We start from the raw sequence: 72,089 nt of genomic DNA, 5'->3' as shown, positions 1-72,089 counted from the left end.
CCCCCTCTTCTTGGGACCAGAGTGAGAGAGGAACTTCTTAAGGAGGGTAGGGGCATTGAGGTTCTCTTCTGGCTCCCAGGACCTCTCCCCAGGACCAAACCCTCTCCCGTCCACCAAATAGAAAGTCCTTCCTCCTACCCTTTTGAAGTCCAGGATCTCCTTCGCTTCAAACACATCAGATGAACAGCTGGGAGCAACTGCGGGACTGGGAGTCTTACTGTAGTGGTTCAGCACCACAGGTTTCAGGAGGGACACATGAAAGGTGTTGGGGATTCTGAGGGTAAGAGGCAGCCGAAGCTTATAGGAGACAGGGTTTATCTGTTGTAGTATCTCAAAGGGTCCGGGGAACCTAGGAGCAAACTGTACGAAGGCACCTTTAAACGAATATTCCGTGAGGACCACCAGACTTTGGTACCTGGGAGATACTGAGACAGCTCTCTTCTTTATATACGCTTTTCGCTTCATGCGATCGACTGCTGGCAAAAAAGAGGACCGGGTCTGCTGCCAGATTTGCAGAAAGTCCCCAAATTCAGAGTCAGCAGCGGGTACCTGAGATGTAGCCGCCACAGGAAGAGGGACTCTAGGATGTTGACTGTACACAATGTAGAATGGTGTGGAAGTAGTGGACTCACTTGTGTGATTGTTGTATGAAAACTCGGCCCATGGAAGAAGCTGTACCCAGTCATCATGCTGCATGGAGATGAGTGGCAGAGATAATTCTAAATGATCTGGTTAATCCTCTTGACTTGACCATTGGACTGGGGGTGATAAGCTGAGGAAAAGCCTTATCTCACATCCCGGAGTTTACAGAGGGCTTTTCGGAATTGCGAGGTGAACTGAACCCCCCGATAGGACACGATGTGAAGGGGCAAGCCATGCAAATGGAAGATGTGCTGGATAAAGAGATTTGCCAGTCGAGGAGCAGAAGGAAGGCCGGTCAGTGGGATAAAATGTGCCATCTTCGTGAAACGGTCCACCACCACCCAGACAGTATTGCATCCTGCTGAGGGAGGTAGGTCTGTAACAAAGTCCATCGCAATTTCCTGCCAGGGGGCATTGGGAACAGGCAGAGGTTGGAGCAGACTGACAGGCTTGGAGTGGGCAACCTTGTTAGAAGCACACACCATGCAGGAAGAGACAAAGTCTACAACATCTTTGGGTTGCATGGGCCACCAAAAATGACGAGTAATCAGGTCTCGGGTCCTACGAACACCAGCGTGCCCAGCCAGTTTAGAGTTGTGTCCCCAGTGGAGAAATCTTCTCCTATCTGCCAACCGAACAAAATTCCTCCCCGGAGGGATATCTCTAACTCGCAGTTAGACAATGGCAGTCACAATTGGCAGTGACAATGCAGGACGGGTCTATGATACCTTGAAGGGAGTCCACCGTGTCATCCGTCTCAAATGACCTGGACAGGGCATCGGCCCTCACATTCTTGTCAGCGGGATGGTAGTGGAGCACAAATTGAAAACGGGTGAAGAACAGCGACCACTTGGCTTGACGGGGCTTTAGTCGTTGGAGATAGGTGAGGTTCTTGTGGTCAGTGTATATAAGTATGGGGTGAACTGCGCCCTCTAGCAGATGTCTCCACTCACCCGTTCAGCAGAGGAAAAAAGTCTCGCGTAATAGCCACATACTACTTCCTTTCCTTTGGAGCTCCTTTGGAACAGAAGTGCACTTGCACCAACAGAAGAAGCGTCCACTTCCAATGAGAACTGCCGAGACACGTCAGGATGCTGGAGGATCGAGGCTGAAGTGAAGGCTTTCTTGAGGCTATTAAATGCAGATTCTGCCTCTGGAGTCTACACCTTGGCGTTCACACCCTTCTTGTTAAGGGTAGAGATGGGAGCCGTCAGAGGTGAGAAGTTTGGGATAAACTGCCGGTAGAAGTTGTTTCTCCTGGGTAGACAATTTGGCCCGGTCCATCTGCATAGGCTTCTCTGGTAGGACGACTGAAGAGTACAGTAGGGATTGCTGGAAAGTAGGAGCCAGCCTAGGAAATCCTCTCTCCGAGAACCTCTTGGGAACGCTCCCAGATCCTCATGTCAACTTGGGTGGCTACTAAAATGAGATCGTCCAGGGTAGGTGGCAGATCGCGAGAGGCCAGCTCATCTTTAATCCCAGAAGACGGTCCCTGCCAGAATGTAGCAACCAAGGCATAAATGTTCCAGGTTAGTTCAGCAGCTAGGGTACGGGACTGAATGGAATACTCGCCCACGCAGATGTCTCCCTGGTGTAGGGTCAGCAGGGATGCAGCAGCAGAAGAAACTCTCACAGGTTTTTCAAATATAGAACGGAAAGTCAGTAAAAAAACTCTGCAAGTCACAAGTCTCTGGTCCCTGATGTTCCCAAAAGGGATTTTCCCATGCCAGGGCTTTGCCAGTAAGGAGAGAGATTATGAAGGCGATCCTTGCGTCATCAGAGGGGAAGGCCCTGGCATGTAGTCTGAAGTGGATCTGGCACTGATTCAGAAATCCCTTGCAGGACCTCGTGTCTCCATCATAGCCAGGAAGTAGCGGCAGGAAGCATCGGGGGTCGGCACTGGTACTGACAGGAGGTGTAGCAGGAGGAACAGCAGGAATAGGTGCCGTGACGACTGTGGCTTGTGCAACCAGCCGATGTGCAATGGCGTTCACAGACAGGAGGAGTTGGTCTTGCCGTGACTAAAGGTCTTGCAGCTCTGCCAGCATGGCTTGTGTCGTCGTCAAGGTCTCGCGTTGACCAGCAAGGTCCATGGCCTGGGCGTATTGTCACGGTCTGTGGGTATGTGGACCTACTAGGCCTACCGCCGCATTGGGGAGGCAGCTGGCCAAACAACAGAGCACCCAATCAAATACAAAGTCCCGCACAAGTGTCCCTGAATAGTCCAGATAGTAGCATAAGCTTTAGCACGGATGGAGGGGGGTGCAGCAGGCTGCGCCCGACGTGGCGGATGACAGCCGGTGCAGCAGGTTGCGTCAGATGTGGCGGATGACAGCAGGTGAAGCAGGACGCCAATCACTAACAGGCTCGGGAACAATAACACAGCACGTGATACAGGATACAGGTAGCAGGGCATGGGTAAACACTAAAGGAACATTTGCAAGGATAAACATGGGAATACTAATAATGCTCAGGCAATGAGCAAAGGGGCAGGGCACATCTTATAGTCCAGGGTCATCATGGGCTAATTGCTGATGTTTTACATGTGCGCACAGTGGCCCTTTAAGGCCGGGCGCGAGCGTGCGTGCGCATCCTACGGGACACAGCAGAGTGGAGCGGAAGTGAGCGCTGGCGTCTCCTGCGGAAGAGATGCAGGCCAGCACTCACCAGACCATGGCTGCGGCCGTCGAGGGGTGAGTAATCCCGACAGTCCGCGGCCATGGATGTTACACATGTGGTGTGTAAAAATCACCTATTCTCTGTTGCATCACTTACTAGAGAGTTCAAAACTGCCTCTGGAAGGGACATCACCACTAGAACTGTGCTTAAACAGTTTTCCATGGTTGGGCAGCTACAAACAAGCCTAAGATCACCATGTGCAATGTCAAGCGTTGGCTGGAGTAGTGTTAAGCACGTTGCCACTGGACTCTGGTGAATCATGTTTTAATATAAGGCAGTATGATGGAGGAATCAGGGTTTGGCTAATGTCAGGAGAACGTTACCTACAGGAATGCATAATGCCTAGTGTAAAATTTTGCGGAGAAAGAATCATGGTCCGGTCTGATTTTCAGAGGTTGGCCTAGGCCCCTTATATCCAGCGAAGAGTAATGTTAATGCTGCATCATATAAAGACATTTTGAACAATTGTATGCTTCCAACTCTGTGGCAACCGTTTTGGGGAAGGTCATTTACTGTTCCAGCAAGACTGTGTCCCAGTGCACAAAGGAAGGTCCATAAAGACATGCTGTTGCTTGAGTTTAGTGGGAAAGAACCCAAGTGGCCTGCACAGAGCCTGACCACAACCAACTTCAACACCTTTAGGGTGAATTGGAACACCGATTAGGAGCTAGACCTCGTGCAAATGCCTTTTTGACTGAATGGGCATAAATCCAAATAGACACACTCCAAAATCTTGTGGAAAAGGTGTTAGATCTGCAAAAAGAGGCCCCAACCCTATATTAAGGCCCGTGGTTTTGAAATAGGATGTCCAACAAGCTGATATAGGTTTGAAGGTCAGTTGTCCACATATGTTTATGTTTTATATTGCCAAAATAACATTTCAATGTAAATATTAAAAACAATTAGGTTGATATGAATGCACTTCTCAACAAAAGGCTTACAAGTCATAATCTTAATATACAATTGCCATCACTGATAGTAACCCCTGCCATGTGGAAGCATTTATACCGAATAATTTAAGTGACATCTTTGAGACCTCAACTGGACATGGAGGCAATGATAGATGAATATTTTTGATTACTTGAATGGGGTTAAGCTGCCATACCAGACATCACCCTTTAACTGCATGGCACTATTTCTGGTGGGAAAAAAAAATACCCTTTTTTTTCTAATCCTGGGCAACCTCTTAAAGCAAAAATATCATCCTCACACATATCTTGATCTGCACCAGAACAAACTTCCCTTACTAGCCTTTCCACATTAGCCTTCAAAATCTTCATAGATTTCTCATCAAAGATAACTGTTTGTCTAAGTGATCACCTTCACCATTGCCAACTACACCTACCATCTGAATTTACGTCTAAGTTATGTACCAAAAATTTCCAGTTAGTTTGTCCATTTGGGACAAAATTATTCATTGTAAAAGGATCTCTGAGATATGAAGTGTTGTACATGTTAGGGTTACTGTAACCTTCTTTACTGACATACCCACGAGATTGCATTCTCTTACTTGCCTACTAGAATAGCTGCACAGTTTCCATTACTGTCATTTATCACTTAAGATACATATTGATTTAATTGTGTGGGAAGTTTACTTACCCTTGTTTTCTCTTCTACAAGTCCTAAATAATGACTAATAACCAATGGAAAGACAAAACACACCCTAGGACATTTGCTAATTCTTCAAAGATTTTGTTATTTAAACAGCCAACAAAGATTACTTGATGGTCCAAGACATGAGGCATGTAAAGTGGAAAGTGGCTGATGTAGTTGCTGGATTGAGAAATAAGCAATGTAAGAGGATCCGTAATGAACAGATGCACATGAGTTATAGTACCTGATGTATGTTTTGCATATTTATATCAATGGTCGAGCCATCTGGACACTTAATGCAGGAACTTGTTTGGTTCAGCTATTCAAAAGAACTGCAAAAATACCGTCCCATGGGTCTGTAATAGACTATCCCTAAAGAAATCAAGTTGTGCCTATCTATGCAAGCGGTTATTGTGAAAATGTTAGTCTAGGCACGTTTTATCACATATTTTCATGGAAAGAGTTGATGTGTCAACCAATCAACATTTCACAATGCACATTTATGTGAAAAATTCATGATTTCTCTTCTAAATGCATAAAATATTCCCTTTAACGGCTCACCGCTGTTTCAAGAAAGTATTTAAAAGCGTTGTCTGACGCAATATTCAATACCTCAAAAAACATGTACGATTTATTTATTTTTTACAATGAAAGTTAATTGAAAATTGTATGCATAGACATTGATAGTCGCAACTAGTAGGAATCTAGGTATTATTCTTTATTTGTCAATAAAAGGATGTTACTCAAATTATTTTTTACACTTATAGTAATCTGACTGATTGTATAATATCACAATATTGAATTTGCTAATCCAACCAAATATTAATCACTATAGAAGGCCTAACCTATTCCATCTGATACAGATACAGACTTAAACATAGTGTTGACTGCTTAGGTTAAAATATATAAATGGTGTAAAATTAAATAGAGAGTTATATTCACTAACTACATAAACTGGTCTTTGCTAATTTCCGGAGCGTAATGGAGCAGATTTACTAATACTCTCTAAAGACGGTGTAAACTTAGACAAAGCAGTTAGAAAATGCGCCAAATTGATCAAAGTAGTGCATGCTGTATGATATATTTGGCGCATCTAGTTAGACATGCTAGACATTTTTCTCTTTCTTATATCACCTCTTGGTTGACTTAGTTTACGCCTATTTTTTACACCACAATTTTGGCGCATTGTGTTGCATGTTAAACCATGCCCACTTTCCTGGCAAGCCACATCCCCCTTGTCGAGCATGTCAAAAAACGTGTCCAAAACAATTAATAAATGTGGCGCACACCATGTACGCCAGAAGTCTGTCTCAATTTGATCCAGAATTCTGGCGCATTTCAAATAGGAAATATGCCCCCAATATTAGCTAGATATAATGTCACACACTATCATTTTTGTAGCGGCAAGTTTTGTACTAGCTGCATTTTAATAAGGTCATATTTTTAACTACATGCCTAATGCTGTACCTATATTTTATTTTTAAATGTACCTTTATCCAAATTATTAAATGGATTACATTCTGAGACGTCCGTAATATGGTTTCTAATAGGTGGCGTATAATTAGTGGCAAGAATAGGGTAGGGTTCCCATACTCAATTAATTAATTCCACCTTGAGAAAAAAACCATTTTGTAATTACGTAATTTAAAATAAAAAAATAGCAGTAAAAAGTTTCCTTCACGTTTATATTGTGAGCTCCAAGATTATAATATGAACTAGTCCCCCTAGCACTGACCTCAAACGTCAGCTCTGCAGAGCGGGACGTCAATCCTGTGAGAAGGATTTCCAAGAAATAATTGTACTTCGCTGTACAGTATATAGAACCATCATGAAGACAATCATGCATGAGAAAAATGTGAAATAACACTATAATATCTTTCATCTACAAGAAGCTATGCCATCACATTGAAATGATCAATAAAGAATGTGTGACCCTTTGAAGGGGATTACTGCCAAAGCAGAATGTCTTTCACTGAAACTTGTTCTTTGGAGACCTTATACAATCAATTCCAAAATATGGAAAGTTAAAAAAGTAAACATAAAATAAATATTGATACTATTAAAGAAAACATCTGGCATTGTTTATATATATATATATATATATATATATATATATATATATATATATATATATATATATATATATATATATATATATAACCTAGAATTAAAATGAATTAAAAATTTGCAAATTCAATTTTATGTCGTGCACCTGAGAAAATAGTCCAAATTGTAAGGCCAATGTCGGATACGCTGTGTAAAAACTATGTAGCGTATCCGACCTGGAACCCACAGCACATTCCGTCCGAAAAACCGCACCACATTTTAGTGCGTTTTTTTGGCCAGAATTTCCGCTGCACTAAGCAGTATAGAAAAAAAACCCGAAAAACTTCTATACTTACCTAGACCATTGTCATGGTGACGCATCCCTCCTTTGCTGTCCGGTCCAACCTCCCTGGATGATGCTACAGTCCATGTGACTGCTGCAGCAAATGACTGGCTGCAGCGGTCACATGCGATGAAACGTCATCCCTGGAAGAAGAAGCAGGGAGTTATGGGTAAGTATGAATTTAAAGAGGCTCTGTCACCACATTATAAGTGCCCTATCTCCTACATTTCGTTAATGTTTCTGTGGTACTTACATTAGAGCAAGCGTAATCTCGCGAGATCACGCTGTAAATGACAGGTTACAGCAAAATTACACTTGCTCTGCTGTAAGTACCACACAAATGTTACCGAAGTGTCGGGATTGTGAATAGACATTAAGAAAGAAATGGGCATTAAGAAAGTAATTAGCATAAAGCTAAAATCGCTAATAACGTGGTAAAAATAGATAGTTTTTCTAAATAAAAAGCACTGTTGTCACCTACATTATAGCGCCCATCTCCTTATGTAGGAGATAGGACACTTATAATGTGGTGACAGAGTCTCTTTAATTTTTTTTTCTGAGTTGTGATTTTTGTGGCATAATCCTCTCGATTCCACCACAAAAGTCGCAACACTTGGCTTTCTGTTGAGGGCTTTGCATCCCCATCGAATTCAATGGCGGAAATGTGCAAAATAAAAGCAACGAAAACGCAGCATAAATTGACATGCAGCGGAATTCAATTAAGAATCCCTGGCTCCAACAGTACGGTGCCGGTGATAGCATATGATATGTGTGTTTGCATTTTTCTTCACTGTACTCTGTGTAAATAGTATGTTACCAACCTAGTCTGTGTTTTTCCAGCTCCGTCTTGTATTTCCTCAGTCGTTGTTTGCTTCCATGTTTGATCTTATTTAGTTGTTAAAGAGGCTCTATCACCAGATTATACGTGGCCTATCTCCTACATAATTTGATCGGCGCTGTAATGTAGATTACAACAGTGGTTTTTATTTTGAAAAACAATCATTTTTGAGCAAGTTATGAGCAATTTTAGATTTATGCTAATTAGTTTCTTAATAGGCAACTGGGCAAGGTTTTACTTTTTACCAACTGGGCGTTGTACAGAGAAGTGTATGACACTGACCAATCAGTGACGAATCAGCGTCATACACTTCTCATTGTTCCAGCCCATTGTTACAGTGTGATTGTGCAGTGTAAGAAGCTGGGCTGGAACAATGAGAAGTGTATGACACTGATTAGTCACTGATTGGTCAACGTCATACACTTGTCTTCACAACGCCCAGTTGGTAAAAAGTAAAAACACGCCCAGTTGTCTAAAAGTCATTAGCATAAATCTAAAATTGTTCATAACTTTGTAAAAAATGATAGTTTTTCAAAATAAAAACCACTGTTCTCTACATTACAGCGCAGATCAGATTATGTAGGAGATACGGCACTTATAATGTGGTGACAGAGCCTCTTTAACCCGTTAGTGACCGGCCCATCGTGTTTCTACGTCGGTCACTAAAGGGCCTTATTCCGATGCCATAGACTTTTTACGTCACGGCATCGGAATAAGTTAACAGAGCAGGGAGCTGTCAAATCTCCCTGCTCTCAGCTGCCAGAGGCAGCTGAGGGCTGGGAGCGTGCCTGCTCTGCCGGGTGAGATCGATCTCACCCGTTTAACCCCTCAGATGCGGTGCTCAATAGCGAGCACCGCATCTGAGTGGTTTTGGAGAGAGGGAGGGAGCTCCCTCTCTCCCCCACCGACACCCTGCGATACGATCGCCGAGTGTCTGTGTCTCCAATGGCAGCCGGGGGTCTAATAAAGGCCCCCAGGTCTGCCTCGAGTGAATGCCTGCTAGATCATGCCGCAGGCATGACCTAGCAGATGCCTGTCCATGTTAAACGGACAGGCAGTAATACACTGCAATACAAAAGTATTGCAGTGTATTGTAATAGCGATCGCAGAATCGCATATTAAAGTCCCCTAGTGGGACTAGTAAAAAAGTGAAAAAAAAGTTTAATAAAGTTAATTCAAAAAAAATTTTCACATATTTGGTATCGCCGCGTCCGTAACGACCCCGACTATAAATCTATTACATTATTTAACCCGCACGGTGAACGCCGTAAAAAATGTAATAAAAAACTATGGAAAAATTGCTGTTTTCTGTGAATACTGACTTTAAAAAAATGTGATAAAAAGTGATCAAAAAGTCGCATCTACTCCAAAATGGTACCAATAAAAACTACAAGTCTTCCGCCAAAAAAAAGCCCTCACACAACTGCATCGGCGAAAAAATAAAAACGTTACAGCTCTTCAAATATGGAGACACAAAAACAAATAATTTTGAAAAAAATGCGTTTTTACTGTGTAAAAGTAGTAAAACATACAAAATCTATACAAATTTGGTATTGTTGCAATCGTAACAACCCGCTGAATAAAGTTATTGTGTTATTTATATCACACGGTAAACGGCGTACATTTAAGACGCGAAAAAGAGTGACGAAATTTCAGGGTTTTTTCTATTTCCCCCCAAATAAAAGTTCATCAATAAATAATATGTCCCCCAAAATGCTGCTATTAAAAAATACAACTTGTCCCGCAAAAAACAAGACCTTATACAGCTATGTCGACGCAAAAATAAAAAGGTTATAGCTCTTGGAATGCGACGATGGAAAAACGTCAAAAATGGCTTGGTCATTAAGGTCCAAAATAGGCTGGTCATTAAGGGGTTAAGATATAACCTGACTCTATTGATCTCTGTTCAGCTTAGTCTGGTTTAATTGGGTTTTGTATCTGTTTCATTTTGCTAAAATTTCCTGGTGTTGTGTTATTGACCGCGAATGCCGTTTTCAGGGATAGATCCAGGGATACATATAGGGGGAGCTAGAGTTAGGGTCAGTTTTTTGTTATCGCCCATCATCCATTTGTTACTATCATCCAACTGTTGCATTACCCATCCTAGATTTGTTACCATAATTTGTTTGTCTATCATCCATCTGACATTATCATCTTGTTACTATGCCTGTCTTCTATCGGTGAACTCCTGTTTTAAAGTATTTCTGTTGCCTGTTAGAATTGTGATACGTGATTCATATTTCCCTTTGACTGTCTGGTTGACTCACAATAAGGCCCTACTATAAGTCCTGGAGATAACAGTATTGTGAGGCACTGTTAGTCCCCAGAAAAACTGATCAGTTTAGGTAAAGCCTAGTTCTGCCATCTTGTGGCCAGCGGGTGTTGTTACACTTCTATTGCAAAAGAAAAGCATAGAACTAAAACCGAGGTGATATATACATTTATAGTAGAACAGGCAGCTACTATGAAACCACAAATATAAGGAGGACTATGCCAGTTTGTTCTAATTCCCAATGAAATGGTGAACTTGTTTAAGGTTATTTCAACTTCAAAATCACTAAAGTGTTACCAAAAAGAGAGGTGGAACCTGTTTAGATAACACAAGCCTTCTCTCCTAAAAAGGTTGAACAAAAAATACAAACAGATGCTTTTAGAGGAGTTTTTGGGGAATCAACTAGCATCAGAACGGATGAGATATTTTTATTATTGGTAAAAGACCATTTGTGTATCCTACCGTTTGAAATTAAATTTATAAAATTAATATGAAGTTGCTACAACACTGATTATGTAGCACAAATCAGCTCAAAGTCGTCGTCTGACTGGCAACAAAATTTAATTTGCAGCCTCAAAAAAGAAGAGAATCACGGAACATCAGAGGCAAATTAGGCCCTATTTCAGTGGCGGATTAAGAAGACCATGGGCCCTGGGCTGTTACCCAAACTTGGGCCCCCCTTCTCTGCCGTGCCGTAACTATTGCTAACACTACCTTTTTGCACAAGCATTAACAAATGGGTGTTACGATTCCCCTTTCACAGGGATGTGTCCCTACATACTGACAGTATCACACTGTGCAGGGACACAGCGCCAACCCCCCATGTAGACAGCGCCACACACACACCCTGTAGATAAAGCCACACACACACCCCCCTGTAGATAAAGCCACACACACACACCCCCCCTGTAGATAAAGACACACACCCCTGTAGATAGAGCCACACACCCCTGTAGATAGCGCCACACACACAACCCCCTGTAGAGAGCGTCACACAGCCCCCTATAGATAGCATCACACAGCCCCCTATAGATAGCATCACACAGCCCCTATAGATAGAGCCACACAGCACTCCCCCTTGTATATAGTGCCACACAGCGCTCCCCCCCTTGTATATAGTGCCACACAGCGCTCTCTCCCCCCCCCCCTTGTATATAGTGCTACACAGCATCGCTGCAGCCCTGGGATGACATTTTATCCCATATGACTGCTGCAGCCTGTGATTGGCCTGTGATTGGCTGCAGCGGTCATATGGGGTGAAACGTCATCCCAGGAGGCCGGCCCGGACGAAGAAACAGAATTCTGGGCAAGTATAAGATTTTTATTTTTTCTAAATTGCGTTACATGACATCTGTTATTTGTTGCGGGTTTTACCTCCCCATTGAGTTAAATGGGGAAAACCCGAAACAAATGAGCAGCGTTTACACAAATACAATTGACATGCTGCTGAATAAAAAACCGCACCGCAGGTCAATTTCTGAGCTTTTTATTTCCCGCTTATCATTTACGCAGCGTGATGAGAATTGTTCACATCTAATCTACTCTGCTGCTACTGTATTAGGGCTTGTCCACACTTAACGGAATTGCTGCGTATTTTCCGCCCGGAAAATACGCAGAATACAGTAGCAGCAAAGTGAGTGAGATTTACCAAATCTCATCCAGACGCTGCGTAAAATTTCCGACCAGACATTTTGTCCTGCGGTGCGTATTTCTCGTACTGCAGCATGTCAATTCCTGCTGCGGAAAGTGGACAGAATTGCTGCGTTTTTTCAGAGGAGACGTCACCATCTCCCAACATTGAGAAAAACGCAGCAAAATACGCACCACTTACTCCAGTAAAAACCACAGGAAATGGTGCTTTTTTTCTGTAGCGGCATTTCTGCTAGTTTCTGCGGAATTGCTGCTGAAATATATATATATATATATATACATACATACACACATACATACACTATACATATGTATGTATATATACACTCTATCTCTATCTCTATCACAGACACACAAAGTACATAAAGTACGCACATTATGCACAAAGTCCACACATTATGCACAAAATCCGCACATTATGCACAAAGTACGCACATTATGCACAAAGTACGCACAGTATGCACAAAGTACGCACATTATGCACAAAGTACGCACATTATGCACAAAGTACGCAATTTATGCACAAAGTACGCACAGTATGCACAAAGTACGCACATTATGCACAAAGTACGCACAGTATGCACAAAGTACGCACAGTACGCAAAGTACGCACATTATGCACAAAGTACGCACATTATGCACAAAGTACGCACATTATGCACAAAGTACACACATCATGCACAAAGTACGCACATTATGCACAAAGTACACAAAGTAGGCACATTATACACAAAATACACAAAGTAGGCACATTATACACAAAGTACACAAAGTATGCACATTATAAACAAAGTACACACGAGTATGCACATTATACACATAAAGTACACCTTGTAAACACACATGAATATGCACATTAAACACACATGAATATGCACATGAAACACATTGTAAACACACATGCACTTACCTTTTATGTAGGATATTTGTGAGTCTTCACTGCAGCTCTTCTCCTGCTCACAGCCCGACACAGAGCCCGCCGACAGTCTCCCCTCCCCATGTCCCGACAGCTAGCAGCAGGAGAGATGTTTAGAGCAGGGAAGGGGGGCTGGAGGGGGAGCTTCTAAAGCAGCACAGACTACGGCTGCTAAGTAGGAGCGAAGCTCCCCTTGCCTCATGACAGGTGCGGTCCTGGCACCGGGGCTCCCTCCGGTGCTAGCGACGCCATTGGTCATGAGGGGGTTCGGGCGGTCATGGGCCCCCTGGGAGCCTTGGGCCCCGGGCGGCCGCCCGAACCGCCCTAATGATAATCCGCCACTGCCCTATTCACATCTGTGTTGGGCCTTTCTGTTGTTCTGTTCCGCCAGAGGAGCAGAACAAGGGAATAGCAGAAACAACGGTTCCGTTGCACCACGGACACCACCGGCGGCTGACGAAACTCATTGACTTTAATGGGTTCCGTCAGCTGTCCGTCAGGGTGTCCGTGGTTTTACCAGAAACAATGTCGCAGCATGCTGCGCTATTGTTTCTGGTAATCTCTGCTGGATCTGCAACGGAGGCCTCTAATGGAGCCGCCAGTGCAGATGTAAACAGGCTCTTATTTTTTAACAAAATTCAAGTATTCAGTCTTTAGGCAGAATATTTTTCCAACACACTTTAAACAATACTAAGCTTGCTCTAAGAAGAGACATAATAGTAAGGTTATGTTTACTCGGTTAACAAAATATGGCCGAAAATATGTAGTTGTTTTCAAGGGAAAACAGCTCCTGATTTTCAGCCGTTTTTTAATCAAACTAGCGTTTTTCGTGGCATTTTTTACGGTCGTTTTTGGAGATATTTTTCTATTGAGTCAATGAAAAATGGCTCCAAAAACAGAAAAGGCTCCAAAAACGGCTCAAGAAGTGACATGCACTTCTTTTTACGGGGCGACTTTTGAAAATGAGGCGTAAATAAACGCCCCGTCGGAACAGAACACCGTATTGCCCATTGAAATCAATGAGCATATGTTTGTAGGCGTTTTGCTTCCGATTTTTTGGGACATTTAAACTGAAAATAGCCCATGTGAACATACTCTAACAAGTAACCATAGATAAACCCGTCCTAACCAGATGTTAGAATATGTTCAATATGTAAAATTAATATCATATTTGATTTGTGTTCCATAATTTTTTCTCTCCATTTAAAATAATATTCTGTTTCCTATTAACTGATATACTGATGATTGACTAAATATTCACAAAGAATTAGTGTTGCTGCTACAGTAAAATGTCTATTTTCCAGACAAAGCCGCCTTCTGTATTTCAAAGTTAAACAGTGCAATTTAGTCTAAATAAAGTAGGCTTCCTCTATAAATTGGACTATAACCGAGGTTTAATGTTGCATGGCATTTTCTGATTTCAATAAAGCAATGCATAGCGTGTGTTCCAAGCAAAGGGCTGTTGAGCTGTAACTTGTGAATCCTGTCCAAAAAGCACTAGCAGAGGTATTAGTCAAATGGAATGACCCATAATTTAAACAAAGAAAAAACATTGGACAGGCAGAAGCGGACTACAGTTATTCATGGGAATAAAGAAGAGTCATTTTTTTTGCTCATGGTTTAACATGAACAGCAGCTGCGGAAAGGAATTTTTTAAAACACCAACTGTGGTTGCCTCAGAATATTTCAGGTCATCTGGGAAAAGTAAAATTGCTCTATTTTTCAAATGGTGTATCTGAGCTGGAAAAAGTCCATCCATCAGCTCTCAGTAACATTTCAAGTATTTTAAAGATTTTCAGGGTCATATAAAAGGCTGCAAAAAAATAGCGCCCACACACCCCATCATGTGTTTTAGCACAACCTCAGACACCTTTTAGATCAAGTACATGAATAACTGTCAAGATGAAATTAGTTGCCATAGAATACAATGAATACAGAAAAAGTACTGTATAGCAATTTCCATATATATATATCTGCAAAAAATACTACCCATCTGCAGATTATGATAGTCTTCTCAGGGATCTGAGGCACAAAGCATGCTTCATTTGCAATCCCCTACAACCTTGCAGATTATCCTAGCAGATTATTATTAGAGCATTCCCAGGGCTAAAGAAACAGATTAAAATAATAAGATTTCGGGGAAATCCACATGGGGCGGAAATGCTGCTGATGTTCCGTCTGGATTCGTGTACGGAAAATCCGCAGCGGAATACAGTAGCAGGTAAGTGGATGAGATTTTAACAAACCACCATACTTTGTCAACATAGACATATTTCTGTGCTCACAAAAAGTCAAATATAACTTACATAGTTCCATACAGTGGCGTAACTACCACTGTAGCAGCCGTAGCGGCTGCTACGGGGCCCGCGGCATGAGGGGGCCCGTGTCGCCCGCCGGCACGGGCCCCCACCATGGCTGGAGGCTCCGCTAGCAGCCACTATGGCTGCTACAGCGCGACGCCACTGAACACTACGGCAGAGCAGGGAGGTATCTCCCCGCTCTGCCAATAAACAAAAGACATGTATCCCCTATCCACAGGATAGGGGATACATGTGTGATCGCTGGCATTTTATAGGGAGAACGGGGGACTGAAAGTCCCCTGAAGTTCTCCATCACAAACCTCGGACTTCCGGGGTCTGTGTCGGCAGCTCCGTAGAAATGAATGGAGCGCCGGTCACGCTTGTGCGCATGCGTGACCAGCGCTCCTTTAATTTTTATTGGGCTGCGCAGACGCCAGAAGTCAGAGGTTAGTCATGGAGAACTTCAGGGGACTTTCGGTCCCCCGTTCTCCCTATCGCTGCCAGCGATCACACATGTATCCCCCTATCCTGTGGATAGGGAATACATGTCTTTTGTAGGACACATTGTAGGTCAGATTTTTTTGGGGGGTTGGGGCTGCATGGCGTTACCTACAGGGGGGGCTGTATAGCGTTACCTACGGGGGGGGCTGTATAGCGTTACCTACAGGGGGGCTGTATAGCGTTACCTACAGGGGGGGCTGTATGGCGTTAGCACCATACAGCCCCCTCTGTAGATAACGCCATACAGCCCCCTCTGTAGATAACGCTATACAGCCCCCCTGTAGGTAACGCTATACAGCCCCCCTGTAGGTAATGCTATACAGCCCCCCTGTAGGTAACACTATACAGCCCCCTGTAGATAACGCCATACAGCCCCCTCTGTAGATAACGCCATACAGCCCTCTCTGTAGATAACGCCAAACAGCCCCCTCTGTAGATAACGCCATACAATCCCCCTGTAGATAACGCCATACAGCCCCCCCCCCTGTAGATAACGCCATACAGCCCTCTCTGTAGATAACGCCTAAAGGGGCCTACCAGCTCTCTCCCCATGATTCCAGCCCAAAACATGACTCCGCCACCTTGTTGGGACATGGTGGCCATTCACCAACCATCACCAACCATCCACTACTCCATCCATCTGGACCATCCAGGGTTGCACGGCACTCATCAGTAAACAACACGGTTTGAAAATTTGTCTTCATGTATTTCTGAGTCCACTGCAACCGTTTCTGCTTGTGAGCATTGTTTAGGGGTGGCCGAATAATAGCTTAATGCACACTTGCAAACCTCTGGAGGACCCTACACCTTGAGGTTCGCGGGACTCCAGAGGCACCAGCGGCTTCAAATACCTGTTTGCTGCTTTGCAATGGCATTTTAGCAGCTGCTCTCCTAATCCTATTAATTTGTCTGGCAGAAACCTTCCTCATTATGCCTTTATCTGAACGAACCCGTCTGTGCTCTGAATCAGCCACAAATCTTTTCACAGTACAATGATCACGCTTAGGTTTTATTGAAATATCCAATGTTTTCACGCTTTTCGGCAGCAGAGAGATCCTTTTTTTTCCCATATTGCTTGAAACCTGTGGCCTGCTTAATAATTTGGAACGTCCTTCTTAAGTCGTTTTCCTTTGATTGGGCACACCTGGCAAACTAATTATCACAGGTGTCTGAGATTGATTACAATAATCCAAAGAGCCCTAAGACACAATACCATTCATGAGTTTCATTGAAAAACGAATAATTAAACGTTTATGACACTTAAATCCAATGTACATAATAATTTGGAACACGGTGTAGTCTTTTGCCAGACACACCTTTGTGTGAACAAGTCCTAAGGCTGGAATGAGATGTTTAATAAACAACAATCTCGGTTTCCTCTGTTATCGCCAGGGGAATCTGTGTTTAGATATGCTTTTTCCCCGTAGCAGCCACGTAGCATTACATGGCGGCCATTCACATAAATTTCCCGCCAGAGTGGGATTCTCACTTATAGAGCGACTCTACATTCTGGTTCATAGAGGGTGTCCTGAGCTGGAGAACCCCTCTGTGATGTTCATATGCCCTAATAGAAAGAAGGTTCCTATTGAATGACAGCAAGCAAACATATTGAAAACTGTGAGAAATTAATACAAAGAAAATATTGGCATATTTTATCATTTATATATAAAGAATAACCTTTATTTGATTAAACTGTAATATTGTTAATGCAAAGTAGCATGATTATTGTCTAGAAAAAAAACTTGAAAAAATGAGTTTTTGGTATAGACAAGAAGTATAGGTTTTGCCCATCGCAACATACCACATTTCAGCTTTTATTTTTTAAAGCAGTGATCAGATAGGTTGTGATCAGATTAGCTGGGGAAGACTACCCGTTCTTATCTGCAGTAGTTTTCATACATGGGGCCCACTAATGGGCCATTACAGTCAATGGATTGTCTGCATTGCTCCAGATTGAACACATTTCGTGGCCTTCGGACCACCACTGATATTATCTTTGGACATGTCTCTTTGACAAAGGTGCACATTTCCTTTGAACATCCAAGGAGAATAGTCGTTTTGTAAAAGTAATACTCTACTAAATATTCCCATTTTAATAAATGTAATAGATTTTCCTTGTCAAGAGTGAATATGACATATTATAACACTCACCTCCCATTATATGTGCTAAGTATTTACCTATGTAATAAACCTCTCAATGAGGGAATTTCCACTTGTTTGTTTTCTTATGCCACCACAGGACTCTTCTTCTTGAGTGCCATATTTGCTTTCTTTTTTCAATTATATTGTGCTTCTACTGCTAGTCCACATCAATGTCGTATACTTTCCTTTAAACAATTTTCTGCTTTTATTTTTCTATTTCTGCTTAGTATAGAAGATGTATACTGTAGAGTAAGATGTCTGGTTGATTGAGTGTGGATATTTGTAGTTAATGGCTGCTGTGCCGTAGACTGTGTGCACCATGTAATTGTACATTTTCACGGCATGTAAAGGAAAATTACATACTTATGTAAGGCACGGCTACTCCCTAAAAATTGGAGCCTATAAAGCAATGTGGTGAGGAACAAATTTAAATTAGAAAGTAAAGCAGCTCATTTTCTCAGAGGCTCGGCAGCAGGACATATTTAGTAGTTAGGTGTATAGTATTATACCTCATTGCAAACTACTTAAAAATAAAGTGTGAATCATAAATGTCAATGTTTTGCTTTCAGACGTTTCTAGTTTATTAGGATAATAATATAAAACAAAAAGGAGACCTAAATAATAAACACACACAAGGTTCATAACAAAAGGCTCTGTTCACACTATGTTCACTGAGCACGTTCTGTGTATATGTTTGTAATGTAATGTTTCCATATAATTTCTGTGGGAGAGATATGTAAAAAAAAAAAAAAAAAGGGTGTCTTTTTGGCAAACGTTTAGCTAGTTTACATCAGAATACATTTTGGTTTTTTTTAACTGTTAACAAAACTACTGAAAAATCAACTATGCTTTTCACACCAAAAAAAAGCATACATGAGGCCTTATTCACAAATTGCAGATTTAACTAGTATTTTGAATGTCACGGCTTTGGGTTATGTGGACCCACTAGGCCGCTCCGCCGTAGCAGAGTAGCAGCTGGCTAAAGTATAGTCAATAACAGTCTCTAGGACAAGAGTACCTGGATAGATGATTTGGCAGACACTCGGCGTAGCAGACACGTGGCGTAGCAGACACGTGGCGTAGCAGACACAAGGAGTAGCAGGCACTGATGACACTTGGCCCAGATGACACTTGGCGTGGCAAATTACACGTGACGTGGCAGATGACACGTAGCGTGGCAGGTGACACGTGGCACAGAGGATGAACTCGACTGCAACACTAGACTTCGCTCAGAAACAAACACAATTACAGGATACTGGATACAAGATACAGGAACACAGGATACAACTAAGGGACCATTTGCAATAATGAACATGGGTAGACACAACAACGCTCAGGCACAGGAAGGAGGGCAGGGTGGACTTCTGTAGGACTTATGTAGGACAGGGACCCCAGTGATAGGCAAGGGAAGAATATAGTGGTGAGTGGGCTTCAAAATCAAGACAATATGTGCTGCGTCGCATACAATGTCCTGAAGCCCCCTTTGCAAATCATATGAAAATCACATTGACACGTGTGTTTTTTTGAAGAGGCAAAACAACTTATGGGTGTTTATGAGAGAAAAAAGTCACTATACTACTTGCTGTGAATTTGAAATAACGCCACTGAGCAAAAAAAAAATGTAGACAAAATTAAAAAAGCTACAAAAAAAATGCAGTGTTTGAAGTGAGTTTAATTATTCCCTATTGAATTCAAGCTAACATCTGGCCGCAGGGCTTTTTTGTAGGAAAAAAAATAAAGGCCAGAAAAAATGTGACAAAACAAGTGGCGTTTTTCCTAAAAATTCTGCATGTAAGGCCACCCTAAGGCTACTTTCACATGGCAGTATTTTTGTCATTATTTTGCAAAGTATTTGATAGCCAAAACCAGGAGTGGAACATAACAGAGAAAAAGTATAATGGAAAGATCTGTACCTCTTCCATGTTTTGAACCCCCTTCTGGTTTTGGCTTACAAATACTGATACAGAATGCTGTATAAAAAGCTGTCATATGAAAGAGACCTAAATCCGCAATGTGTAGATGACACCTTAAGGTTTACCTCCCAAAGATCCCGTATCCAGTTGGACAGTCCTGGTTTTCGGCCAATCCTTATAGGACCCAGATAAAGTTAAATACAATGGTGGAGCAAGGAGCTGGGAGCTTCTTGCTCTACCATTTACCGTGACGCATCTGCTGGCCACATGTGTGAGGACACTATGGGGGACTGATACTGTGTGGGGGCACTATGGTGGACTAATACTGTGTAGGGGCACTATGGGTGCATAATACTGTGTGGAGGCACTATAGGAGCATGAAAATTTGCGGGGGCAGGATATTGTGTGGAAGCACTATGAGGGCATGATACTGTGTGGTGACACTCTGGGGGCATGATATTGTGTCGGGGCACTAAGTAGGCATTATTACTGTGAGGGGGCACTAAGGAGATAACATCACTGTGTGGGGGTCACTATTACTGTGTGCCATAAAAAGAGGGCACAATGAAAATATGTGGGGCACAAAGGAGCACTCTAACTGTTTGTTACCCAAAGGAGGGCACTATTACTGTGTGGGGCACAAAGTGACCCGTGTGTGCATGCAGGGGAATTGGGCAGGGTTAGAGGCATGGATTGACGTTAAAAGAAATGTGTCAGGCACGCTGCATGAATAGTCCCTCATTACAATTGTTAAAAGTTGGGAGGTGCTCTTATGATATACATTCTATATCCACATAAATTTTTTTTATAATGGAAGTCAATAGCAGACATATGCAACAGTATAGGCATATAGATGCATAGATCTGCAGTACATGTTTTTTGTTTTCTTAAGCATATACACTGAACATCCATGAGATGTGGACCGAGTCTGGCTCTATTAACACTTACAGTATGTAAAGCTCAGTTCACATTTACAATAAGGAGTTCTGTCAGAGTTTCTAGTTTCTATAGTTGTCAGCGCTATATGATGATGTGGATCTACAAGCAGATTTTATCACAGATCTGATCTTTTGCAATGGAGCACGTGAAATTTGGAAAGTGGCTAAATCTGGAACAAAAAGAGTATATTGGAAAATTCCACAGCATGCTCTCAAATATACACTGACATTTTTTCCACTGTGTGTGAATGGACTTTACTTAACCTATTTACATGCATTCTACTGAATGCTGTTACATACATTGTACAGTATGCTTGGTGCAAAGTCTGCATGGAAAATCGACAATAAATCTGCCACATGTGAACATTGCATCAGAAGCTAGTATGACCAGAGCCTAAGGCTATTTTCACATGTGTTGTCATTTACTGCAGAAGCAAAACGTTCTATTGTACTGAATGTGATTTTATAGAATCTTGTTCACAAACTGTATTTGACTTAAACAGGGAAAAAACACGTATGCAAAAAAAAAAAAGACACAATAACGGAACCATAATGAATTATAGCAATTTCCTATCTGCTCCTTGCAAATCTTCTGTTTGTAGGTAAGTTAAGTGGAGTCAGAGGGCATACCTCCCAACTTTTAAGTATCACAAAGAGGGACAACCGATCCGGCGCGAATAGCTCGTTGTGCCAAATTTTTTTATTTTAAGCCATGCCTCTAATCTCACTCAATACACACCCGATTCAGCCCACACAGCATCATGCTTCCATAGTGCCTCCCACACAGAATAATACAAAATAGCTGCCCCCAAACAGTGTAATGCCCTCTAACTGCCACCATACAGTATAATGCCCCATAGATGCACCCATACAGTATAATGCCCACACAGATTCTCCTATGCAGTATAATGCCCATACAGATGCCCACATGCAGTATAACGGCCAAACAAATTTCCCCATACAGCATAATGCCCCCATACAGTATAATGCCCCATTAGCTGCCCCTAGTGCCAGTGCCCTTGTAGATAGTGACACAGTGCCCATGTAGATTGTGCCCATGTACATAGTGCCATATTGCCCCCTGTAGATAGTGTCCGTATATGGTGCCACAGTGTCCATGTAGCTAGTGCCGCACCCCCCTTGAAGATAGTGCCACACACCCCCTGTAGATAGCGCCATTGGGACTCCGTCTAGGAGCGGAATCCCGAGCCAGAGCATAGAGGGAAGCCCTGATGTCACTGTCCATATATGGACAGTGACGTCAGTGGCTGCTCCTTGGGCGGAATCCCTGTCGCCGACTCTGGCCAAGGATTGCGCTCCAGGAGGAGCCCCTGACGTCAATGTCCATATTTGGACAGTGACCTCAGGGGTTTCCTCTAGGAGCGGAATCTCCGTCCAGATCAACGGCAACGGGGATTACACTCAAGGAGTAGCCACTAATTCTGAAGCAGGGAACCATCAGCTCCATGCTTCAGAATTAGTTCGTAGCAGAGGAGCAGAGGGAGACTCCCCGGGCACAGCCCTACTTTAAGCGTTGTGCTCTGGGTAGCCCTGGCTGTACTTTCCATATGTGGATAGTGATGTCAGTGGCTACTCCTTGAGTGGAATCCCCGTTGCCGACAATGGCCGGATATTCCGCTCCAGGAGAAGCCACTGACGTCAATGTCCATATATGGACAGTAACGTCAAGGGCTTCCCCCGAGCACAGCACTTAAAGTAGCGCTGTGCCCAGGGAGTCCTCGGCGAGCGGAGGAGCTCCCTCTGCTCCTCTGCTATAAACTAATTCTGAAGCAGGGAGCTGATGATTCCCTGCTTCAGAATAAGGTTGACAGCGGGACATACGTCCGGCCGCCCAAGACAGGGGGACACCGCCCGGAATCCGGGACTGTCCCGCTGAATATGGGACGGTTGGGAGGTATGGCAGAGGGAGTGAAGTAACATATGACTGGAGGATCAGACTATATACATAGCCTGTAACCATCAAGTCATAGAGATCTGCATAGGAGCTGTATACACAAAATTGAAAATATTTTTTTTTTTAATGAAGACTATTTGTACATTTGCTACATTGTTTATTACAATAGAAGTACATACAAACTATGTGAGGAACACAAATTGTCAATACCCATATCATGTGAAAACTGATCTGCCCCCTTAATGTACACCTTTGAAATAGTTTTGTTTTTTTAAAATAAAATTGTGCATCAGTGTGATTGGTACAACTTCCTAAATAAATTTTATCAAAATATATTTTAACTTTTTGAGATACAGCTGCTTTGTATTCTGTATACAGAGCAGCTGTATCGTTTGCTAAGACCTGAATCCGTCAGATCCGCGGGACTGACCGGTTATTGTGAAAGCGGGTCCTGCTTGTCTGTGACACGGAGGATTCACCTGTAATCGATCACATCTAAGTTATGAACTTAGATGTGATCGATAGCAGCTCGATGCTGTGTGTCAGAGACACGCAGGACCCACTTTCACAGAACCCGTCAGTCCCGCTGACCTGACAGATACAGGTTTTGGCGCTAGATACAGCTGCTCTGTATACAGAATACAAAGCAGCTGTAGCTCAAAAAATAAAATCATTTTTAATAAAATGTATTTAGGAAGATGCACCAATAACACTGATATACAACAATTTTATTTTAAAAAAAAACACGATTTCAAAGGTGTACATAGCCTTTAACCAATAACTGGTTATAACTTTGGCAGTAATCATTGCAACCAGGGCCAGATTCACTTGTAGGCACAGCAGGCCTAGGTCGATAGGCAGCCCTGGGTAAGAAAGGCGACAGCAAAAATATGTAAACGATGAGTGTTAATATGTTAATTAGGCGATTACCGTTTTTGGGACTGATAATAGGACACCCAGGGAGGTACAAAGGGAAAGCTACGGAGGGTGCTAGATAGTGTTGTAACATAATATGTAAGGCTAAAAAAAAAGACATAAGTACATCCGGTTCAGCCTGCAATGTTGATTCAGATGTCAAGTCTAATGATAAATATAAAGTCCAAAAAGGGTCCTCCCCCTAGTTGGGTCCTGCACCAGTTGGGAAAGGTAGACATTGACAGAAACCGGTTTCATTGATAAGATTCACAGGTTTCAGTTTCCTATTTATATCAGGGTAGTTGAAGTCCCCCATAATAACAACCTCACTGTGATTTCCTGCCTCGTCTATTTGCCTTAGTAGTAGATTTTCTTGTGATTTTGTTATAGTTGGTGGCTTATAGCAAACCCCTATAAGTACTTTATTATTGCTTTTCCCTCTGTTTATTTCCACCCATAGAAACTGCACATGTTCATTTCCCTTACAGATATCGTCCAGTAGTGTGGCCTTTAGACAAGACTTACCCCTCCCCTTGCGGTTTTTACGATGCATTCTGAACAAACTGTAACCCTGTAAGTTAACCACCAAGTCATAGCTATTATCCAGCCATGTTTCTTCCACTAGCTCATACTTTTACTCTGACAATATTAATACCATTTTACCATTTTTATTTGTTAGGCTTCTATTATTAGTCAGCATACAATTTAGAGTTTTTTTTGGGTATATGTTTATTTTAAACATATCTTTATTACCTATTTAACTTCCCACCCCCAAATTCAATAAGTCCCAGTTCTCGATCTACACTATTTTGTCCACTATATGTGTAGTTGCCCTTCCCCATTCCCTAGTTTAAATACTCCTCAACCCTTCTAGCCATCTTCTCCCTAAGCACAGCTGTACCCTCCCCATTCAGGTGCAGCCCATCCCTACCGTAGAGTCTATAGTCAATAGAAAAGTAGGTCCAGTTCTCTTAGAATCCAAACCCCCACTTCCTAAATTAATTCTTGAGCCACTTGTTTAACCCCCTAATCTCCCGCTGCTTCTCTGGTGTGGCACATGGTACAGGTAGTATTTTAGAAAATAATATGTTTGAGGTCCTTGCCCTAAGCTTATGGCCTAAGTCCCTGAAATAATTTTTATTCCATCTACCTTCCATCTAACTTTGTCATTAGTGCCAATCTTCATCATGGCAGCTGGGTTCTAACCAGCACCTCCCAGAAATCTATCAACCTAATCCGCGATATGTTGAACTCAATCGCCAGGAAGACAACACACTGTTCAGCGATCCAAGTCTATGTGACAGATTACCCTATATTTTCCTCTAAGGGTATGTGCACACGATAACGACAATTGCGGCTGGCGTTTTGCAAGGCGTCAATTACGGCCGTAATTTGGAGCTGTTCTTCATTGAAGTCAATGAAAAACGGCTCAAATTACGTCCCAAGAAGTGTCCTGCACTTCTTTGACGACGCTGTTATTTTACGCGCCGTCTTTTGACAGCGACGCGTAAAATTACAGGTCGTTGGCACAGTACATCGGCAAACCCATTGAAATGAATGGGCAGATGTTTGCCGACGTATTTGAGCCGTGTTTTCAGGCGTAATTCGAGGCGTAAAACGCCTCGTTTACGCCTGAAAATAGGTTGTGTGAACCCAGCCTAATAATCAATTCCCCCACTACCACCTCTTGTCTGGCCTGCCCTGTACTGCTATTGTGGTGGCCCGTGGGTGGCGGGGAATGCAGGAACCCAAAATGGTGGATACTGGGCTCTCTGTCTTGTGTCACGGTGGTATTTTGCCTTGCAGGCCTTCCCACCTCCCAGGGACACACACACACAGTGATGAGGGGGTTGCACAAGATGATGATGATGACTGTTGTTTCCCCCGGGGCACTCCCTTGGTGGCTGACTCCTGTCTGGTGTTATTTGGGGTGCCCTTGGTGTAGAGTGCAAATAGAAGACAGGAGACGGTGGTGGCAGTTAATCAGGAGAGCTTGCAGCACACTTTTACTTTTCAAGATGGAGATTGTACAATACAAATATGTCATCCAAATTCAGCTCAATCAGTGTAGCCCAATACTAAATGCAGGAGTGCTATTATCTCTCTACTCACAGTCTCTCTTTCTGGACTCTGCTGGCTCCTTGAGCTGTTATTCCAATAAATCTCTTTAGGCCTGTCTTTCTCTGTAATCCGCAAATGGCTGAACTCAGGAGCACCTTCCCTGTGCCTCCTGCTGCATCCCCTCCTAGCTCACCACTCTAACCACTCCCTAATTAACTCCTCCCAGCTTCTGTTACATTATAGAAAAACACTCCGCATAGGCTGAAACACAATGTCATAACATTTCTGAACCTGTAGATTGTAGCATAACACAACACATGAAGACAAACATAGTTTTCATAGTAGTGCTCCTCCGGGACACTACATACACCCCCTCTTTAAATAAAGCCGTCCTCGGCGTCCGACTCTCCAGGCGGCAGGTTAACCTAAAACAAAGGTTAATCACAATTGCAATAATAAACTAAGAGTCCATACAGTCTCTGAGGAATATGAGGATATAATGCTGAACAGGGAAAATGTCCAAGAGTCCTTGTCATATGAACTGGGGAAAATGAAGGGCTTGTTACCCAATTGGGATGCAAACAATACAATGTCTCTGGTGAAGGATAATCCAAAAATGAAGTCTCAGATTCAACAGTTCAATCTTGATATCGAGCTGGCATCTTACCTCGGGTAGCTCTATCAGATCTCCTCAGGGGCTCCTCTATAACAATTTCAGGGTCCCTGGATTCCTCTGGACCAGGCCGGAACTCGGATGACGAGGTCACTTGGTCTTCGCCGGGATCAAGAACAGTTCTTGGAACAAAAATAGACAGCCAAGGTTGGAACAGCCAATCAAGAGGGGACATACTAGTTGTTGGCGGTAGCGGTTCAGCTGCAGGAGATTTCTCAGTTGTCTGTGGTTCTGCTGGTACCTCTTCCTTTAGGCAGAGCTTGAGACGATTACGGTGGACGACTTGGGAATCTCGGCCTTCGCGCACAATCTCATAGACATCAGTCCCAGGGTGCGGGATGGACTTAATTGTGTATGGTTCTTTCTGCCACTTGCTGTCCAACTTACTTGAACGATGGTTGTTTTTCAGCCACACACGGTCTCCAATTTGGAAGGGTTCTGCTTCGGCCTTTTGATCAAAACCTGCTTGTTGCCTTTGACGAGCATCTTCCATCCGTCTTTCCACAATCTCGTTGGCTTCAGCCAGGCGACGCTGGTGATCACTCACCCACTCTGTGTTTGGCAGGGGGTTGATAGTATCTGGAACTTCGACATCCATGGCCAAGTCCGAAGGCAATTTGCCCTGACGGCCAAACAGGAGATAGTAAGGAGTGTACCCTGTGGAGCAGTGCACAGTGTTGTTATACAGGTACACCAATTCTGGCAGGAGAGTCGGCCAATCAGCCCTCTTCTGGGACGGAACAGTTCTTAACATCCCAATAAGAGTCTGGTTCATCTTTTCACATAAGCCATTACCTTGTGGATGATAAGCGGTAGTTCTCAGCTTCTGACAGCCATAGAGGGAACACAACTCGTGGAACAGTTGAGACTCAAATGCGGAACCACGATCAGTCAGGATCTTGTCCGGACAGCCATAGGGGAGTACGAAATTCTTCCAAAAGATGGCAGCGGTGGTCTTGGCAGTCAGGTCTTTCACTGGCATAGCTACCACGAACTTCGTATAGTGGTCAATTATAGTTATAGCATAAGTATACCCAGTGCGGCTTGGTTCAAACTTGACATGGTCAATGGCTACCAGTTCCAGCGGTCTATGACTGATGATGGGGTGAAGTGGGGCTCTCTGGTCATGACGCTCTCCTCGGCTCTGAGCACAGGTGGGACATTCTCGGCACCACTTCTCTATGTCGTCTCTCATGCCAATCCAGTAAAATCGTCGGCGTATGGTATCTTCCGTTTTATGAACCCCAAAGTGTCCCGATCTGTCATGGTAGGCTTCCAAGATGGATTTGGAATCTCGCCGGGGTACCTCAATTTGATGTAGACGCTCACCCGTTACGGGATCAAGGGCAGTCCTCTGTAGTAGACCTCTGGACACGAAAAGTCGATTCCTCAGTCTCCATAGACAAATTAATTCCTGATCAGCTTGACCTCTACGTATTCGGTCCGGAGTCCTCTTCTGAAGAAGGGAAGTCTGCAATTCCTGTAGGTTTCTACTCTCCCGTTGGAATCTAGCCCACTGTCTGGAATCTTGGGAGCAGTCAGGAAGATTTGGTTGCGGATGTTCGTTTCGCTTCCTCTGAGCGATCACCGAATTCTGGGTTGCAAACTGAGCATAGAATGTAGGCATCTCTACCTCTTCCCATTCATCATTACATCGGACCAGTTCTTCACCCACAGGCAAACGGGATAAGGCATCGGCATTCACGTTGGACGCACCAGTCCGGTACTTGATCACAAACTGATAATTCGCCAGTCTGGATGCCCATCGCTGTTCAAGAGCTCCCAGTCGCGCTGTATCCAAGTGGGCCAGCGGATTATTATCCGTGAAGACGATGAAGGGTGTTGCAGCCAGGTAATCTTTAAATTTTTCGGTCACTGCCCACACAAGGGCCAGGAATTCCAGCTTAAAGGAACTATAATTCTGGTCGTTCCGTTCAGCGCCTCGAAGACCTCTGCTGGCATAAGCGATGACTCTCTCTTTCTGGTCCTGTACCTGCGACAGGACGGCCCCCAATCCCTTCTGGCTGGCATCAGTATACAGCCTAAAGGGTTGGTTGTAGTCAGGATATCCCAGGATAGGTGGTTCGGTTAACAGCTGCTTCAGCTTCTGGAAAGCGGCTTCATGGGCTTCAGCCCACTCAATCGGGATCCTTCTCTTCATAGCTTCCTTGGAGTGACCTCTTAACAATCCCTGGAGGGGTTCTGCAATCTGGGCAAAGTGTGGGATGAACCGTCTATAATACCCTGCAAATCCCAAGAAACTTCTCACCTCCTTGACTGTGGTAGGGGCTGGCCAGCTCTTTACTGCTGCTACTTTGCCTGGATCAGGAACCACTCCTTCTGCACTCACGACATGGCCTAAGTAATGGACTTCCGGCTTCAGGAGATGACACTTGGAGGGTTTCACTTTCAGGCCATATTTGATGAGGGTTTTGAGGACTTCTGCCAGGTGCTGTAGGTGTTCCTCATAAGTCTTTGAGTAGATGATTACGTCGTCCAGGTACAAGAGGACGGTCTCGAAGTTTTGGTGACCCAGGCAGCGTTCCATCAGCCTCTGGAAGGTTCCCGGGGCATTGCATAGCCCAAAGGGCATACAATTAAACTCGAACAAGCCCATGGGAGTAGTGAAAGCAGTCTTTTCCCTATCTTCGGGAGCCATAGGTACCTGCCAATACCCGCTGGTCAAATCCAGAGTTGAGAAGTAGGCAGCAGACCCCAAAGCAGTCAGGGATTCTTCAATGCGTGGCAGGGGATACGCATCCTTGTGAGTGATATTATTGATTTTGCGGTAGTCCACGAAGAATCTAATGTTGCCATCCTTTTTTTTCACCAGGACTAGGGGTGCAGCCCATGGACTGTAGCTCTCCCGAATCACATCTGCGTCCTTCATCTCCCGAATCATTTTCTTCACTGGCTGGTACATGGCTGGTGGAAGGGGACGGTACCTTTCTTTGATGGGTGGATGGACGCCTGTAGGGATGGTGTGCTCAATGATAGTAGCCTTCCCAAAATCCATAGGATGTTTACTGAAGGCTTGTTGATTGTCTTTGGCCACCATCAGGGCTCCTTCGATCTCCTCTTCGGTAGTATTAGCATCGCCAACATGGATCTCGGTCCACCAGGGTTTTGTTGTCATCTCAGGGGTAACTTGATTCTGGGTAGCTTGCTGGAACACTGTAGTCTCAGGGCTCCAGACATCTTGGAAGAAGACCTGTGAGAGCTTAGCAACTGGACGGTATTTACTCAGTACCACAGCCGTATCACCAATGTTCAGGAGGCGAATAGGTACCCTCCCATTAGAAACAGTCACTAGACTTCTGGCTGCTAGCACGGTCGGATGATCTTCCAGAAGAAGAGGTTCCACAAGGGCCTGGTAATCTTGACCTTGCAAACCCGGACGAGCTCGACACCACAGAATGGTTTCCGTCTCTGGTTCCAGAGTCACTGGTTGTGAGTCCATGATGCGGGCACGGCAGATCTCACCCTTTTCATTCGTGAACCTCTGTTGGGCATTCAAGAGACGGATAGCATGCTGAATTGCATTTTGATTGGAGACAGGGACTGTAGAAAGTGCTCGGTGTAGGGCATCTAGCATCTCTTCATAGCAATTCCTAAGAACATTCATGCCCAGCACCACTGGTGGAAAGTCATCATCCCAGACGTTCACTACAATTACGCCTTGCTGGGGCAGTTCAGTTTCTCCCATGTGGATCGTGGGTTCCCAGTAGCCCCGATGGGGTATCGATTGTCCATTACTGGCTACAATGTTAAGCCACGTGTCTGGGGGTTGTATCAGCTGGTCGAGGTCCCAGTACTTCTCAAACCAACTTCTCTGCAGAGTGGTGACTTGAGAGCCAGTGTCCAGTAAGGCCAACAGTGGGATCCCATTTAGGTGGATCGTAATCACTGGACACTGCCCAATGTACCGGGGAATCCATTCTGGTGTTGTGGGACCTATTGGTCTTCCTCCCGAGGGGCGGTCCTCTGCCTCGGGGGATTGTCGTTTAACTGACGACATTCTCTTTCAATATGGCCAGCTCTTTGACACCTACGACAAATGGGTCTTCCGGTGGTATCAAATCTGTCAGAAGAGCGTCTACCCAAATTCCGGTAACTTCCCCCTTCTGATCGGTTACTGAACCTATTACTGGAGTAGCGGCGGCTTTCTTTCTGGCGTTGCTCCATATCTTCCATTTTCTGGCACATTTTACTGAGGCTCTTGGTGAGGACAGCAATTTGGTCCCTCAGTTCACCAACTGGATCTTGAGCTTGCATGTGAGCACACTGAGCTAGTGCAACTTGATTTCCCGCTGCTGTAGGATGATCTACTTGCGACTCCGTAGGAGTCTCTATGGAATAGGGGAAAACTTTGGCTTGAACCGCTGCGGCTTCAGTCCCCAGGATTCTAATTGCGAGCTCTTTAAAGTCCAAGAAGATACAGCTTGGGTTCTGGGAGGCCAACATTCTGAGCTGACTTTTAAGAGCTTCAGATGCAGCTCCTTCAACAAACTGCTCCCTTAAGGCCTTGTCAGCCTCTGCAGCCTCTAAGGGTTCTACTTGCATAATTGCCCGCTGGGCCTCCTGCAGGGATAAAGCAAAGTCTCTCAATGACTCACCGGGCTGCTGCTTCTTTCCAAAGAATCTCATCTTGAGCTCTGCCACAGTCCTTACTTCAAATGTGGCACGCAATCGGTCCAGTATCTGTTCCACTGTTTTTTTCTCTGTTCTGGGCCAGGATTTCACTTCTCTTAATGCTGCGCCCTCTAGTTGTCCTATCAATATCTCAACCCTCTGGTCTGTTGAGACAGGATACAAACGGAACATGGACAGCATCTTCTCTTTGAATTCCCTCAGGGAATGAACTTCGCCTTTGTAGCGAGGAAGCCATGGTGCTCCAAAGTAATAGGGCATAGTGAGTGGCATCACTTGCGCTGTTGGAGGTGACCCACTGGGGCTTGGAGAGCCGTTATCTCCGTCGTCAGACATTTTCTGCAATAAGTCCTACAGTAACCCCTAGCAACGGGTGTTCAATTTCAGGCTATGCACTAAGCCTCTTTTCCGGATATCTTTTCCGGTGTCTCTACACTGTTAACTGCCACTTTTTACTTTAAATCTCATTTACTGGCCTATTCAGGCACTCACCAGCTTTCTCTTAGCTGCTCCGCTGTTTTCGCGGGTTCTCTTGCGCAGCTCCTTGCCACTTCCAATATGGCGGCGACTTGGCGGGAAACTTTTATTCCGGCTGTAGCGAAATGTCTGTAACTCTGCTCCGGCTGCGATAATCTGGCTCCGGCTGTGACGCATCAGCGCTGACTTAGTTCATAAGGCACAGAGGCCATAGACATCCTGTTCGTGACGCCAAAATGTTATGTGGTGGCCCGTGGGTGGCGGGGAATGCAGGAACCCAAAATGGTGGATACTGGGCTCTCTGTCTTGTGTCACGGTGGTATTTTGCCTTGCAGGCCTTCCCACCTCCCAGGGACACACACACACAGTGATGAGGGGGTTGCACAAGATGATGATGATGACTGTTGTTTCCCCCGGGGCACTCCCTTGGTGGCTGACTCCTGTCTGGTGTTATTTGGGGTGCCCTTGGTGTAGAGTGCAAATAGAAGACAGGAGACGGTGGTGGCAGTTAATCAGGAGAGCTTGCAGCACACTTTTACTTTTCAAGATGGAGATTGTACAATACAAATATGTCATCCAAATTCAGCTCAATCAGTGTAGCCCAATACTAAATGCAGGAGTGCTATTATCTCTCTACTCACAGTCTCTCTTTCTGGACTCTGCTGGCTCCTTGAGCTGTTATTCCAATAAATCTCTTTAGGCCTGTCTTTCTCTGTAATCCGCAAATGGCTGAACTCAGGAGCACCTTCCCTGTGCCTCCTGCTGCATCCCCTCCTAGCTCACCACTCTAACCACTCCCTAATTAACTCCTCCCAGCTTCTGTTACATTATAGAAAAACACTCCGCATAGGCTGAAACACAATGTCATAACATTTCTGAACCTGTAGATGGCAGCATAACACAACACATGAAGACAAACATAGTTTTCATAGTAGTGCTCCTGTGGGACACTACACTATTCCCCTCCTTACTGGATTAGACTTCCCCCTATCTGTCAGAGGAAAAGTCTTTCTGCAGCAGTGCTACCCCTGAAATGAATGAGACTTCCAAACGTACAACATACATGTATCTTGCACAGCAGACTCACTCGCAAGCTCCCATACTTGGTTATTTAGTTTGCTTTTTACCACTTAGTGACTCCTCTGGATGCAAAGGGAGTCTCCCATACTGGTACTTGCCAGGCCTGAAGCTGTGTAACATCTGTCATCTGATGAGGATTTGCACATTCAGTTTAGAACAGCTGTTGAGAGTTAAAATACATCTTGTGAGAAGCACACGGCAATGTTCTGCTTTAACATTTTAAAAGCATACATTGCCTACTTGATAGGTGGAGTCAGGGGCGGACATATCACCTGTGCAGCCAGTTCGGCTGCACAGGGGCTCGGAGGGGGTGGGGGCCCGCTGTGCTGCCCTAAACGCTGTGCGCATAGATCGGCACAGGTCCCTCATCCTCTCAGGGCCCCCATGCCCTAGGAATGAGGAGGCCCGTGCCGCCCGGCACATAACATTAATGGGCCGGGCAGCAAGGGCCCACTGATGCCCGGCAGTGTCGCTAACCCAGGAGGGGGCCCCAATGCTAGCGACAGCTACATTCAATTGTATCTGCGTCATCAGGACTCCCTGCGCAGGACGGCATGGTGACATCCCTGCATCACACTGGCCTGCGCAAGCATCCCTGCCCAGAGGCTATGCAGTGCTCCGTCCATAGCGGGAACGGGGCAAGGTAAGTAGAATTGTATTTTATGGGGGGCTGTGTGACACTATATACACGGTAGGGAGTTGTGTGGCACAATATACAAGGGGGGATGGAGCTGTGTCACACTATATACAAGGGGGAGGGGGAGCTTTGTGACATTATATACAAGGGGAGGGGGAAAGCTGTGTGGCACTACCTGAAACAGGTGGGGTTCGCTGTGGCCGTGGCCGTGGACCGTCGTCCTGACTTACTGTAATGTCCGTGGTCGTTGACTACCATCCAGTTGACGCCCTTCTCTCCAGAGATGTCTGCACATACAGCCATCCTGTTCCACAGTGACCACCAGGGTGTGCTGTCGAGCTCAGTCCAGACTCAAGAAGCCAGAGCGCACGCACGGAGATTTTGCTGATTGCTCCCAGAAGCACCCTGGGCTATAAGAAGGTCTCAGCCTCTTCATCCCACGCCTGAGCGTTGTTGTCGTATCCTAAGTTTGTCTTGCAATTGGTCTCCTAGTGTTTCCTGCTCCCAGTGTTCCCTGTTCCTGTATCCTGTAACCTGTTTCCTGATCTAGTGCCGTGTTGAGCTGTTGCTGTGCTGTGCTGTATACCACGCCTGTCCTGCTACTCCACGCCTGACGTCTACATGCTGCCTAGTCCCAGCCAAGCCTGCCTTGCTACTGTCCGAGCTGCCACAGGTACCCTATATGAACTATAGACTTTGACCTGCGCCCTGTTGGCCAGCTGCCATACCATCAAGGCCGGTACTGCCCTGTGAGTCCACAAACCCTACGTGACAGTACGCTCAGGTCAAGGACCCCGCTGGTCGATCCAAGACCATGACGACGTCGCAGGAGATGCGGGCGGATATGCTAGACCTCCGGTATCGACAGGACCCACTCCTCCAGGCCTTGAACATTCTCGCACGTCGGCAGAAGGCACGAGCTGCCGTTCCTCCTACTACACCTCCTGGCAGTACTGTTCCTCAGACTACACCTCCTGGCAGTGTTGATCCTCGTTTTTCTTTGCCACTTCCTGACCGCTATGATGGAGACGCAAGTACCAGTCGTGGATTTTTGAACCAGTGCCAGATCCACTTCAGCCTGTATTCTAGGGCATTTTCGTCTGATGGCGAAAGGGTCGCTTTCAACATCTCTCTTCTTACTGGCAAGGCCCTTGCATGGGCGAACCCTATATGGGAGAGACAAGGACCAGAGACTCGTGACTTCCAGGGGTTTGTCCAGACATTTCGCACTGTGTTTTAGGAGCCTGGACGAGTCTCCTCTGCTGCGGCTTCCTTGCTGAACCTACGCCAAGGAGACATCTCTCTGGGCGAGTACGCTATCCACTTCCGCACCCTGGCAAGAGAACTGTTGTGGAACAATGAGGCCCTGGTGGCTACATTCTGGCATGGACTGTCTCCTAAGATTAAAGACAAACCTGCCGCTCGAGACCTGCCGTCTACCCTGGATGACCTCATCCTCCTGGCTGCCCGGATTCATAGAAGGCTCCGAGAACGGCTCCAAGAGGTTCGTCAGGAGGGAGGCCTTCCTAGTCTGGCCCCTACCTTGCAGCAACGCCTGCCGTCCTCAGATGCCGATCCTCCTCAGGAGTCTGTGAGGATGGACCAATGTAAGCTATCTACCCAGGAGAGACAACGCAGACGCACTTCGGGACTCTGTCTTTACTGCGGCCTCAGAGGCCATCTTGTGTGTCTGTGTCCCCAAAAGCCCCAAAGCCTAGGGTTGGTAGGAGAGACAACCTTGGGTAAAGAAGGACTCCTGTCTAAGTTGTCCATACCCGTGACCATAGTGTCCGGTGAGAAAACGCATCAGGTCTCTGGATCCGCTGCTAATTTCATTTAAAGAGACCTGGTGGACCTTATCCAATTACCTACTACCCCTCTGGAGAGACCGTTGATGGTTGCATCAGTAAATGGACTACCTCTGTCAGACCCAGTTATAGCTGTGAGCAAGCCGCTGATGCTCCAAGTAGGGGCTCTCCACTCCGAACTTCTACCGTTCTATGTCCTGTCCAAGGTCGTTAACCCTGTGCTGCTGGGTCTGCCTTGTCTCCGACTACATGCCCCAGTCCTGGACTGGAACTCTGGAGAGGTTCTCCAGTGGGGCCCCGAGTGTCACAGTCGATGCCTGCCGCAGATTTGTTCGGTCCAGCCTTCTCTGCCTCGATCATTGGCAGGATTGCCTGGTCATTATGCTGCATTTTCATACGTCTTCAGCAAAAGGGAGGCGGAGACACAGCCCCCACACCGGGCGTATGACTGTCCTATCGAGCTGATCCCTGGTGCATCCCTTCCTCATGGTAGGATATATCCTCTGTAATGGCAGGAAGGAGGTGAAGGGAAAGTGAGCCCTAATCTACCCACCGCCCTGTCCCTGCCTACTTGCAACGACCCGCCCTAGGCGACGAGGTACAACTGGGCGGCGGTCCCTACGCTGTCTAAGTGCACAGGAAAACAAACAGGGAACATGCAAGGGAAGGGGCAGTAGCCACGGAACGCCACGAGGAAACGGAGCGGCGAATGGACAGTCAGGACCAGGACGAAGTGAGTACTCCCAAGCGGGCAAGGAGACAGAAGCAAGCTAAGGGCAAAGCAAAGCAGGTCAAGCAGAACTGCAGCAAGGCAGAAGCACGGCAGAAGCAGGCTGGAGCAAGCAGCAGTGGGGCCAGGAATCCAAAAGAATTACAAGCACAGAGGGAGAGAACAGGGCAGGTAATAAAGGACAGGGGGCGGAGCTAACTCCGACAGACCAGGCCGCGATAGGCTCTCCCACTCCTGAGCCTGCCACCCTGGTTGGTGGGAGATGGTGTCAGTCGAACAGGTCTGGCCTCAGGTGTGGATTGATTAATCCCAGGAGTATACCTAGATGAAGTACCTGGCAGATCCCTAACATCCTCTCTCCTTGCCAGAGACTCTGTTCATGTCCACCTATGTTAAGGAGAACTTGGAGAGAGGCTTCATGCGGAAGACTTCCTCCCCGGCAGGAGCCGGGTTCTTCTTCGTCGAGAAAAAGGATGGCTCCCTGCATCCTTGTATTGACTACAGGGGTCTCAACCAAATCACGGTCAAGAATAAATATCTGTTGCCGCTGATCTCTGAATTATTTGATCGTATATGTGATGCCAAGATTTTTTCCAAACTAAACCTGCGTGGGGCTTACAACCTAATCCGGATATGCCAGGGTGACGAATGGAAGACTGCATTTAACACACGTGATGGACACTATGAGTATCTAGTAATGCCCTTCGGCCTGTGTAATGCTCCCGCGGTCTTCCAGGAGTTTGTTAATGACATTTTCCATGACCTCCTATATGTTTGTGTTGTGGTCTATCTTGATGACATCTTGATTTTTTCTCCAGATCCTGTGACTCATCAGAGACATGTCCGTCAAGTTTTGCTGCGGTCAAGAGAGAATCGTCTGTACGCTAAGTTGGAGAAGTCTGTGTTTGAAAAGGATGCTCTGCCCTTCTTTGGCTACATTGTCTCGAATAGAGGTCTCATGATGGATCCTGAAAAGGTAAAGTCTGTTCTGCAATGGCCACGCCATCAAGGCTTGAGGGCCATACAGCGCTTTCTGGGATTCGCCAATTTTTACAGACAGTTTATTCCAAACTTCTCCTCACTGACTTTTCCTATTTCTGACCTCACTAAGAAGGGCATGAACGCCAAGGTGTGGACTCCTGAGGCAGAGTCTGCATTCAATAGCCTGAAGAGTGCCTTCATGTCAGCTTCTATCCTCCATCATCCCGACATTTCTCTACAATTCTCGCAGGAGGTGGACGCATTCTCGGTCGGTGCTGGTGCACTCCTGTTCCAGAGAGGTTCCAAGGGCAAGTCAATGGTATGTGGTTATTTCTCTAAGCTCTTCTCTTCCGCAGAACGCAACTACTCAATTGGGGATCGGGAGTTACTGGCCATCATGTTGGCCCTGCAGGAGTGGAGACATCTACTTGAGGGCGCAGCTCATCCCATCCTGATTTTTACGGACCACAAGAACCTCACCTATCTCCAGACGGCCCACCGGCTGAATCCTCGTCAGGCCAGGTGGTTGCTGTTATTTACGACGTTCCAGTTTGAGCTCCATTATCGCCCGGCCGACAAGAATGTGAGGGCCGATGCCTTGTCCAGGTCTTTCAAGACAGAGGACACCATGGAGATACCACAGAACATTATTGATCCGTCTTGCATTGTCTCTGTCAATCCCCTGCAAGTTGGGGATATTCCTCCAGGGAGGACTTTTGTGCACCTGGCTGACCGAGGGAGAATCCTCCGCTGTGGACACTCCTCTAGACTGGCAGGTCACGCAGGGACCCGTAAGACCCGAGATCTGATTGCCCATCATTTCTGATGGCCCACGCTGCCCAAGGACATTTTGGACTTTATTTCCTCCTGCTCTGTGTGTGCAGCTAACAAGGTCGCTCACTCCAGACCTGCTGGCCTGCTCCAGCCATTGCCTGTGGCCGATGCTCCCTGGCAGCATATAGCTATGGACTTTATTACTGACCTGCCTCTCTTTGCTGGATGCAGTGCTCTCTGGGTTGTGATGGATCGATTTTCGAAGATGGCCCACTTCGTTCCTCTGACCGGTCTTCCTTCTGCTCCTCTACTGGCCAAGCTGTTCATCCAACACATCTTCCGCCTGCACAGCCTACGGCAGCATATTGTGTCTGATTGGGGGGTTCAGTTCACATCGTAGTTCTGGAGAGCCCTCTGCGGACTCCTAGGTGTAAAGTTGGACTTTTCATCGGCCTACCATCCTCAGTCCAATGGCCAGGTGGAGAGGATCAATCAGATCTTGGAGAACTACTTATGCCACTTCATCTCTAAGCAGCATGATGACTGGGTGCAGTTGCTTCCGTGGGCTGAATTCTCGTACAACAAGCACACCAGTGAGTCCACACAAAAGACATTGTTCTTCATTGTCTACGGCCAACACCCACGAATTCCTCTCCCGATGCCTGATACGTCCGAGGTACCAGCTGCTGACACGGCTTTTAGGGACTTTCTGCAGATCTGGCAGCAGACTCGATCCTCCATCCTGCTGGCGGTCGACCGTATGAAACGGAGGGCGGACACAAGGAGAAGAGAAGCTCCTCAGTTTCTTCCTGGCACGAAAGTCTGGCTGTCCTCCAAGGATATTCGACCGAGGGTGCTGTTGTACAAATTTGCTCCCAGGTTCATCGGACCCTTCGAGATCCTGCAGCAGATCAACCCTGTCATCTACAAGCTTCGGCTGCCTCCTACCCTCAAGATCCCCAACTCCTTCCATGTCTCTCTTCTGAAACCGGTGGTTCTGAACCGCTTTACCAAGACTCCTAGCCCTGCGGTTGCCTCCAGCGGTCCTTCAGACATCTTCGAGGTTAAGGAGATCCTGGACATCAAAAAAGTAAGTGGAAGAACCTTTTTAGTAGATTGGAAGGGGTTTGGTCCAGAAGAGAGTTCCTGGGAGCCAGAAGAGAATCTCAACGCTCCTACCCTCATTAAGAGGTTTCTCTCTCGTTCTGGTCCCAAGAGGAGGGGGCATAAGAGGGGGGATACTGTAACGTCCGTGGTCGCTGACCACGAACTCCTTCCATCCAGTCGACGCCCTTCTCTCCAGAGATGTCTGCACATACAGCCATCCTGTTCCACAGTGACCACCAGGGTGCGCTCGCGAGCTCAGTCCAGACTCAAGAAGCCAGACAGCACGCATGTGGGAGATTTAGCTGATTGTTCCCAGAAGCACCCTGGGCTATAAGAAGGTCTCAGCCCCTTCCTCCCACACCTGAGCGTTGTTGTCGTATCCTAAGTTTGCCTTGCAAATGGTCCCCTAGTGTTTCCTGCTCCCAGTGTTCCCTGTTCCTGTAACCTGATCTAGTGCCATGTTGAGCTGTTGCCGTGCTGTGCTGTATACCACGCCTGTCCTGCTACTCCACGCCTGACGTCTACCTGCTGCCTAGTCCCAGCCAAGCCTGCCTTGCTACTGTCCGAGCTGCCACAGGTACCCTATATGAACTATAGACTCTGACCTGCGCCCTGTTGGCCAGCTGCCATACCGCCAAGGCGGTACGGCCCTGTGGGTCCACGAACCCTACGTGACACTTACCCTCTGACGGCCGCGGTTATGTACGAGCGAGTTCCCGGTGGCATCTCCATCCTGGGAGACGCCGACACTCACTTCCTGGTCCGGAGACTGTCTCCCACAGGGCGCGCGCACAGTCTTAAAGGGCCAGTACGCACACATTTGCAGAATAGCTGCAATTAGCCCAGAATGCTGCTGGACTATAAAAGGGGCTCTGCCCTCTCGATATTTGCCTGTGCGTTGTTGTGTTTTACCTTTAGTTTGTCCTTGCAAATTGTCTCCTAGTGTTTTCCAGTTCCCAGTGTTACTCGTTCCTGCTGCCTGTACCCTGTATCCCGTGCTGCCGTGCCTCTGTGCCTTCAAGAGTTGGAGTCGTGTTGTGCCCTCCGCTGCATCTATTGTGTCGCACCCCGCCGGGTGTCTGTCTTCTGTCAGAGCCTCATCTTAGCCTGAATCCACCGATACTGTCTACATTGCCTCAGGTACCCTTTCTGAACTATAGACATTGTATTATACCTGTTTGGCCAGCTGCTATCCCGCTACGCGGTATGGCCCAGTGGGTCCACGCCCCACGCCGTGACAGTGGCACTATATCAAGGAGAGTGGAGAGCTGTGTGGCACTATATACAAGGAGGGAGGGCTGTGTTGCACTATATACAAGGGGGGCTGTGTGGCACTGTATACAAGGGGGGGCTGTGTGGCACTATATACAAGGACTGGGACTGTGTGGCACTATATACAAGGGAGGGGGCAGTGTGGCACAATATACAAGGCAGGGGGGCTGTGTGGCACTATATACAAAGGAGTAGGGCTATGTTGCTCTATATACAGGGGGGCTGTGTGGCACTATATACAAGGGGCGCCCTCCATCTGCCATGCGGCGGCGACAATCTATTACTTAGAAAACATATTAGGAGGGCAGGGGCTTGGCGAGGCTTGCTCTGCCTGGTGGTCTTCCTCACCTACTAACCAGGGTCACAGTCAGGTGCAGTGCAACATCTGACAATGATGCTCACTAGGTGACCAAGACCACCAGATAGAGCGTGCCGCACCTAGCGAGCAGCATCGCTATCTTCATACCAGTTAATTATCCGGCATAGCGGCTCTGCTGAAATTAAGCCTAATACTGGTTGGCTGTGCCTCTCAGCTAATTAGTGTTAGGGTTCTTATTGCTCCGCCCCCTGAGCTTGCCAGTGCTTTTACTGTGTGGTGTGTGTGCTGAGCGTCGTGAAGGGGACTGACTAAAAATAAAAAGAGATAGGAGATAGTGGTTGCTGCCCTGTCTGTAGAAAATGTTTGGAGTGGAGCTCAGTGCATAGTAAAAGGGGTTTGCCCTTCTTTAACATTTATGGCATATCTACAGGATATGCCATAAATGTCCGATAGATGCGGGTCCCACTTCTGGGACTTGCGCCTATCTCTAGAACATGGCCTCTTAAAACCAGTTCTGCCCTTCTTGACTCCTGCTGCTTCCCGGCCACTTGCTGATTAGATGGCTGGGAGTTACGAAAACAGCAAAGCTTGCTGAGCTACGCTGTTTCCTTAACTCCCATAGAAGTGAATGGCAGTTACGGAAGCAGCATAGCACGATAAAGTCATTATAAGTTAGTTACATGAGTGCTTTGTGTTATACTCAGTTGTTAAATATGAAAATTTTTTGCATTATTTATGTTTGTTACTTGTGTTCTAAACTAGTAATAAAATGTGCTATATAGATTTGTATCATTTTATAAGTGCGCGGGTGTGGTTAGGTTATGGGGGGCCCAGGCACATTCTTTGCATAGGGGCCCTCTACAGTCTGTGTCCGACTCTGTTTGCAGTCTAAGGTGCCAGTCAACCTGTGCCTACAAGCCCCAGAGATGTAAATCAGGTACTGATACTAAAACCTTCCCACAACTAGGTATCAGTCTTTCACAGTCCTAGACGTCACCTTTTATTAAATTTTACCATGAGAGTAAAGTAGTCACCAAGTGACACAAAGTTTCTACAAGAACATCAGAATAAAATGAAAGGATCCATCAGAAACAAAAAATAAAAAGGTATCAGTCTAAAGTTACAAAGCTATTTCTAAGGTTCTGGCACGCCATAGATATTTAAATTTATGACGCAGAATGATGTATTAAATGAGATTGTGATTAATTGTTTGCAACCTTTAATTTAATAATACAATTGAGAATTATGTAAAGAACTATCTGTGGAAAAAAAGAAATAATGTCCATCATTGTAAAATCGTAAGTGTTATGTATTACATATCTGACTGTTGCACTTGCCCTTTGTCATTACAGGACTGACAGTTGTCTGTGTGTTCTCAGAAAGAAATTGTAATATTCTGCAATTTCAAATTCATTTTGGACAGAACTTATCTAGAACAACAGAAATGCCGGCAGTGGAATATGATCACAGGCATTAGTTTTTTAAGCTTGAGTGGAGTATTGAAATTACTTTTTATTATGTACATATTATTATGATTTACTTAACAATAATTTCTATTCTATATCAGTTTTCCGCATATATTTCTGTTCAATTTCACATTTGTCAAATGCCTCTGACATTATGCAGAGCAGTTAACATACACTTCATCTGATATAGCTCTGCACATGGGCTAACTTCATTGCCAACATCTATCAACAACACAACATAGAAAGATTTTTTAATAAATACAGATTTTATAAGCTATGCATTTTTATCAGTGGACACTTTAAAGGAAAAGTTGATGAATAAAGTATAGAGCTCAAAGTCTTGCTTCAAGCGAGTAAATGGTGAATAGAACATAACATATCTAAATATTTAACTTTTTCAATGACAACCACAACTATAAATGTAATATACATAATACAGGTTTCTTATGTACCCTTTATAATTTGTCTTTTACAAAAAGGGAAAACTTCATTACATGACTGTAGAATTCGAAAAGGCCTTAACCCCGCTGCAGCCATTTTTCATTTTTTCATTTCCTTTTTTTCCTCGCCGCATTCCAAAAGCCATAACATTTTTATTTTTCTGTCAACATAGCCGTATGAGGACCGTTTTTTGCAGGATGAGTTGTAGTTTTTAATGGCTCCATTTAATGTACCATTTCATGTACTGAGAAATCTTTAAAAATTATTTTGTGCAGTGGAATGGAAAAAACAGCAATTCCCTTATTGTTTTTTGGGGGCTGTTATTGCGGAGAGGGGGGCGATGGAGTGACAGTGGGCAGCCCCACTCTCTCTGTCTAACTTTTTAGATACTGTGGTTATTATTAACTGCGGCATCTAAGTGGTGTTAGGGCAGGGTCTTTAAGACAGGGTGTCTGCTGTAATACGCAGCTAACATTCGCAGAATATGGAGCGGGCTCAGCGTGTGAGCCCGCACCTTACTTACCCTTTCCGACTTTGGAAGGGGTTCAAGAGGATCTGTTAGTTCTTCAGACATGTCTGTTTTAGTAAAAAGTTGAATACCCCATAAATTAACAATTCTGTAGCATCTTTTTTTTTTACTAGATAAAGTAGCAAAATCGAGGCACTACCTGGTAGGCTTACCCTACATCTCTCAGACCATGATCACTGAATAAAAGAAGTTTATTGCAACTAACAGTGGGTGCCTCGATTTTTCTATTTTATCTATTCAAAACAAACGTGCTGTACTTGTCGATGAGCACACCGGGGGCAATTATAATCTGACTCTTTACATGATCATGTACCAGTCAAAATCTCTATCCGGGACGATTGCTCTGTCTGAATCAGGTAGTTCCAGCCACCTTCATTTATTTATTTTCGTTTTTTTTTTACTGTTACTCAGTTATTCCTCCTGGAAATGTATGAATAAAATGACAACTGTCAAGTAGTCAGTCATAACTCAATTTTATGATATGATCGGTCTTTAGCGACTGAACAGATATTGTAATAGGGTTAGAGGGTGTAAAGGGAAGTGTCCCTATATAGTGTGTGTGTATGTATATATGTATGTATATTTATATATACATATATAATATGTATGTTTATACAGGGTGGGCCATTTATATGAATACACCTAAATAAAATGTGAATGGTTGGCGATATTAACTTCCTGTTTGTGGCACATTAGTATATGGGAGGGGGGAAACTTTTCAAGCTGGGTGTTGACCATGGCGGCCATTTTGAAGTCGGAAATTTTGTATCCAAATTTAGTTTTTTCAACGGGAAGAGGGTCAAGTGACACATCAAACTTATCGAGAATTTCACAAGAAAAACAATGGTGTGCTTGGTTTTAACGTTACTTTATTCTTTCATGAGTTATTTACAAGTTTCTGACCACTTATAAAATGTGTTCAAAGTGCTGCCCATTGTGTTGGATTTTCAATGCAACCCTCTTCTCCCACTCTTCACACACTGATAGCAACACCGCAGAAGAAATGCTAGCACAGGCTTCCAGTATCCGTAGTTTCAGTTGCTGCACATCTCGTATCTTCACAGCATAGACACGGGGTCAGATCGGGAGACCTAGGGGGCCATTCAACTGGCCCACGACGACCAATCCACTTTCTAGGAAACTGTTCATCTAGGAATGCTCGGACCTGACACCCATAATGTGGTGGTGCACCATCTTGCTGGAAAAACTCAAGGAACGTGCCAGCTTCAGTGCATAAAGAGGGAAACATCATCATGTAGCAATTTCAGATATCCCGTGGCCTTGAGGTTTCCATTGATGAAGAATGGCCCCACTATCTTATATATATATATATATGTGTGCATATATATTTTTATATATATATATATATATATATATATAATATAAAATGGTTAGTTATAATATATGTATTAATTGTAAAACATAACTTAAGGTGTACAAAGCACTACAAAAACCATGAAGGAATTTAATATTTTGCAAATACCGCTTTACAAATAAATATGAAATTAACTTTATACCAAAAAAATATATACCCTAAGATGAAAAAAACTAGACCTCACACAGCAGCGCCATAAAAAAAATTATGGTTCTTGGAATGCAGTAAGACAAAAACAAAAAAAAATCTGCTGCGTCCTCAAGGCCATTATGAGCAGCATTCTTTAAGGGGTATTCCCTTATGGCCTATTCATAGGTCAGGGAATCCGGGCATTGAGACCCTGTTCTATCTCCAGAACTGGGTTCACCTGTTTAGGTAGTCACCGTTCACCACATCCAGGTGGAGAATGAATGGAGAGGTGGCCATATAAAGCCTCCGCCTCTTTCCTTGAGGGTCGGGGTGGTGACTGGGTGCATCAAAATGAGTTTATAGTGGAAATGTTGGATTTTGTTCTTAACCACAATTGCTTCTCATTTGATGGTAGGTTCTTCCGCCAAGTCCAGGGGACGGCGATGGGCTCGTCATGTGCACCATCATATGCCTGTCTGCACCTGGGCTGGTGGGAGGAACATGTAGTCTATAAAAATGCTCTATATAAAAAAAATGTTGCCTGTTGGTACAGATTCATGGATGACATTTCAGTCTGCTGGAAAGGATGGGTATCTGAATTAGATTTATTTTTGAGTGAATTAAATCAAAATTCATTGAATATCTCGCTGACATATACCCACAGCAAGGTCTCAATTAATTTTTTGGATTTGAACATATATAAAGAAGATAATATGTTGAGGACATCATCTTACCGCAAACCAACGGCAGGCAACACTTTACTTCTAGCCAGCAGCCACCACCCCACCCCTCAAATAAAGGGAATACCGGTAGGAGAATTCACGAGAATTAGAAGGAACTGTTCGAACTTTGGTGAATTCAAGACTGAGGCCATGGAGTTATCTGGGAGATTCGAATCAAGGGTATACTCCAAAAAAATAATAAAACGTGGATACAATCGATCCCTGAGATTGAATAGAGATGCTTCAATGTCAGCGCTGCACTCTCATGTCTGCCGGGGCTTTAAGAGCCCCAGACTACAACTCCCCCCTCCCCCCCACTGTAGATAGCACCACACACAACCCCCTGTAGATATCGCAAAACCCCCTGCAGATAGCGCTACCTAAGCTCCCTCCAGGAGCGGAATCCCCGACCAGCTCTCTGGCCGGGGATTCCCCTCCTAGAGGCAGCCCCTGACGTCTCTCCATCCCCGCTGTAAAAAGTGCCCCCCCCCCCCCCAATAGATAGCAACCCTCCCTGTAGATAGTGCCACCTAAACTCCCACTAGGAGCGGAATCCCTAATGTCAGATCGCTCTGTGCCGGGGATTCAGCTTCTAGAGAGAGCCCCTGATGTCACTGTCCACCGTCAGGGGCTCTCTTTAGGAGTGGAATCCCCGGGCAACACTCTGATCGGGGATTCCGCTGCTGGAGAAGCCCCATGGCGTCACTATCCATATATGGACAGTAAACAGAGGATTTGAGCAGAACTGTGGTTATATTCCTAACAAGGCCGGTGCTATGCTTCAAACAAAGGAGTGACCCCTCCTTGTGTGTTGAACGTCAAAATGAAGAGAAAGTGAAGCAGCACTCAGAAAAGAATGGATTTATTTATCCAACATCCACTACAACGTTTCTCCTTCTCTATGAAGGCATTTTCAAGCAATGTGTGTTTAAGAACACATGAGTATATATAGAGGGCAAAGCCCAAGCAATCAGTCTCAACAAATCAATACATAGTTATAAACCAATTTAAAATCTTACAAAAATCATATAATGTAAAGTGGCCAGTGACATAAGTTTCAGTGATGTTAATACGAGACACAGTGTAATTATTAAAAACAAGAACAGCTGGCACTCACCAATCTAGAAAGAAGAATCATTATAGTGAGACTCATATGTGTTACACATTTCCAGCCGTCGGCGTTATAAACGTCAAACAGCGCATGCCTCTAACTAACTCAATCATTGGGTCAACTGCAGCATGTGATCAGTGATCACCAAGACAACACAAGACAACAAAACCAAAGACCGTAACACCAGTCATGCATATCAATGAATTCAACTCCGTGTATACGTCACCAATCTACGAGTGTGCAAGCGCCATCTTAAAGAAGCGAATGCCATTATATTGATAAGTTTAAAAATGAATTGAATCCATCTAATGAGGAAGATCAATATATATATATATATAAGGGCTAAATAGCCCAACTTTCAGTATTCTGTACACTATCACAGTTAAGGGCACAAATGGTCCATCCACGAATACGGCAAAAAACGTCACACAATCTGTTAATATTAGGTACAGATTTAAAGTCCTTTCGTCCTAGGTACGGGTTGTACCCCTCATTGTCCATAAGGGAACACTCCGCACCGAGCATCCACTATGTCATCAAGTGGATATTTCATCCACAGGAAGATCTATAATAGATACTTTGCCAGGGATCAAGTTTGGCTTTAACCCCTTAGTGACCAGCCCATTTTAGGCCTTAATGACCAAGCTATTTTATTCGTTTTTCTATAGTCGCATTCAAAGAGCTATAACGTTTTTATTTTTTCGTCTACATAGCTGTATGAGGACTTGTTTTTTGCGGGATTAGTTGTGCTTTTTAATAGCACCATTTTTGGGTACATATAATTTTTATATTAACTTTTATTAACCTTTTTGGGGGGGATTATAAAAAAAAACTGAAATTCCGCCATTGTTCTATGCGTTTTTAAATTGACGCCGTTCACTGTGCGACGTAATTAACATGTTACCTTTATTCTATGGGTCGGTACGATTACGGCGATACCACATATGTGGAGGTTTTTTTATGTTTTACGACTTTTGCACAATAAAAACACTTTTGAACTAAAATTATTTGTTTTTGCATCGTCGCTTTCCAAGAGCCGTAATTTTTTTATTTTTCCATCAATGTAGTGATTTTTTGGGCTTGTTTTCTGCGGGACAAGACGTAGTTTTGAGTGGTACTGTTTTGGGGTACATGGGACTTATTGATTCATTTTTATTATGACTTTTTTGGGGGGCAATGGAAAAAAATTGCAATTTCGCCATAGTTTTTGGCGTTTTTTTTTTACGGTGTTCACTTTGCGGTTTAAATGACATATTAACTTTATTAATGGAGTGATTACGGTCGCGGCGATACCACATATGTGTACTTTTTTTTTTTTTTTACACTTTTACTAAATAAAACCACTTTTTATGGAAAAAAATGGTTTTATTTATTTTTTTACTGTACTTTTTATTAATAATCTTTATTTCACTTTGATGACTGATTTTATTAGTCCCACTAGGGGACTTTACTGTGCGATGTTCCGATCGCTGCTATAATGCTCTGGTATACTTCGTATACCAGAGCATTATTGCCTGTCAGTGTAAATCTGACAGGCAATCTGTTAGGACGTGCCTCCGGCGCGTCCTAACAGGCATATGTCCAGGGCAGACCTGGGGGCTTTTATCAGTCCCCCGGCTGCCATGACACCCCATCGGAGACCCGCGATTTCATTCGCGGGCCGCCGATGGGTGAGAGAGGGAGCGCACTCCCTCTGTAAACAAAGTTAAATGCCGCGGTCGCTATTGACGGCGGCATTTAACGGGTTAAACGGCCGCGATCGAAGTAAACTTCGATCGCGGGCGTTGGAGCAGGAGCTCAGCTGTCATCAGACAGCAGAGCCCCGGCTCCTGCCTGCACGGGAGACCCGTGCAGGACTTAGACTAGGCTGACGTGAAAAGGCGTCAGCCTAGCCTAAAGCCCAGTAGTAAATGACGTGAAAAGGCGTATTAGTGGTCACTAAGGGGTTAAGAGACATCACAATCATACATATATTTTTTTATAAAAAAGCAAGTCTGTACCATAAGGCCTCATGCACACGACCGTGTTTTTGCGGCCGCAATTCCCCCGAAAATCCACGGGAGAATTGCGGCCCCATTCTTTTCTATGGGGCCGTGCACACGACCGTAGTTTTTGCGGTCCGTGCACGGCCCGGGAGCCCGGACCGCAGAAAGAACGGGCATGTCTTATTATGGCCCGGTTCTGCGGTCCGGGCTCATTGAAAACAATGGCCGCGGCCATGTGCATGTCCCGCGATTTGCGGGCGGCCTGCGGCTGACAGTCCGCTGACAGTCCGCAGCCGGCCGACCCGAAAATCACGGCCGTGCACACGGCTACGGTCGTGTGCATGAGGCCTAATTCAAGTAAGTGTAGACGTCACAGATCCCTATTGTGAATGTAAACAGAATCGAATAATATTTCATAGTAAACCGATCCACCTCATAGATGCAGACATTTCAAGATCAGACCCTCCATTTACATTTGACATTGTTGTGTTGTAAGTCAAAATGTCCACCATAACATCAATAATAATGAGGATAATTTTTATTCTTATTCATAAAGCGAATCTCATTTTTGCATAAAGATACAAATTAGAGACACGAATATCTAAAATAGATAATATACAGCAACATATGAGTCCAGACCTTCTTATTCCAGATCGTGTGAATCCAGTCACACTGGTATAATATCAATCTAAAAAGAGAAAAGGAAGAATGTCACAATTCAGTCACCTATAGAAATACTGAGAAGGCTAACACACATAATATTCCATCAATCAATTGTCAACAATATTCACAGAATCCAGGAGGGAGATCCCAGGCAAGGGGAAAAGAACTTGAAAGTGCTGCACTGAGTAAAAAACATAGTTATATAATATACTTTAAATCTGTACCTAATATTAACCCCTTTCCGACATGTGTCGTGTATATATACGGAGCAATCGGGAAGGGATTCCCGCAAAGCACAGTACCATTACGTCGCGGTGATAGTGCACGCTCAGGAGCTGAGCCCGCACCATCACCGCCGGGTGACAGCTATATGTTACAGCTGGCACCCTGAGGTATCGGCCAGGACCGGAGCTAGCATCCGATCCGGCTGATTAACCCCTCAAATGCTGCGTTCAATAGAGATCGCAGCATTTGAGGAGTTTTTAGACACCGGCACCCCAGCAACGTGATTGCTGGGTTGCCGGTGGCTGCAAAGGCGATCGGAGGCCTAATACTTACCTCCCGGTCTGCCAGCAATGGAAGCCTCCTATGCCCCCCTCGGCGGGGCCTAAAAGGCTTCCAGTACTATCGGCAAGATGGCGCCGGCTCAGCTTCCGGCTCAGAAGCTTAGCCGGCATCATCAGCAGTGGGTGTCCGCTGTATGTTACAGCGGACACCCCGATGTATCGGCAGGAACCGGACCGATTCCTGCCATTAACCCCTTTGATGCAGCGATCCAATGCGATCGCTGCATCAAAGTGGTTTGTAGCAAATCGGCAGGCTGCCATGCGATGGCAAGGCTGGCGACTGCTACTATGGCAACAGGAGGCCTAACAATGGCCTCCTGTCTGCCATTACGGAAGCCGATTAGGCCCCGGCCAGAGCCTGATCGGCTTGCTGTCAGTGAATAATTGACAGTTCTAATACATTGAACTACATAGGTAGTGCAAGTATTAGAACATCAATCAAACAGTTGGACCTTCAAGTCCCCTAGTGGGACTAAAGAAAAGTGTATAAAAAAAGTGTAAAAAATGTAAAAATAAAAGTTTTAAAAAATAAAATAAAAGTTTAGAGTAATAACATAAAACACGATCGCCCTATTTCCCTTATCAAGTCATTTATTATTGTAAAAAAAATAAAACCATACATATTTGGTATCGCCGCAACCTAAACGACCTGAACTATAAAAATATTATGTTAGTTGTCCCTCGCAGTGAACGCCGTAAAAAAAACTAAAAAATAATGCCAGAATTGCTTTTGTTTTGGTTACTTTGTCTTACGAAAATTGAAATAAAAAGTGATCAAAAAGTCGCATGTTTCCAAAAATGGTACCTATAAAAACTATTACTCCTCTCGCAAAGAACAAGCCCTCAGACAGCTCTGTCGACGAAAAAATTAAAAAGTTATGGGTCTTACAACTTGGCGATAGAAAAAGTACATTATTTTTACAAAAGTAATTTTATTGTGCAAAAAGTTGTAAAACATAAAAAAGTTCTATAAATTAGGTATCACCGGAATCAGACTGACCCGCAGAATGAAGGTAGGATGTAATTTATAATGCATGGTGAACGCTGTATAAAAAAAAACTACAAAAACGATGGAAGAATTGCTGTTTTTTGATTACCTTGCCTCCCAAAAAAAAGGATAACAAGTGATCAAAAAGTTGCATGTACCCCAAAATGGTACCAATAATAACTACAGCTCGTCCCGCAAAAAAACAGCCCTCATACCACTACGTCTATGAAAAAATAAAATAAGTTAAGGCTCCAATAAGTCAGGAAAGAAAAACATGCAGTTGTGCAGGCCCGAGGGGAACATTTCTTCTGTTTCAAGAGGCGAATTATCAAGGCACTAAAATTAGGGAACCTGGAAGGGGAGGGCCCAAACATATCTGCCGAAAGCGAGGGCACCCGTATTATACCAGGACAACACTTCCCAGCAAAATTCCTCGACTGCAAAGGTGCGTAGTGTGGACCAAATGGGAGATAAGTAAGGACACCATTTATCAGTGCGACACCGGCCTGTGCAGAAAGGATTGTGTCACAGCGTAATACACATCTATGGATCATTTTATTGTTTACCCCATTATTATACCACCTGACTATGCCCCTGATGTACTCTGCCCGTCTTACATGTGCCCCCACATTATAAACTGAAATACCAGTAAAACTTCAAACAAGACTACCAAGCAAAATCCACGCTCCAAAAGCTAAATGGCGCTCCTTCCCTTCTGAGCCCTACAGCGTGCCCAAACAGCTGTTTACTTCCACATATATGGCATCACCATACCTGGGAGAATCCTTTTAACAATTTTTGAAGTGTGTGTCTCCAGTGGCATAAGCAGGGCACGACATATTTCCCACTGAAATGTCACATCTAGGGAAAAATTTTAATTTTTACTATGGACCATCCGCAGCGCAATCACTTATGGAAAAGACCTGTGGGGTGAAAATGCTCACTACACCCCTTAATAAATGCCTTGAGGGGTGTAGTTTCCAAAATGGGGTCACTTCTCAGCGGTTTCTTTTATTATTTCACATCAGAGCCTCTGCAATTGTGAACCAATACTTTGTAAGTTGCCAAATTAGGCCTAAATTTCGCATCGTGCTCTCTCACTCCTGAGCCCTGTCGATAGTCCAGGCAAAATATTAGGGCCACATGAAACACAGCATAAGGGCTTATTCAGACAAACGGGATATACGTCCGTGCAACGCGCGTGATTTTCACGCACGTCGCACGGACCTATATTAGTCTATGGGGCCGTGCAGACATGTGCGTGATTTTTACACAGCGTTGGTCCGTTGCGAAAAAGTCACGACATGTCCGTTCTTTGGGCGTTTTTCACGCATCACGCACCCATTGAAGTCAATGGGTGTGTGAAAACCACGCATGCCACACGAAAGCACTTCCATGCGCACAGCGTTTTTCACGCAAGACTTGTTAAGTCTATGTAAATGAGTTGAGAAAACTTGTCCAAACAAGCACAAACCAGGAAGTGGGTTTTCACTTGTTGGGCACATGCTGGCTATTGAAACCGACAACTGCTGCAATGCCTCGTGCGTGTGATGTGGAGAAGCTGATCTGCCTGGTCCAGGAGAGGCCACAGGAGGTTGCCTGGGATGAGGTCGCGCAGACCCTATTCGGACAGGAGTGGGCTAAAGGCAACACAAGAGACCGAAAGAGCATTGGTAAGTACATTGCTTTATACATGCCATGTCAAACACACATGCTGTAGTGTATCCTTGTGTTAACATGTTCCAACTGTGCAAGGTAGCGGGTGTGTCACAGCATCATTGAGCTGGTGTATAATGTATCGTGGTGTGTAAGGAATGCCAACGTTTCGAACAAGTGCCGATTTAGGTTATGTCACCTGGTGACATGCCCATTTTTTTTTTGTTGTTCCTATGTACAGTTGATGATGTCAAAAGCCGCTGGAGGAGCTGTCGGGATCAATTCTGGCAGGAATATGGCGCCAGAGGGCGAAGTGGGGATGGAGCCACAAAGAAGCGCAAATACATATACACACAGCAGCTGATGTTCCTCAAGGACATTATGGAGATGCGCCCGTAAGTACTGACTGTACCTACCTTGAGTAAATGTGTGTGTTCACATGTCATTCAACCAAAACAGGTTGTTTGTCCCTTGTGGCAATGTAAGGAATAAGGGAAAATGTTTCTGACAGATGCAGTGACAATCTCCTCGACACCGAAGGACACTGAAGAGGAGGCTGGGCATGAAGAGTCGCAGACGGCCCAAGAACACCATCCCGTGCTGCCCTTAACACCAGAGGCGACTGCACCACAACCAGCCACACAGGCGATCAGCCAACCCCAGCTGCCACGGGACGGAGCAAATCCAAGGATGCCACCAGCCAGGCGCAGGCGCACCCACGTTGGTTCGGCAGCTGCCCACGTGGACTCCAGGGTACTGGGGAACCTGCACGGCTGCGCCGAGGAGGACGCCTGTGACGCCTTTTTCCGCAGCCTTGCGCCGCTACTCAGGCGAGTACCCGAGCACCGGATGGCGCGCGTCCAAGGCTCCATCCTCGGCCTAATAGACTCTGCCACACCTCCTAACAATCCACGCCAGTGCTTCCAGGCAATTGAGCATTGGCGAGCCATCGGAGCCCTACACTGCACCTGGCCCTTTCCAGCCTGCCACCCCCTTGCCACGCCAACAGTACCAGCGCTCAATGGCGACCAGAATGTCACCAGATCATGTGCCGGTGCGGGACCGGCCTTTACCACCGTACAGCAACCCCTGGAAACCTTTGGCCACGGCCCACCTGCAGCGTACCACACTCAGCATCAGCACCACTATGCTGTTGAGGAACATCCTCTGCAGGTTTATGGACAGCATAGTGGTGCTGAAATGGGCAGCTATAACTCCCCATCCCGTCGATATCAGGAGTTGTAGTGCTGTGTCGGCAGAATAGGTTTTGGTTGGTTTTTGGCCAAAAGCTCGAAAATGTATGTGGATTGTGCATCATGTTGGTGCGTTTATGTGTTATTATTTTGAGCTCCGTTACATATAATGTTTACTTCGCACATTACACAATAAAGTGTTGTAGTTTTGTTTAGCAAGAAAAGTGTGTGTGTGTTTGCCTACATCTATGTGGTGTAACGTTCAAAAACAGGTCCTTTAGGAAATGTTGGAACATTCAGGCCAGGGCCCAAGATGGTTGCATGCCATAATTGAGGTATTAGTGTATCTTTAGCGGTTTTGCTCAACTCAAAAAAGTATTCTCTGGCGCCTTGCAGTGCTATGATAAAGCCCGCGCGAAGGAGATTTGTGTTTGTATTTGGGAACATTGGATACGCCAATGTGCTTCACATACAATTATTTTTTGGCCAGCAAAACATTACGGCGAAACCACAAAAGTTATAAGCTCGCAACCCACGTCAAGGGTCCTCATGTCTTGCGAGTCCCTAATACTAAACTCCCCACCTTAAATTACTAACTTTTCCCTGACAAATGATACATTGTGGCACTAATCTCCACGAAGCCACTCTTCACAGAGAATCGTCCTGCCATGGCAGTGCTCCATCGGGGCTGTCAAAATATTCTGCAAATATGTCGCGCACTCGGATACCAGATGTTTGTGCCCTTCCAAGTGGAATTTGGGCCGGAATGGTTGATGTGGTAGCATTTCTTCTAATATATTCAGCATCAAAGCCTGCGTCATGTATGCGGAAAAAGTTATGAAGAACGACAGACGCTTGTATGGCACGGGTCACATTTTGCGGCGTCAGTTGCATAGTTGTGAGAAACACCCGCCATTTGGTTGTCATAATGCCAAATGCACATTCAACACATCTACGAGCTCGGCTTAGCCGGTAATTGAAGATGCGCCGACGGTCATCCAAGCCCCTTCTTGCAAATGGACGCATTACTTGGCTTGTGAGCCCAAAACCCTCATCTGCAACGATGACATATGGGACTGGTGGTCCTCGCGAGCCAGGCAGGATGCTCGGTACCGGCACAGAAAGTTGATTGCCCATAAGACGATGGCCCATTCGGGATGAGCGAAATATGCGGGCATCAGCAGAGTTTCCATATGACCCAATGTGTACAATGGTAAAGCAATAATTACTGTCGGCCAAGGCCAACAAGACTATTGAAAAATACTGTTTGTAATTATAGTATCTTGAGCCAGAGTGGGGGGGCTTCTTCACACGAATGTGCTTCCCGTCTAGGGCACCAATACAATTAGGAAATTGGGTGGCGGACAGAAAATCTTCAGAAATAGTAAGCCAGTGCTCTGTCGTGGGCTGAGGCATCACTGTGGGCTTTAATCTCTGCCACAGCACAACACAGGTGCCTGTCACAATGCCAGAAATTGTGCTCACTCCCAGAAGGAATTCGAAATGTAAGGAATGGTAGCTATTTCCTGTAGCAAGAAATTTACATGGGCGAGAAACAAACACACAAACAAAAAGACACTTTATGTAGGACATGACACCCACACACCATCCTGTAAGCTGGAATTGTATAAAACACACATACCTCAACGTCACAAGGAGTCGCTTCTCGGCGGAAATGCAGCGCCGCATGTTTGTGTCCTGGTAGGTGATTCCAGGACGAATCAGATCCAGCAGAATATCAAACGTGGCCACAGACATGCGGCAAAACGACCTAAATTTATCTGGGTGACGGCGGAGGTGATCATAGAGAGTATGAAAGTGGCCTTTGGAGGTGCGCTGTGCCACAAGAGGATGAACCCAAATCCTCCCTCTTCTCCGGGTTCCCTCCTGAAGCATGGGTCGGCGCTCGCCAAATCTCAGAGAAACCATCCACGATAACAGCGCACGGCCCAGGGGAGTCAACGGCATAATTTAGCTTTTTAGACGCAAACAAGCCAAGAAACACAGTAAACAACCAAAAGTAGTTTGCAAGGTACAAAGAGGATGAGAACATGTGCTCACATCAAGCAGGTGTTTGAGAAGGGTGCCTTTTTGTAGGCTGCCCTCTCCATTACTCCACCCTCCGTTTTATTAACGCGCGTAAAAAACGCAGAAATGCAGCGATAACGCATGCCACACGCAACCACAATGCACGCAAAATGTCGCGTTTTTTACGTGCGCAAAAACCACATGCTCGTGTGAATCCAGCCTAATAATTAGAGAGCTGTCTTGTAATGGTGGAACAAGCTGGGCACCACATATTGGCATAGCTATGGAAAAAATACCATATTTACTCTGCAACATCGAGTGCACACTAATTTCTGCAAAACACCTGCGGGGTTAAAATGCTCGCTACACCCCTAGGTGAATACCTTGAGGGGTGTAGTTTCCAAAATGGGGTCACTTGTGGGGGGTTTCCACTGTTTTGGTCCCACAGGGGCTTTTACATAGTGCCCAGAAACCAATCAAGCAAAATCTGCACTTCAAAAGCCAAATGACACTCCTTCCCTTCTGAGCCCTACCGTGTGCCCAAACAGCAGTTTCTAACCACATATCGGGTATTGCCATACTCAGAAGAAATTGCTTTACAAACATTGTGGTTCTTTTTTTCCTTTATTTATTGAGAAAATGAAAATATTTGAGCTAAAGCTACGTCTTATTGGAGAAAAAGGATTTTTTTTCATTTTCACTGCCCAATCCCAATAAAATCTATGAAACATCTGTGGGGCCAAAATGCTCACTACACCCCTAGGTGAATACCTTGAGGGGTGTAATTTCCAAAATGGGGTCACTTGTGGGGGTTTCCACTATTTTAGTCCCACAGGGGCTTTGCAAATGTGACATATCAACCAGAAATCAATCCAGCAAAATCTGTACTCCAAAAGCACTTCTTCCCTTCTGAGCCCTACTGTGTGCCCAAACAGCAGTTTATGACCACATATCGGGTATTGCCGTACTCAGGAGAAATTGCTTTACAAATGTTGTGGTTCTTTATTTTTATTATTTATTGCGAAAATGAAAAATTTTGACCTAAAGCTACGTCTTATTGAAGAAAAAGGATTTTTTTTATTTTCACTGCCCAATCCTAATAAAATCTATGAAACATCTGTGTGGTCAAAATGCTCACTACACACGTAGATGAGTTCCTCAAGGGGTGTAGTTTCCAAAATGGGGTCACTTGTAGGAGGTTTCCACTGTTTTGTCCCTTCGGGGGCTTTGCAAATGTGACATGGCCTCCGCAAACCATTCCTGCTAAATTTGAGCTCCAAAAGCCAAATGGCGCTCTTTCCCTTTTAAGTCCTGCCGTGTGTCCATTTAGGACAACATGTGGGATGTTGTTTTACTCTGGAGAAATTGCTTTACAAATGTTGTGGTGTTTTTTCTCCTTTTAGTCCTTGTGGAAATGACAGAAAATTAGCTAAACCTACATTTTCTTTGAAAGAATGTAGATTTTATTTTTCATGGCCTACTTCCAATAATTTCTGAAATAAACCTGTGGGGTCAAAATTCTCTTTATACCCCTAGATAATTTCCTTGAGGGGTCTAGTTTCCCAAATGGGGTCACTTTTGGGGGGTTTCCACTGTTTTGGCACCGCAAGAGCCCTTCAAACCTGACATGGTACCTAAAATATTTTCTAATAGAAAGGAGGCCCCAAGACTCACTAGGTGCTCCTTTGCTTCTGAGGCCGGTGCTTCAGTCCATTACCCCACTAGGGCCACATGTGGAATATTTCTAAAAACTGCAGACTCTGGGCAATAAATATTCCGTTGCATTTCTCTGGTAAAACCTTCTGTGTTACAAAAAAAATGGATTAAAAATTAATTTATGCAAACAAAAAGTATGAAACGTCTAAAGGGTTAAGAAACTTTCTAAATGCTGTTTTGAATATTTGAGGGTTGAAGTTTTTAAAATGTGGTGACTTATTCAGGGTTTCTAATATATAAAGCCCTCAAAGCCACTTCACAACTGAACTGCCCCCTGTAAAAATAGCCTTTTGAAATTTTCTTGAAAATGTGAGAAATTGCAGCTAAAGTTGTAACGTCCTAGAAAAATAAAACAATATTCAAAAAACAATGCCAATCTAATGTAGACATATGGGGATGTTAATTAGTGACTATTTTGTGTGGTATAACTGCCTGTCTTACAAGCAGATACATTTAAATTTAGAAAACATGCTAATTTTTGCAATTTTTCACTAAATTTTGGTGTTTTTCACAATTAAATACTGAATGTATCGAGCAAATTTTGCCAGTAACATAAAGTCCAATGTGTCACGAGAAAACAATCTCAGAATCGCTTGGATAGGTGAAAGCATTCTGAAGTTATTATCACATAAAGTGAAACATGTCAGATTTGAAAAATGAGGCTCTGTCAGGAAGGTCAAAAGTGGCCAAAGAGGGAAGGGGTTAACAGATTGTGTGACGTTTTTTGCCGTATTGGTGGATGGACCGTTTGTGCCCTTAACTGTGATAGTGTACAGAATACTGAAAGTTGGGCTATTTAGCCCTTATATATATATATATATTGATCTTCCTCATTAGATGGATTCAATTCATTTTTAAACTTATCAATATAATGGCATTCGCTTCTTTAAGATGGGGCTTGTGCACTCGTAGATGGGTGACGTATACACGTGGTTGAATCCATTGATATGCATGACTCATGTAATGGTCTTTGGTTTTGTTGTCTTGGTGACCACTGGTCACATGCTGCAGTTGACCCAATGATTGAGTTAGTTAGAGGCATGCGCTGTTTGACATTTAGAACGCCGACGGCTGGAAATGTGTAACACATATGAGTCCCACTATAATGATTCTTCTTTCTAGATTGGTGAGTGCCAGCTGTTCTTGTTTTTAATAATTACACTGTGTCTCGTATTAACATCACTGAAACTTATGTCACTGGCCACTTTACATTATATGATTTTTGTAAGATTTGAAATTGGTTTATAACTATGTATTGATTTGTTACACTAATTGCTTGGGCTTTGCCCTCTATATATACTCATGTATTCTTAAACACACATTGCTTGAAAATGCCTTCATAGAGAAGGAGAAACGTTGTAGTTGATGTTGGATAAATAAATCCATTTTTTTCTGAGTGCTGCTTCACTTTCTCTTAATTTTGACATATACGGACAGTGATGTCAGCGGCTCTCTCTAGGAGCGGAATCCCCGGTGTCAGATAGCTCTGTGCCAGGGATTCCGCTTCTAGAGATTGCCCCTGACGTCACTATCCATTTGGACAGTGACTTCAGAGGCTCTCACTAGGAGCGGAATCCCCGGTCGACACGCTGACCCGGTATTCCGCTACTGGAGAAGCCCCTGGCATCACTATCCATATATGGACAGTGACGTCAGCGGCTCTCTCTAGGACAGAATCCCTGGTGTCAGATCGCTCTCTGCCGAGGATTCCGGTACTGGAGACACCTCTAGCGTCACTATCCATATATTGATAGTGATGTCAGGGGCTACTCCTGGAGAGGAATTCCCGGCCACAGCGCTGCCGACGCGGAGACTGGGGATTCAGCTTTCAGAGTTAGCCCCTATCGTCTCTGTCCATATATGGACAAAGACATCAGGGGCTCCCTCTAGGAGCGGAATCCCCGGCCAGATGGAATCCGCTCCTACAGGGAGCTACAGTGGTGCTATTTACAGGAAGGGGGTGCCAATTACAGGGGGGGGGGGTGCTGATACATACAGGGGGAGTGGCACTATCTACAGGGTAAATGGCGCTATGCACAGGGGGTGGCGCTATCTACAGGGGATGGTGTAATCTGCAGGGGGAGGCGCTATCTGCAGGGGGGATGGTGCTATCTACAGGGGGTGGCGCTATCTGCAGAAGGTGGCACTATCTACAGGGGGTGTAGCTTTATTTACATCGGCACTGTGGCATTATATGGGCACTACCTACAGGGGACACTGTGGCACTATCTACATGGGCACTGTGTGTGGCACTATGTGGGCACTATCTACAGTGGGAACTGTGGCAATATGTGGGTACTGTGGCACTATTTAAAGTGGGCACTATCTATGTGGGCACTGGCACTATCTACAGTGGGCAATGTGGCACTATCTACAGTGGTATTGCGTCACTATCTGGTGTTTTCAGGTGGCTGTGCCCCAAAAAAACCCTAACGAATAAAATGTATCCATTTTTTTAATGTCCATGAAAAATGGATGGCAAATGTCGGTGAAAAATGGTCAGACAGCCGGGAAATGGATTCAAATTTTGAGACACATTGATGCAAAACAGCCATGAAAAACTGACAGTTGATCTGTTGTTAACTGCCCTTTTTTCACGTCCGATGACAGCAATCCAGGGTGACAGTGTGTATATATATATATATATATATATATATATACACACATATACATACACATACATATAATATAGAGAAATATATATTAAAAGAATACAAAAAAGTGTTTTTTTTTTCACATTTTTAATGATTTGTCTGCTCATGTTAAAAAATAAAAACATGGAATTAATTAAACTAATCTAGAAAATGAAAGCCTCATAAGTCTTGTAAAAAAAAACGAAGTAAAAATAGTTGTGATGTTCAAAGCGGTTCCAAAGATATTATCATTTAAATAAGTACATATCAGAAATTGAAAATTTGACCTGGACACAGGGGTATAAATGACCCTTCGTCATGAAACGGTTAATGAAAGGGAGTCATTTTCTAATAAGCATTCAGAGATATTTAAATCCCCATCACTGTCTTGTAACTTCACCATCAGTAGACATAGTGTACAGTACCCTATATTCTGTGAAAGGATCAATAGATCAATAAATAGTGTAATGATAGTCACCAGCTGCTTGCAACAGATTCATTTAGAGGTAAATTAAAAGTATATATCCTGCCACAAAGGGTGTAGTTATTTTACTACTGGCACCTGCATGGCGGCGGTGGGAAGATAACCCTGCTGCTTTCTCATCAGATTCACTCTTGCACGTAAAGGAAGCAATTCCAATAATAACATTATAGTGAGGAATTTCCCTTAGGGTATGTGCACACACACTAATTACGTCCGTAATTGACGGACGTATTTCGGCCGCAAGTCCCGTACCGAACACAGTGCAAGGAGCCGGGCTCCTAGCATCATACTTATGTACGATGCTAGGAGTCCCTGCCTCGCTGCAGGACAACTGTCCCGTAGTGTAATCATGTTTACAGTACGGGACAGTTGTCCTGCAGCGAGGCAGGGACTTCTAGCATCGTACATAAGTATGATGCTAGGAGCCCGGCTCCCTGCACTGTGTTCGGTCCGGGACTTGCGGCCGAAATACGTCCGTCAATTACGGACGTAATTAGTGTGTGTGCACATACCCTTAGGGTATGTGCACACGATGAGAGGCTTTTATGGCTGAAATTACAGACTGTTTTCAGGAGAAAACAGCTGCCTCGTTTCAGATGTAAATGCTCCTCCTCGAATTTTGCGAGGCTTCTCTGACAGCCGTAAATCTTGAGCTGCTCTTCATTGAGTTAAATGAAGAACGGCTCAAATTACGTCTGAAAGAAGTGCCCTGCACTTCTTTTGACGAGGCTGTATTTTTACGCGTCGTCGTTTGACAGCTGTCAAACGACGACGCGTAAATGACAGGTTGTCTGCACAGTACGCCGGCAAACACATTCAAATGAATGGGCAGATGTTTGCCGACGTATTGTAGCCCTATTTTCAGACGTAAAACGAGGCATAATACGCCTCGTTTACGTCTGAAAATAGGTCGTGTGAACGCAGCCTTAATGCAATTCTTAAATACCATATCTTAAGTGGCTTCTATCCATAAATTTACAATATCTCTTTATTTCGTACATATTCATAAGAAGTCTCTTAGGTAACCCTCCATATGTTGTCTTTGTCAACACTTTGCCATTATGACATTATTTTAGACTTATTCACAGTAAACTGCAGTTTTATAAATATACTCCATTGCTGTACTTTAACCAAATCCCTAACCACTATGTTACACCGCCTGAATGTCTACTAGATTGCTGATTTTTGTGTCATCTGCAAAAATGCAAACCTTTCCCTCTAGACCATCTGTCACTTGTGCTTTTGTAACATCATGGTATGTGGAAATATTCTGTATGCACCAAATTATATTACAAACTATAATAAAGATATTTTCCTCGTACCCCATTTTGCTACTGGCACGTAAAACTCTGTTCATTATTCTCCAAATTAATGCAAACTAGAGTAACATATACAGCAACGAAACTCAATTTACAAAAAGGATGCATATTTCAGTGGGAAAGGCCAGAAAAACATAGCTCACTACTTCAATACATAAAAATGTGTTTATATTTGGTACTCCAGAAAATGGTGCATGAGCTGCACCTAGTGGACATGTAGAGCACTGCAAGCCATACATCAACAGCATTAAATGATTAGTCATTCTTCGGCACACAGATTCATGAATGAGCAAGTTCCTAATTAGAGATCAGTACAAATAGTAAATAGATTCTTTATACTATGTCAGTGCTTTATTTGCATTTGCCTGCTGTACATTCAGAACATAATTAACAAAAAAAAATCATATCTCAGCCAGATGTGTCTGTGAATAGTCAAGTCACAATTCAATGTGATATTTCATTAAAACAAGGCTTAAATGGCGGTCAGAAATATTTTTAGCAGCAAATAAATTATAATAAGGGACTGATAGAGGACTGAGAAGATGCTATGGCAGCTTCTGCCTATGTTGTAGAGGCACAGAATATTTTACATAGTGGTAATAGCCAGGGGCATTGCTAGGATCTTCGAAGAACCGATGCACAGGCAGGGCCGCCATCAGGGGGGTATTAGGGGTACTAGTGTAGGGGGCCCGGCCAAACTTAATTGAAAGGGGGGCCAAGCAACTGCCGCGACTTGCCTTTGGTAGAAAAAAACAGGCCCCTGCAATGGGGCCTGTTCTTTTCACCAGAACACCGCCGTGAGCTGCGGGGCCCCCTCTCATCACACCGCTTGCGCGTGCGCGAACGACCGCAAGCGCGCATGACCGCAAGCGCGCGCCCACGCGCGAACGACCAGTCGCGCTGCCGAGAGGGAGGCGGTACGCCCGCAACACAAGTCTGATCTACGGGGAAGGACAGCAGCGGCGCACAATTTGCTTACCTGCTGGCCCGCCTCCGACTCCGCCTCCTCGTCGTCCTCCTCCTCCGCCTCCTCGTCCGACTCCGCCTCCTCGTCAGACTCCGCCTCCGCCTCCTCCTTCTTCTCCAGAGCGTAGCTGCGTAAGGAGAGGGGGAGGAGTCCAGTTCTTGCGCGGCGGCAGGAGTTACACGATCCCCGCCATTTTCTGGAGCCTGGAGCCTGGACCGAAGACATCGCCTGAAGAGGACTGGAGTGGGAGCAGCTCTTCTGACACGGTGAGTAAAGTGTCTCAAAGTGCTGTTTATGTATGGCCCTGTTCACACAGTATTTTGCAGGCCGAAAAAATCTGGCTCAAAATTCCTTAAAGAATTTTGAGGCAGATTTTGACCTGCCCACACTATCTTGCCGCGTTTTTTGCTGCGTTTTTTGCCCGCTGCGATTGAGGACAGCAGACAAAAAATGCAGTGAAAAATGCATTTTCTGCCTCCCATTGATCTAGATGGGAGGTCAGAGGCGGAACCGCGGCAAGAAAGGACGTGCTGCTTTTTCTTTTTTCCGCGACTGGCTCCCATTGATTTCAGATTAAATCAATGGGAGGCGGTTTTGGAGGTTGTTTGGTGCTGATTCTGACGCAGTGTCCGAGTCAATATCAAGGCCCAAAAACTCTGTGAACTGGGCCTTATTGTTAGGGCTTATTCAGACGAACGTGTAATACATCCGTGCAACGTGTGTGATTTTCACGCGCCTCGCATGGACCTATGTTACTCTATGGGGCCGTTCAGACTGTCAGTGATTTTCATGCAGCGTGTCCGTGTGTCCGCTGCGTAAAACTCACGACATGTCCTATATTTGTGCATTGTGAAGTCAATGGGTGCGTGAAAATCACGCCCAGCACTTCCGCAGCCGTATAAACTATGGATGAAAACAGAAAAGCACCACGTGCTACAAACATACAAACAGAGTGTCATAATGATGGCGGCTGCGCGAAAATCACTCAGCCGCGTATGATACGCTGCTGCCACACGGAGCTGTTATGGACCTTTTGCATGCGCAAAACGCCACGTTTTTGCGCACGCAAAAAGCACACGCTCGTGTAAATCCGGCCTTAGGGTAGGGACACACTAGACATGAACACTGCGGATTTTATGCAACACATTTTATTGTGGAAAATCCGCAGCGCATTACAGTCGCAGCCGAGTGGATGAGATTTGAACAAATCTCATTCACACGCTGCAAAAAAAATGGACCTGCAGTGTGGCTTTTTAAGCCGCAGCATGTCAATTTATGCTGTGGAATCGCTGCTCCTCTGTTGCGGAAATGCTGCGGTTCTGCCGCAAAAATCACAAATGAGAAAAAAAAAGGTACTTTTTTACATTTATAAAAAAGTTTAGACTTGCCCCGGCCGTAGTCCTGGTGACGCGATCCTCTATTCTTAGCGCAGCTCGGCCTCCTGTCATGACGTTTCATCCCATGTGACTGCTGCAGCGGTCACATGGTCTACAGCGTCATCCCAGGAGGCGGGGCTACGTTCAGAAGAGAGAGATGCGTCACCTAAACTACAGCCGTGGTAAGTCTAAACTTTTTTTTTCCTGCAGGATTCCCGCAGCGGACATGCCTCACGAAACCTGCGCCACTATTTGGTGCGGTTTTGCTGTCGGAATTCCCTGCGGCTACCGGGGCGGATAAGCTGTGTAGTTTTACTCAGCATATCCGCCTAGTGTGTCCCTTATGATGTCGCTCCTGGAGCTGCTGCCGGTCTCTAAATAGGCAATTGATCCAGTAGAATTTGGAATTTTTTTTTTTTGTGAACCAGCTTAAAAAAATACGAAACTTTTGTGTTAGGGCCTGTTCACATCACCGTTCGCTTCCGTTCCGGGGTTCCGTCTGAGGTTTCTGTCGGGTGAACCCCGCAACGGAAAGTGAAAGTGACAGCACAGCTGCGAACAAACGCTGCGCAAAATACACGGACTGTGTGTACTGCCCCATAGACTTCTATAGGGCATTGCGTGCCGCGCGAAAACCACGCGGCCTACACGCTGCCAAATCACGCTCGTGTGAATCCCCCCTAAGGCCGGATTTACACAAGCGTGTGCTTTTTGTGTGCGCAAAAACGTGGCATTTTGTGCATGCAAAAGGTCCATGACAGCTCCGTGTGTCAGCAGCGTATGATGCGCGGCTGCGTGATTTTCGCGCAGCCGCCATCATTATGACACTCTGTTTGTAGCACGTGGTGCTTTTCTGTTTTCATTCATAGTTTATACTGCTGCGGAAGTGCTGGGCGTGATTTTAACGCACCCATTGACTTCAATGGGTGCGTGATGCGCGAACAATGCGCAAATATAGGACATGTCGTGAGTTTTACGCAGCGGACACACGGACACACGCTGCGTGAAAATCACTGACAGTCTGCACGGCCCCATAGAGTAACATAGGTCCGTGCGAGGCGCGTGAAAATCACGCACGTTGCACGGATGTATTACATGTTCGTCTGAATAAGCCCTAACAATAAGGCCCAGTTCACAGAGTTTTTGGGCCTTGATATTGACTCGGACACTGCGTCAGAATCAGCACCAAAAAACTTCCAAAACCGCCTCCCATTGATTTAATCTGAAATCAATGGGAGCCAGTCGCGGAAAAAAGAAAAAGCAGCACGTCCTTTCTTGCCGCGGTTCCGCCTCTGACCTCCCATCGAAATCAATGGGAGGCAGAAAATGCATTTTTCCCTGCGTTTTTTGTCTGCTGTCCTAAATCGCCGCGGGCAAAATACGCGGCAAGATAGTGTGGGCAGGTCAAAATCTGCCTCAAAATTCGGTGCGCGGTTCCAGGCGGTCACGGGTGCGCATGCGCGGGAGTTTGCGGGTGCGCATGATCGGTCGCACGGGCGGCAGTGTTTGACGGCCCCCATGACGACCCCCATGCTACCCAGGGCCGCCATCAGGGGGGGTATTATGGGTACTGATGTGAGAGGCCCGGCCAAACCTAATTGAAAGGGGGGCCCGCAGCTCACGACATTTTTTTGGTGAAAAAAACAAGCCCCATTGCAGGGGCCTGTTTTTTTTCTACCAAAGGCAAGTCGCGGCAGTTGCCGGGCCCCCCTTTCAATTAGGTTTGGCCGGGCCTCTCACATCAGTACCCCTAATACCCCCCCTGATGGCGGCCCTGGGTACCATGATATAGTGCTGGACGGAGTACCGTTAACAGGCGGTGCCACGGTAGGGGGGCCCAGAAAATTTAGCTGTAGGGGGCCCTGAAATTCCTGATGGCGGCCCTGTGCACAGGTCCCACACAGAATGACCAAGTACATTGTGCGGTTGAGCTGCCATATGTAAGCCTATCATTTGTGATACGGTCTTAGATGGTGGTTAGCTTTTGGTATATGTGCTGAATGGTACAGTTGTCTATAGCAAACTTTTGATAGCCACCTGTACAGGAGCCTACAGACCCTCATAGTGTTTTGCACATGTGCTAATATATTTATCTATTGTGTTGATGGAGTAGTGCACTGAGCCTCTTTACTTTCTTTACTAGTGCTGTTACATTAACCCCTTAATGACCAAGCTTGTTCGGACCTTAATGACCAAGCCAGATTTTTCAAATCTGCTATGTCTGAATTATAATTTTTCGGAAGGTAGTGGACTACGAACCTTACCTGAACTACCAGGAAATAAAAAACTAAATTTTTGGAAGCCAGGGTGGGGCAGCCAGGGCTACAACTTCAGGTGAGGCCAGCAGGGAGATTCTGGGACAGCCTTTCCTTTCCCAAAGTGCCCCCAACTGCTAAAAAGAGACATCCCCAAAAGAGGTGCCGTGTGTAGTCTAAAAATTTAATTGGGGGGGGGCATAGGTTACCATTGTGAGTCCTGCCGAGACAAACCAGGGCTGTGCATACACGAGTGTTTCCGAATATGTCATTCATCACTAGATTACTAATTTTTTTGCAGATTTCATTTGCACTCCTCTTTTGTCCCTTTAGACATTTCCATTATTTTATTTTCTGACCCTTTTCAGACATTTCCTATTATCATATTGGCCACTCTAAAATTATAATTCTCATTGTACCCCTAGCAGTGGCGTAACTACTGTGATAGCAGCTGTAGTGGCATGAGGGTGCCCGCGGCTTGAGGGGGCCCGTGCCGGTAGCCAACACGCCCCCCCCCCCATATGCCCGGTTGCGCTGCTAGCAACCGTTATGGCTGCTACAGTGGTAGCGACACTACTACGCAGCCCGCGCCCTGCGAGCCTCTAACATGTATTGGCCGGGCGACACAGGCCCTCTCATGCCCGGGGGCGTCGCTAGCACCGGAGGGGGCCCCGGTGCTAGCGACAGTCACCTCCTCTTGCAGTAATTGTACCTGCGTCTATAGCACGCAGGTACAAATACATGCATCAGCGCTGGATAGTCTTACAATGACGCTGATTGGCGGGGCAAAATGACTTTCCCCGCCAATCTGCACCTTTGAACCAAGCGCCGCTTGTGTCGTTTAGCTTCAGCAGAACTGCTCAGAAGAGAGCAGATCTGCAAGAGTCCAGGTAGGCAGAGACCAGATGGGGCTTCTCGCTAGCAATGATGGTCACGGGAATAAACAGTTTGGAGGAGAGTTCACGATTAAATGCAGTAGCGCCCAGGGTTGTCTCTACAACCAAACCTAGGCGTTGAGGTTTTTTGGCTTTTGTGGACACAAATGCACGACATGGCCAGCGAGGCCGCCATATAGACAGAGTACAAAGGTTCACCTGTGCTGTTTCTCTTGTACAGACTATTTTAGGTGATCCACCTGCATCGGAACCTCGGGCAAGGTAGTAGAGGACGGCAAGAGGGATTGCTGGAAGTTGGGCGCCAATCTAGGAAGCCGTATCTCCTGTCGATCCTCATGAGATCTCTCCCTGAGCCTTATATCCACCCGAGTAGCCAGCAGAATCAGGTCGTCCAAGGCAGGTGGTAGATCTCGGGCAGCAAGTTCGTCCTTGTTATCGGGCGATAGACCATGCCAGAAGGATTCTACCAAGGCCTCATTGTTCCAGGACAGCTCTCCTGCCAGAGTCTGGAACTGGATGGTGTAGTCACCCACGGAGGTGTCCTCTTGGCGAAGGTTGAAGATAGCAGTGGCTGCCGACGAGACTCGTCCTGGCTCGTCCTGGCTCCTCAAAAACAGTACGGAACAACCGCACAAACCCCTGGAAGTCTTGAGTCTCGGGTCCCTGACGTTCCCAGATTGGGTTCGTCCATGCCAGGGCCTTGCCAGCAAGTAGAGACACGATGAAGGCGATCTTGGTTCTGTCCGATAGAATCGCTCGGGTGTGCAGGGTAAAATGGATATAGCATTGGTTCAGAAATCACCTGCACGTACTTGCGTCTCCATGGAACCTAGAAACTATTACAGAGTTATTCTATGACAAAGTCAGACATACCAGATTTGAAAAATCCGGCTTGGTCATTAAGGTCCAAAGAGGCTGGGTTCTTAAGGGGTTAAAGCCGTCATAGCGGAGGTACCTCTCCCCCACTGTAAACAGTACTACATTGGGGTTTGAATTTAGGGAGGAGAGCAGCAAAATACCTCAACTTTCTGTTGACTGTGATTGGGGTGTGCACTGACAAATGGGAATACCATGTTTTATCTAAAACCAGCGCTTTTTAAGAGGTTTTTTTTTTCCGTTTTAGCTTCGCAACGCTTAATCACTGCATAAATGAAAAGTTCTACAACTTTCTAATATTCTTTATTTCCATTCTTCACCATTTTCAAGATATCTTTTACCATAAACCCAAACCACACTTCGTTTTGGCAAAGAATTTGTGCCGTATGCTACATTTTATTAACATAATAAAACACAATAACACTATAACAGGCAATACATTGGGGAGCCTGACACAAATTGTGACACCTCAGCCTAAAGAGTCACGCTTGCACCCGGCAATGCAAACGACAGTCAGCCGCCCAGCCAGGCCACGTCTGCACCACGCCTGCACTGCCATGTCCTCCCCGCTGACAGTTGCCCTGCTGCACAGTAGTGATCAAAACCGCCGCAGGCCCCCATTCTGTCGCCATAACCACAGCTGAAGTGCCACGATTTCCACCACCAAAGTAGAGCTCCCCGAACACTGCCCTACTTTCCCGACATCTGACCAACGAATCTTCCAGACCTACTTGCAGTGCGTTGTTAAAAATGTCCAAACCGATGTCCGATAAACGCACTCCGTCTGATCAGTACAGACCCTCACACTAAGGCCGGGTTTCCACGGGATGGATACGCTGCGTGTCCGACCTGGAACCCGCAGGACATACCGTCCAAATTGTATTGTGATTTTTCGGACAGAATTTTCCTCCTCTGACGTTCGCTCCGGCATCCCAGAATGACGTTGCTAGCCATGTGACGCTGCAGCCCTTGATTGATTGCAGCGGTTACATGGGATGCAACGTCATTTCCAGGGGACCGGACTGCAGGAAGAAGGAAGGCGTTCTGGGTATGTATGATTTGTTTTTTTCTTCCAGCATTGCGATTTTTGCGGCGTAAACTCTGCGATTACATCGCAAAAGTTGCGAATCTGTGGTGGTTTTACATCCCCATTGAATTCAATAGGGAAAACCCGCAATGGAAAATGAACAAAAACGCAGCATAAATTCACATGCTGCGGAATTAAATTCCGCACCGCAAGTTAATTTATCAGCATTTTTTTCTAAATCTCACCCACTTTGCTGCTACTGTAAACTCTGCATAATTTCCACACACAATTCCGTTGCGGAAATTCCGCACCATTTACGCTACGTGGAACCCGGCCTTAAAGCCTATGTACACTTTTGAAAGTGATTTTTTTTTTTTTATAAATAAAAAGATCTATCAGTGTGTTTGGTGCAACTTTATAATTTGTATTTATTAAAAAATATTTTTGAGATACAGCTGCTTTGTATTATTTATACAGAGCAGCTGTATAGTTCGCTAAGACCTGAATCGTCAGTCCCGCAAACCTGATGGGTTCAGTGGCAGCAGGTCCTGCATGTCTCTGAACTTAGATGTGATGGATAACAGGTAGATCCTGTGTGTCAGGGACACAGAGGATCCGCTTTCACTGAACCTGTCAGTCCCGCGGACCTAACAGGTACAGGATTCAGCATAAGATACAGCTGCTCTGTATGCAGAATACAGAGCAGCTGAATCTCAAAAGTTTAAAATTATTTTTAATAAAAACTAATTCTAAAGTTGCACCAAACACACTGATTGACCTTATTATTGAAAAAAAAACATCCCTTTCAAACAGCACATGATGTGGAAAATAAAAAAAGCATGTAAAATACATTTAGAGAGGAACCAGAAGGGTGTTGTCTGGGATGCTGCATACTCCCGGACTTAAGACAAGACGTCCTCATCGCTTCTGGATAGGAGCAGCCTATGGATATAAAAAGGGTTAACATGCAAAATAATGCAAACATTCTATAATAACATTATATTCTTGGGTTCTTGAATCTCGACGGGGGAATAGGGGCGAAAATTGCTTCTGAAACAGTCGAAGCTAAAGAGCCAATGTCTCAAGTCAAGATAAAGGGCAGTCAACAGTTCTTGGCACTGGATCAAGGGATATAATACGAGGGGCTATGGTACGTCAGAGTCTTTGGTTTAGCTGCCTCTTGAGTCCAACAAGAGGATGTAGGCTTCAACCTAACTTAGATAAGGAATAAATGAAGAAGGGGCTCTGGAACATGTCATTCTTGTTCCCTCCTTAACTTAGTCCATGTATCGAGCTGGTATCACTCCGATGGTGGTTCTTTCAGACCTTCTTACAGGCTCAGGCACAGCATCAGCTCATGCATTTAGTAGTCTGTTCTCTGAATGAGTTGTTGGCACTGTATCTGTGGGGTCAGGTGCACGGAATGACAAGATTGGGGTAAAGAACCAGTTCAGTGGTTTAGTTAAGTTCAAATGTTTTTCTGGAACAGGGGACTCTGTTGTTTCTTTACTTGGTCCATCTTCTTCTTCAATTTCTTCTGCCAATTCTGATCATGATCGCGTTGTTGCTTCTTTCTCACTTCCTCCATCCTAGCTTCAACAATTTCATTTGCATCGGCCATGCGCCTTTGGTGTTCACTCACCCACTCTGTGGTCGGTAGAGGGTTCAAGTAATCTGGAACTGATGCATTCAAAGAGATATCTTTCAGACAGCTTTCCTTCTCTTCCGAACAACAGGAAGTGTGGGGTGTAACCTGTAGATGATTGTGTGGTGTTGTTGTATATGTACATCAACTCAGAAAAATGGTTTGGCCAGACAGCTCTCTGGTGAGGTGGTAAGGTTCTGAGCATTTCAATGAGAATTTGGTTCATTTTCTCACACAACCCATTTCTTTGGGGATGGTAAACAGTTGTTCTTAGCTTTTTGCAGCTGTACAGCTGATAAAGTTCTTGAAACAATTGGGATTCGAATGCAGAACCTCTCTCTGTCAAGATCTTCTCTGGACAGCCATAGGGTTGAAGAAAGTTCTTTAGAAAAACTGCAGCGGTGGTCTTTGCTGTCAAGTCCTTCACTGGTACTGTGACTCTGAACTTTGTGTAATGGTTGATGATGGTCATGGCATAGGTATATCGAGTCCTACTTGGCTCCATTTTTACATGGTCGATTGCTACGATCTCCAGTGGTCGATGACTCACAATAGGATGCAGGGGGGGCCTTTTGATTTTGCCTCTCTCCTCTTGCTAAGGCGCAAGCAATACACTCTTGACACCATTTCTTAACATCACCTTTCATTCCAGTCCAGTAGAATCTCCGGTGATTGTAGCTTCTGTTTTCTGTATTCCAAAGTGTCCAGACTTATTGTGGTATGCCACAAGGACAACTCTTGGGATTACAATTTGGGGCAGCCGATTACTGATGATGGGATCCAGCAGCTCCTCAGCAGCAGACCATTCTGCTCCAAAGGCGAAGTAGTTCTGGGTCTGTATTGCATCGGCGAATTCTGCTGGGCATTTTTTGGGTATCCAAGTAGTTTGGGATCTCTCCAATCACTCTGCTCTCAGCTTGCAGCAGGGCCCATTGTTCTTGGTTTGGAGAGTGTTTATTAGCCTATTGGGAAGAACAATGTACCTTGGTCTTGTTGTTGATAGCATCAAGATCTGCAAAGCGGTTGTAGAATGCAGGCATCTCTCCTTTCTCTTTGTAGTCATAATCATCAGGATTCTCCAGGTCTTCACCAGTAGGCAGGCGGGACAAGGCATCCGCATTGACGTTGGACTTGCCTGTTCGGTATTTGACCACGAAGTTGTAGTTTGCGAGCCGTGAAGCCCATCGCTGTTCTAAGGCTCCCAGCCTTGCGGTGCTCAGGTGCGCTAGCAGGTTGCTATCTGTGAAGACAGTAAAGGAAGAAGCAAGATAGTCCTTGAACTTCTACGTGATGACCCAGACCAGCGCAAGGAACTTTAGCTTGAAGGAACTGTAGTTTTGGTCGTTTCTTTCAGCTCCTTTGAGGGCTCTACTTGCATAGGCGATCACTCTTTCTTTGTCTCCTTGCTGTTGGGCTAGCACTGCAGCAAGTCCTTGATTACTCGCATCGGTGTAGAGATGAAATGGCAGGCTGTAATCTGGGTGGCCATTTCTTTTACTTTTTGAGTAACTGGAAGGCAATTTCTTGCTCTTCTTTCCAGTTGATTGCAATTCTCCTCTTGAAATGCTCCTTGGGGTGTCCCCTCAAAAGTTCTTGTAGTGGTTCAGCAATGTGGGAAAAGTGGGGGATGACGCGCCTGTAATATCCCACAAATCGAAGGAAGCTTCTTACCTCTCCGACAGTGGTAGGTGTAGGCCAACTGTGGACTGCATCTATCTTCTCAGGATCTGGTTTCACGCCTTCTGCACTAACTACGTGACCCAAGTACTGGACTTGAGGTTGAAGGAGGTGACACTTGGAGGGTTTGATTTTTAAGCCATTTTTGGAAAAGACTTGGAACACTTCGGCTAGATGCTTGAGATAATCTTCAT

This window comes from Rhinoderma darwinii, chromosome 1 (assembly GCF_050947455.1).
Source record: "Rhinoderma darwinii isolate aRhiDar2 chromosome 1, aRhiDar2.hap1, whole genome shotgun sequence".
In the NCBI taxonomy this organism is placed as follows: domain Eukaryota; kingdom Metazoa; phylum Chordata; class Amphibia; order Anura; family Rhinodermatidae; genus Rhinoderma; species Rhinoderma darwinii.
This window is presented reverse-complemented; position numbering follows the sequence as displayed.